Source organism: Molothrus aeneus, chromosome Z, assembly GCF_037042795.1.
Source record: "Molothrus aeneus isolate 106 chromosome Z, BPBGC_Maene_1.0, whole genome shotgun sequence".
Lineage (NCBI taxonomy): Eukaryota > Metazoa > Chordata > Aves > Passeriformes > Icteridae > Molothrus > Molothrus aeneus.
Window position 1 is genome coordinate 63,853,822 of NC_089680.1, and position 59,367 is coordinate 63,913,188.

Consider the following 59,367-nt stretch of genomic DNA (forward strand, 5'->3'; position numbering starts at 1 on the left):
ACCAAAACAAAACAAACAACACCCCCCCCAAAAAAAAACAACAAAACCAAAACAACACCAAAAATTGACTTCCACTCATCAGTTTTCCATGTGAAAAAATTGCTGAGCTGCTGACTTTGAGAAACAGTCATCTTAGCAGGAAGTCCAGACCAGCAACAACTTACTCAAGGAAATCAGAGAATAAGTTAATACCACTGCTTCATGTTTCATAGCCCACTATCCATGGAAAATCTCCCAACATGCACAGGATCAGTGAAGATGTAACTGTAATGGAGAAACCAAATGTTTGTGGAAACACCATATATTAATATTAAATGCTCTTAAGGGTTTTTCACATGCCTGAAATATTAAAACTGCCTACACTAGTAGACTTTTGATGAGGAGGGAACAGCTGAAGCCCTCATTGTTTCATGCATAGAACACTACATGTATTTGATTTTGGCAGTTTTATTGTTTTGGGAGATCTTAAATGGATTAGATTAGAAATTAAAAGTTGTACAAGTCAGATGCTGCAGCTTCTCAAAATGAATAGAAAACTGTGATATAACAGGAAAAGGAAGACACGAGCTTCTCTGTAGTGGAGGAAAAATTTACACCAACTTGCTTAGGTTTTAATTCATCTCACAGTGGACATTAGGAATAAGTCATCCAAGGATTAAATGGAAAAGGTCGTTACAGTGAAATGATGCATTGTGTCCTGAGAGGATAACAGTAAGGCATGGCCACATTGCCGTTCTACCAACAAAATCTGGAATTGAAATGCATGATCAGAATATGTGCTTTTACTAGTGCTTTTTCTTAACACCCAGACAAATTAGATACCTAAAGCACTCTGAGATTCATAAAGGAGTAAAGTGGACTGGGCTAAGGAGGTTGGAGCTATTAATTTTTTTTTTCAGTTTGCCACAGTAGTTCCAAACTGCTCGGCAATGAAATGTGATAGAAGACTATGCTTAAGTATCCTCTGTCTTTGTCTGAAGTGTCCAACAAGGTGATGGCCATTGCTCTGGCTTTGTAATGTTTGCTTCAATGCAATGATCTTCTCTCAGCTCAGACTCAAGTTTACCATCTGCTGATTCTTGGTCTTTGCAGGCTGCAGGTGGAATCTGTACAGCAGACACGATATCTCTTTTGAAGGCATTTATTTCTTTTTCAGCAAAAGAGTCTGCTTGGCTTGAATTATTAGATCTTTCAGATAAGCCAATATAGTCATGGTCAAAAACTACTGCACCTTGTAGAATGTAATGGTTGCCTGTAAAAGGAAAGTAGCCATTAGTTCAGATCTCTGAAGCCATACCTGAAGTGTTAGTGAGGTGCTAACTTACTTTTCAAAACAATTTCCAAAAGAGGACAAGAATGTTTGAGTGACAGTAAACTGATTATGTGAATTTCCGAATTTCACTGAGGATCAAATGTTTGGCATCTCGTTACATCCACAATATGATCCACATTTAGAGCTTTTCTTAGCTAAGTCAATGATTAGCTTGATGTCTATCTTAGTCACCTACTGAACTAATGCTTTAATACAACTACTAACTTGAATAAATGGACATGTAGATTCTTTCATTTTGTGCATGCACATGGATAAATGTGGTTTCTTCATGCTCTCACTGGAAAATCTTAGTTCAACACACAACAGGCTTCCTTAAACCATAAAAAGTTTAAAAAGTAAATAAAGTAGGTAAGTAAAAAAAAAAAAATGAAGCAAAAAACCCTAAAATCTATCCCATCCAAGAACAATACAGTCACTTACTGAAAAAAGGAATTCTACGTTTACACACTGCTTCTGCAGTACTCAGCAGTAAACGTATTAGGCTCTAATACTACAAAGACCACTACTTTCAGCTTTTCATACAGTGACACAATTTACCAGTTATTGTAATAGCTGTTCATTATCTATGATTGATATGCATGTGACTTCCTCCTCATGCATCAGCAATTTAATGAGGAACCAGAAGGCACAGAGTGATCATTCAAAAAAAGTAGAGGCCTCGTGACATGAGATGAAATCTGTATCTTAGTTACTAAATCTATAACTCATGACTGACAAAAATATTTCAGCTTGTTACATGAAATTCCAGAATTAGTTTCAGCATTGCGAATCTCTCAGCTTTAAGAGGTGATGGAAGAAATTACCATCTCAATGTAGTTTATCTATTTATTAGAACCAAAGTTTGACCACATATGCCAATAGTGTGGGAATTATTTTGCTCTTCAAGAACTCTGAAGTACAAAGCAGCTTGTTCTGTGACAGAAGTATGTGAAAGACTTCTGTATACCAAGTATTTAATTTTTTTGAAAATGGCTCTGGTGACTCAAAGACAGCATGAGCAGAAAAGAAACAGCTGCCACTGTTTGATTTGCAAAGCAGCACGCTGAAAATTTAAGACCAAGAGCAGAAGTTGATTATCCAAACCTTTGGAAATTTCTAGCCATCCTACCACAGAGCATGACAATTCTATTTACCCTTGTAAGAGAAATGCTGACTTCTTTAATAGGACAATTTAAAATAAACTATTCCAAAATCAGTTCCCTGATGTAGTCTTTCTATTTTAAGGCTTTAGAAGACACTCCAATGTTGTAAAAAAAAAAAAATGTTTCCATTGCATAAGCAAAATTAATGTGACTCCTGCCTACACCAAAATAGAGTAAGAAAATGCTCCTTGAAAACAGGTCAGCCTGCCTATACGTCTAGCATATTCTTATACTTTTGTCAGCCAGCACAAATAGATCCAAGCCAATAAGTAGAAGCAACTTTAATAGAGGCTATTTTTAATAAGACTTTGAACATTATTCATGAGCTCTGTTCCATGCTCTGCGTAGTTTGACATCACACACACTCACCAGCTTACTTAGCTATTACACAACTGTGTCTGCAAATATAACTCTCACTGGTTACTGAATGATACTTTTTCATTCTAATAACCTAACACCACAAGAGAGCAGTTAAAAAACACAAAACAAAAAACTCAACCCTTTTTACATATATAAAAATACAAACTTAAAATTTATTATATACACCTTTTTCACTGGACCCTCTTACATATGGCTTGAGGTGAGACATCTTGATGGGTCTTTTCAGCCTGGATCCTGTAGAATCTCTTAATATTGCACAGCCATTTTCTGTGATGTAATCTATGATACAAGGACCAATCCATTCTGACTGGAAACGACCATCTTTCCACCAGTTTTTTCTTTGCCTGAGGACTTCATGACCAACTTTAAGTTGAAGAGTATTTAATTGTTTTGACTTCCTTTTGACTGTGATTTTGGTTCTGATTTTTTGTTCATCTGGAGTTTTTTTATCTGCCTACAGAAAGATAAATGTGAGTTACTTTTTTTTTCCAAAAGTAATCATGCAATTTTGTAGCATTGGTTAACAGCACTTAAGCATGACATTGAGTGGTTTTAGATGTGTGTAGTTTGTAATTATGTGGGACTGACAAGTGATGAAGAAATTGATTTTATCTTCAAAAATCACTACTCCATAGGCAACAGTTTTCTACTTCTCTATTCCACCCTCCAAGTCAGACATAGTAAACTTCTGACAACAGGTCTCTTTTAAGGTTACTCCCTCCAAATACATACGTGTTACACTGAAATTAAGGGATCACAGGGAAAGGAAAACAAACTAAAAACCACCACTCAACCCCTCACATTATTTTAAAAGGTTAGTTATACTTTATACCTCAGAACTTTTCATCTTTATCTTCAATTTTCTTACTAGTAAAATTCAAATATATAACATTTACCTGGCAACCTGAGGTTTTGTCTTCTTCCAGTGCTTGACTGAATTTTTTAGCTGCTTCAAATATTTTGGCAAAACTACTGTATTCTCCTTCCACACACATATTCATGGGCTCAACAACATGTGGATTGCGGTTGAACATTTGGAAATATGGAGTGTTTTGATCTGGCTCCTATTTGTATGGGAACCAAAAGCAAGGAAATTTAGCATACAGCTTTGCCGACATTTTGGAGGACTTCAGTCAAAAGAAGAAGAATCTTCACATACCAAATTTGTCAAATTGAAAGCATAGGCTATAGCAGATAAATGTTCATCCCAATCATTTGGATGGTCTATGCAATACTTGTTAAGGAAAGTTTTGATTGTCTTGGAAATTTTTTCATTTACATCATGTGTCTGAGGATAAGACAATACAATTTGCTTCATTCCAAACAGTGCAAACAGTTCTTCATTTATCTTCAAAATAAGAAGAACACAATTAGTGAACATTTCTCCTGTTTTGTATCCCATTTCAAGTAAAAAAACCCCTCAGATTTCCACCTCTTTGGTTGATATGATGGTGACGGGGAAAAGTCTTGCATACATATTGGCACAGAACACACCAGGACTGTGAATGAGAGCTAAAGCATTAAGTAGGGCTTAGGAGCCAGTGATTGATGGTTCCTAACTACATTTTTGCCACTTAACTTGAACTGTCATTACCTCCATGTCACAATCTGATGACTTCATCTCTTAGAGGAAGAAAGTGTGGTAAATCCTTCATAATCACTATAAGCCAACTTCAAAAATACCCTTAGCTATTGCTATCCTGGGCAAAATGGATGAAAGACATACATCAGAATACAGTGTACAAATTTATGCCAATTCAAGTAAGTGACAAAACCTGCACTATGACTGCCAGGAGATAATTTTACTGTGGTCTTTTTACAAAGAATAAAGTCCTAGGAAACATTGCATAGCATTACAATTGCAAATAATTGGTTTGACATTTTTTATATTGTGCAGACATCTTTACTTTTCCAATTAAAGAAAAAAATACTAAAGTCTTTCTGAGAAAAATTCTAAAATTCAAATCTAATATAAGGGAAAATGTATTTTTCTTGAGGGGAAAAATTAACAACAAAAAATGGATTAACTAGCTATGTAAATAATTACCTGATAAACAAGCTCCTTCCCCTGATCAATAGGCATCTTTTGAGGTGGCCCATATAAGAAAAACACATTTATGATTGCCTTAGCAATTTCAGCTGCCGAAGTGTCATGCAGTGGTAAGATAACAGTCCATCTTGTAAACAAATCTGTCATAATTGTGATGTATTTGTTACTTCTGTTGGTAACACTGAAAGGTCCCATTAGTTCTATAGTGACTGCTGTCCATGGGTCCTCTGCTTTGATAGGGTGTATTTTGGGTACTCTGGTGGCTATGTTCTTTGCCACCTGGCAATGCTGGCAAGCATGCACCTAGAGAAGACATCAGGGAAGGTATTATCAATGAAAAGTGATGTTGAGGTGATGACAACCATCAGAATCATAGATCTCCACTATATCTCTGTAAATCAGGTCAGAGTAGGCAATGCAAAACAAATTTATCACTTTTCTTACAATTTCTTACCCTTAGATTTTTCAGAAACAGCAAAAAACCAAAACAAAACGTCCAGGAAAGGGACATGTAAAAGAACTCATAGCTGAATTATCTCCATTCTGAAAGCACTGTGCTCTTTCAAGTCCACACTACAAATTTTAAAATCCATTACTATCTGTAAAATAGTAAAGGAAGTAGGAAGTAACTGGGAGTGAAAGGGAAGTCCCAATCACTCCCCTTTTGGCTCATCTATGTATGCTGTGACTGAAAAACACTGGAAGTATACATTATCTCCCATACACAACAACTTAATCTATGGGATAGAGAAGCCTTGTCCAATCTAAATTGAAAGGACAGACTCATTTTCATGTCATGTAACAGTTACACATGAACTCAAAGTATTCACATGTTACAGCAAGCCGATAGCAACAGTAATTTGGCCTTAAACTATTTACATAGTTTCCTGAACAGTCAAATTGTGCTAGGGGTTCTTGCGCCTGTATCTTTGGGTGGAGGAGAAGAAACTTTCCCAAGCTTTGACACATTTAACTATTTCCTGAACACAACTTATTGTAAAGCAGAGACACCATTTTCACATTCTTATCTGCTAGTAGCTACCCTGGTCACACATCCTTGTGATGGCCCATTGCATCCTAACAAAAATACATGAGAGTCCTTGCACAAGAAATCTCTCTCAGGGACTGGATGTGCCCTGCCTGCCAAAAGAGATTATGGCTCCCCACCACACCATAGTAGTGCACAAGCCATTAGTAAAAGAATAAAAAGTAGTAAAAGAGCAAAAAGAAACACCATGCATTGCCAAGATGACCAGCTGCAGTGTGATTGCAAGCTTACATTTCCTTCTTGTGAAACAGGCTGGGCACTTGCTGTACCAAAGTTCATAGGATTACCAAACATTTGTAACAGACTACTGAAAGTATCCTGTAGCTATGAAGCCATACCCACTGCTTGACATCATTTGTTACAGAGGTCCAGTAGTAATTAGACTCCACTAAAGTCAGTGTTCTTGATATACCATGATGAGTGCCAGCAGCATTTTTGTGGCATTTCTCAAGGACTTTTTTCTTCTCTTCATCTGAAACAATTACCAGGCGCATTTGTTTTCTGTCTTTTCCAACATAGAACAACTTGTTTTCTGAAAGAAGTACCAGCAAATTATAAGCAAGTGCTTTGTCTTCTGTTTGGTTTACTAAACTACTGAATATGACTCAGAATAGCATTTATTACAATAAGTTCACTTTTGTAAACATAGCTTTTTGTTTATAAACATTTCAATTATGTCCTCCAAACACCCATTAGTTCAGCCATGTTTATTATCTGGACACAAGGAGTTACAAGTGCAAGTCAGAATGCAAACAGCATTCCCACACGAAATCTGACTGAAACACAAACTAACACTGGGGCTGGAAAGGGGAGGTAGGAGTGTTGAAACTGTTGTTTGTGAAGCTGTTGAGTGCCTGCCAGCAACCTGACATTGATAGTCAAAGATTTAAGTCCTCCCTGCCTTCTCTCTACACAACACTAGCAGTTTTGATGGGATTGAGACAGTACAGCAGACTACAATGGCTCATAGAGGCTCATATATCTCCCAGGGCTGAAATAAAGTCGGGAAGGGCCTGCAGGCTCTCAGGTGACTGATGGCAAAATTGCCCTTGTACTTCTGCCAGTCATCCCCCACACTGGATGGAGCATTCCTTGTCTCTAGCTGCAGATCTATTTCCTCTTCTGTAATCCTTTCCATTATGGATTGCAGTGACTACATATTTCTACAGTATAAAAAAGATAAAACATGAGGTTTGGCTTTTATAAAGATAAATAAACCTGTCCTGGAATGGACTAAAGCAGATTGAGCTTCCATTTCTACAAACATCCTGTTATATATTAACCAGGGATTTGCAGAGCATTTGTCTCATGCAGAATGCTTATTAAAATCACAGAATCATACAAAAATCACACAAAGCAAGATCTCACTTTTTTTTAATATTAGCAAATCTTCACCTTAATGTCTATTTTTAGCATAATTTGAGAGAAAAGTTTTACCATTGAAAACAAATTTTTTGGCAGCTCTCCTGATTCCACTTCTTTCACTTGATAATGTTGTGGGATGATATTCCCCTGTTCGCTTGTAGTATGCAATCTGCTTCAAGTGAAGCCCACCACTTTTTCCACTACGAACCATTGCCAATCTGAACAAAATGGACAGAATTTATTAGATAAATTGTCAGAGAAGGACATTGTCAAGCTTTTACTTACTTCTTTGTAGCTCAGAGCTACATATCCTGGTTATGTAGCCTCTAAGAAGAGATTACACCATCCACTATACACATCCACTGTTAACTTTAGCAACAAGGAGCACTGCTTGAAACACTAATTTTGTTCTAAGCAGAGCTGATTTTGTCATACTATATTTTAAAATTTCCACACAATGGAGGCTTCTACTACATTCATTGGACAGGCAAAGGAAATGGCATCAGAGAGAAAGAAACTGTTCTTCTCATTCTTGGATACGTCTCAAATTTGGTTGTGCTTGAGATAGTCCAAAGATTCATCTTAGCTGAGAAAAAGGTACATAGTCAAATAGGAAAAAAAACCAACTTCCCAGAGAAAAATGAATGGAAATTTATTTTTTTACTAATTAATCAGACAATTAGATTTTGAAATTCCAAACCAGACTCTGCATGTGAGGTAACAATTTGTGCCTTGACACAAGCTGACTTCCCTGATAACATTAATAAGCAATAATGTCATTAGCAAGATGGGCCACTGATACAGAACCTGTTTGGGTTTAGCAAGAATAACATCAAAATAAGTATGTAATGATGAAAATTGAAATATTCACAGATAGGATAATCGATGCAGCCTCTACATCATTTGTGGTTTGCTTTTTTCCCCAAATCTTTTCCAGCAGCATAGACAAGGCAGCAGTTTAATCTGTCTTTCATCAATGTCTGCAGGAGCAGGACCAAGCTTGGGGTCAGCCATGTCATAATTTCACAGTGAATACTGGTTATCCACAGCATTAAGTAAATTCATTTCTTATACTGCCACTGTTCCAATGCCAGACTGTGACATTATGTAGCCTGCTAAAAAGAGTAATTAGTTTGTCTGCCATATGTGATAAGTGGCTTATAATTATGGGGAAGTGACAGTATCCCATCACTCTGGAATGAACACCATCTCATTATGTGGTGATGCTATTTGAAAACAAAACGTGCAGGACAAGATGTCTATTTTTCAATTTATAGATTCTGACCTACCTTTACTAGGCTGGTGGTGGAAAGGAGGTAAAGACCTCTTAGGAGTGATTATGCCTTTCATTTCATCCTTTCCTCCCAGAAAAGAAAATGCTATATGTCATTTTTGGAACCTGCACCCTGAGCTAAGCACTGCTGTTAGCAATGGCAAACGCATGACAGGAACTTCCCATTCAAAATGTGACAAGGCTTTTGCCTCACTGAACACTTCATTTTATACAAGCAAGAGCTGGTTTATCAAAACAAGCCAAGTCTCTTGTCATACAGCATTAGTGCTTTCAAGTAAAGTTTTCATACCTGACAGAACGAACACAGATGTACTTCCCAACACCACGATCTCACCTGTGAAAAAAAGACGGTGTTTCAGAACAGGGAAGGAGAGGAGCCAGAACACAGGACTGTTCCAACACTGCAGTTTCCTGTAAATTTGTATCTGACAACACATGCTAAACCAACCCACCAAACCGGTAAATTGGATAACTAACAGCAGCAAAGGAGGTGAGGTTGCTATGAAGTAAATTCATGTTTCTGTTGTTTAAAAGAAGTCAATTAACTAGTATTTCTGACAGTAAAAGAAAAATTGGTGAAGGGCAATTAAAATATCCTACCTGCCAGGGGCACACATTCAAGTTTTACTCAGGGGCTTCCTCAAGGCCAGTCCTGCACTTAAGTTTCCTGAAGTCAAAACTAGCCCGGTATGACCTTTTACTCAACCACAGGGAAGATGGATTCTTTTGGCTTGACACAGACTTTCACACATGGGAAGAAAAGATCTTACAGCACAATCTTTATTTTTCAAATACTTTTGAAACTTGCCTGAAGTAGCAAATATTCTCCATGGATCCCAAAATTGCCCATTTTAATAAAATGAAGTTGCACAGGAACAACATACTTCTAACCAGGACCACAGCATACACTTCTGCTAAGCAGACATGCTATCCACATTTCTGCAATGGCAGTTTTTCTTATAAGCATTTTGAAGAGCTTAGGTAAGCCAATGACAGAATAATATGCTATGTAGCACTCACATACATTAATTTATTAGGATCCTGATCCAGCAAACTGTTAAGCACTTAAGTCTGCTGGACTGCTGCCTAATATGAGCTTCCTTCCTGAATATTTAATTTCTTGTGCCCCTACTAAACTTTTCCCCCACTACTTAATTTACTTTGTTTGGCTACTCCTAAAAAATGCCAAATAAAACAGCCCTGAAAAGAACAATTTATAAAATCTTCTGTTTTTCTTGTTTATTCATATAATTAATATGCTAAATCTCAATACTCATAATGCATCTGGTAGTCTAAAAATCAAAGACATAAAATCAGCTATCCATTTTTAGTACCTTAGAAGTTCAAAAAGTATACACTAGAAAGTATTTTAGCAAAGAGAATGAAACTTCCATATAACCAGTGGTCTTTTAGCTTTAGTGGCTTAGCCAAAATAGTCACACCTGCTAAAACTAAGCTATTTCATCCTTTAATGCCCATTTTCTCCTACAGACAAACACAATCCTAACTGCAAAACTACTCTTGCAGTCCAGATGTTGACCAATTCCCCTACTTCTGAGTGCTGTTCTTATAAGAAACGGGAATTGCCTGTGGAGCACTGAATCACAGTCACAGAATGATTTGGGTTGAGATGGACTTTAAAGATCAACTTCCAAACTGCTGCCAGGTTCAGGGACACCTTACACTAGATGAGATCCCTCAGAGCCCCGAACCCACTTGGGTTTGAACACTTCCAGGAATGGGACAGGCATAGCTTTTCTGGGCAACCAGTTCTAGTGCCTCACCATTCTCTCAGTAAAGATTTTTTTCCTAATATCTGCTCTAAACTTGTTCTCTTTCTTTAAATGCATCCCCGCTTGTTGTATCAGTATATGTTCATGTAAGAAGTCCCCCTCCTGTTCCCTTAAAGTCTGTCACCAGTACACAGCTTCAAAACACCGCTTTTCTAACCCAGGTGCTTCAAAAAATGTGTAAACCAGACTGACAGACTCGCTTACATTCCTCCCTGGTTTTGCAAGGTGCGACAGAGGGCTGGGAAGGGCGCCTATGAGGCTGAGTGGGTAGGCACGCGAAGTCGTGTCTTGCCGCCCGCGGTAGCGTCAGCCGCCATCCAGAATTCCACAGATTCCTCTCGGGGAGGCGCCTCTGCATCCCTCCTGCCCATAGCACTACACATCCTAGCGTGCATCGCGCCCGCGCAGGGCATGCCGGGAGCGGCGGTAGCGAGTGATCATCCCCTGGGCCTCGCACCCCGCGCATGCACGGAGCGACGCCAACGCGAACTCTTTGCTTCCCGCCACCGCCCCCCGTCGCCCTCTCCGCCCGGCGGGCACACCCGTGAACATCCGCCTTGCCGCGGGCACGCACCTGCTCCGGCAGAGGTACCGGCAAGACCCGTTGCGGGGGCCACAGTTTCCTGGTCAGACCAACCACAGCCACAGCCCCAGCGGCGCCCCGAGACTTTTGTGGCGCCCCCGGAAGTGGCGGGAGGGAGAGGAGGGGGCGGGGCAGCGGCGGTGCCGCCTCCTGGGGGAACTGCGGGGCCGCCGCGGACAGGTGAGGCGGCTGTTCCCTTCGTTTCCTGCCTTTCCCGCCTTTCCTTTCTTCCCATTCCTGGCCCGACCGGGACGCAGTTAGGCAGCGCAGTGGCTGAGGCGAGCGGGAGTTCCCCTGAGAAGCGGTGTCGCAGTGGGCGGGCAGCGCAGGCGGTGCGCGGGCGGCGGCCCCGCACCGGAGCGTGCGGTGGGCAGAGCCCCGCGGGCTCCCCGGCCTGTTCCTCGGGCACGCCTAAGGCTGCTGCGGCGGGCACGGCCCATGTGTGCGCTCAGCGCTTTGTCTCTGGGTCGTTCTGCTCTCGGACGGGGTTTCATCAGCGAGGTAGTGCCGCGCGCCGGGTCTGTGGGGTTGCAGTGTGCGGTGCTGTCATTGTCAGGTGAAGCCTTTTGGTACAGATGACAACGGCGTGAAAGGTGGTGTGTGCCTAAACGGGGATGGGGAGGGAAGTGAGAGACCACCTCTTGGAGCTCTGCGTTTGGAGCACTCTGTTAACATCCAAAAACTGGTGATAAATTCAGTATAAAATAAGTTGTAGCAAGGGAGATGGCTATCTGTAATCAAAATGGGGGGGGGGGGGGGGGGGAAGGACCAGCAGGAGCACCGAAGGTGAGAATAGATTACATATCAAGAGAAGAGATGAGAGAGATGTAAAGACTGTATGTCCTGTGTTACATTTATCTTTGTTTTCGTGGTGTTTTCCAGATCGTGGGAACTTTATAGAGTATTGGTAAGCTTTGAAAATGCTGGGGGTTTGGCACTGCGATTGTTTCCCCGTAGTCAGTCACGAATGGGAAGATTGGGGGATATCTGTATCATAACCACAAGGAAATGAGTAGTTTTCTTTCTCACACAAACTTCTTCTGCTACTGGTGTACCTTTACAGCTGTTTGTTACAGTGTTTTTGGATTGTTGTATTGGTCTTTTTAAGTGGTGTTTCCGTCTGATCTGTTTAGTCTGTATCTTTCCAACTTTTCTGCATCCCTTCTGAATCTTCTTTGTACTCCAAGTAGCAAGCCTAGGCTGGTTTTTTCCTTGGAGTATCAAAATTCTTGTGGAATCCATCTTTGTCTTGGTGAACAAGGTTTGATTAAATCAGTAACAAAACTATTCTTGATATGAAACACTTTTTTATGGTATATGGTGGCCTTTGTTACCTTTTTTAGCCTATTTCTTGTCTGTTGTGGTTCAATATGTGAGAAATTACAATTTTTATACTTACTGGCTTGATTGTCTTATTCTTTCTATGGAAAAAAGTTTCACCCTTCTGGCAGTTGCGATTAAAACAGATCAAGGCCTCCAAAGGCTGAGGCAAATGAACTTGGGTACAGATTTTACCTGTCCTCTCTACAAAGCTGAATTAAAGTTCTTTGTGAGAATCTGGAGAAGCTGTTTTGACGTCTGTGAGTAGGATTTTAAAAATTTTGGAAGCCACCCTTCCTGAAATATTCAAACTTGTCTCAAATATAAATGACTTTATGTGATATGTTTGACAGAGTATCATAGAAAGGATTTAGAAAGGAACTTGGAGTTTAATGAATGTGAAGATTATCTGTTCTGTGGCTATGCATGAGACACTTAAAACACATATACCAGATACCAGTTTGTGTTGTTTGCCAGTTTAAAATAACACTACCTTCCTGTGTGGAAGATAAGAGATATTTACTAGATGGGTTTTTCTAGACTTCTAAGGCTGTTTTAACACTTCTGTTAAGGGATAGTAATTGTTTATTTTGGAGTTTCAACCAGAGAGTTGAAATATGCCTGTGATACTGCAATATTTGAAGATAAAACTCAGTTTTACCTGTGCTGAAAAGTTGCTCTTCTACTAGTGAACTGCTAGGGAAAAATAAGTTCTGCAAGCAAAGAACTTGGTCAGGAAAAGACCCATTGAAAAGTTATTTCACTTTAGGTTTGGTAATTCAAAATTACTGAAAATACTTTGCCTAACTAACTATATAATTGCTGGAAGAAAAGGTAGACATGGGGAAATCAGCCAAGTAGTTTGGAAACTGGGATAGTTGTGCTTTAAGATTGGAAATCTTATCTTTGAACAACCTAGAAGGCATGTATTTCCTTGCTGGAAAGCTGGCCTCTTAACAGACTCCGGGCTTACATGGCTCTTCTCGGTTTTCTATTGCTAAGATACTGTAATACAGAGGATCAGACTGAATATTACTTTTGGTACAAATATTTTTTTGGTACAAATACTCTTGGAAAATAATAACGATCCCCAGAAAAAAGACTTAGCCAACTGAAGCTTATTAGCTAGCCTATCTATACAGAGTTTTGAGAAATGTTAGGTACTCCTGAGCAGAGTTCCAGTAGGAAATGTCAGTAAGGTGGGTATTTCTAGATTCCTGATGCTTGAGAGTGGGTGCTTGGAAGGGTCTCATTGGTAAGATTTGGCAGACTAAGGACCTGTCTTCTGCTTGGAATACTGAATCAGCAATACTGATTCCGTCTCCTGTAAAAAGCAATCCAGAGGCCACCTTAAAAAAAAGAATAAAGAAAAAAACCAAAACCAATGGCACAAAACACAAAATCCTACTTAGTGGTGAAGAGAGAAAGTGAAAGGATTATAATAGCCTAGTGGTTAGAACAGTTTAATGAAACAGGACAAATACTATCTCTGTTCTCTCCTGTATCAGAGGTTTCAGCTCCCTGTTTTCTGTTAATCAGAAGTGTGTCCTAACCACCAAGCTGAAAAGTGTGTGGGTAAAAACATCTGCATGTATACCTTACTGCTGAAGATGGAGTATGAGTAACAGTGCATAGTTTTTTTTCCCCAGAAGACACATTCATTGGCTACCAGGTGCTTACTAAGCAGAATCATGGAGCAGATCCTCTGGTGCACTTGGAAGATAAGAAGGTGATGGATGACAGCCAATGTGACTTCACTAAGGCAAATTTGACAAATTTAGTGGCCTTCTATGAGCACCTTCCAGTAAGTAAAAGGAGACTGACTACAAGAAAGCTGGAGAGGGACTATTTACAAAGGTCTATAGTGATAGGACCAGGGGAAATGACTTTCAGGATGAGGAATGAGAGATGTAGGTAAAATATTTAGAAATTCTTTGCTGAGGGAATGGTGAGGTACTGGCACAGGTTATCCAGAGAAGTGGATGCCCCATCCCTGGATATCTTCAAGGCCAGGTTGGATCAAGCTTGGAGCAATTTGGTCTAGTGGAATGTTCCCTGCCCATGGTAGGGGTTTGGAATCCTTTGAACCAAAACCATTCTCTGATTCTTTAATGTACAATGATGCATTTTTTACATATATTTTCTAATATATTAATTTATTCATCCATAAAGAACCACTTGAGCACTTAATATGATCTCCAAAGTAAAAGAGGGCTCCATCCTGGAATAGCATTCCTGTCCATGTGTCTGCTCCATGGTCTACAGCTCCTGCAAGGTGCACAGACTCTCTGTGGGCTACATCTTCTTTCAGGGTGTATCCACTACCTCCAGTGTGGGGTTCCCTATGGGCTGCAGGTGGATCTCTGCTTCACTGTGGACCTCTGTGAGCCTACAGGGGCACAGCCTGCTTTACAGTGGACTGTCGGGAAATCTCTAAGTGCCTGGAGTACTTCCTACATGTCCTTTCTGAATGACTTTGGGGTCTGCAGAGTTGTTTCTCTCAGTTATTGTCACCCCTCTCAGCTGTTGTGCAGTGTTTTCCTAAATACCTTGTAGCAGAGGCATCACCAGCATGGCCAAGGGGCTCAGCTTTGGGCAGCAGCAGGTCCATCTTGGAGCTGACTGGAACTGGCTCTGCCTGACATGGGGACAGCTTCTGGTGTCTTTCACCCCTGCAGCCCACTCACCACCAGAACCTTACCAGGAAATCCCAATGCAGGTACTTACCTGGCAAGGAAGACTCCTTTTATTCTTGAGAAGGTTTTTTCAGGTTTCAGTATAGTGAAACTGGAAGTTGGGTAGTCTCTTTTGGTATGGGAACTGCTGTAGTTTTTCTGGTGGAGTAATGCATAAACTGCTATATGGTAATAATGCTTCTGGAACATTGTAAAAAATATCTGCAGTGCTCCCACAGACAGAAAGAATTTAACATGTTTACAGTCATCATTTGCATAGATCTATCTTTTTATCTTGTCATTGCATAGATCTTTTCATGTGACAGTCTTTACTTGTTTGTAAATTCCACAATTTAAACTGTTTTGATATAATGGCATTTTAAAAAGTTGTCTTCCCAAGTGGTTGGTAATTTAAAGATATTTTGTAGCTATTGCATGATGTGTTGTCTTTTTTTCTTGAGATAACAGATAAGAAGCACTTTAACTATAGTACTGTTCAATTAGTGTGAAGTATAGAAAGTGTATGTTTGCTCTTCTGATGGCTGCAGAGACACAGAAGACAATCTGGTGAAATGCTTCTGTTTGTACAGGATTTTTATATGTTCTTATTAGTATTCAAAATGTGAGTGTTAAAACTTTGAGCCCCTTTTTCATGACTGCTTAGACCACTGCTGCTGCGTTGAGCTGATTTGTTGCTGTAAGTTATTGCAATAGTAATATTTATTATGGTCTAAGTAAATATGAGAAACATCAGGGCTGGATTCCTGAGCTCCTGAAACATGTGGAATGGGGTCAGGAAAATTGTGGATGTATCTTTTAACCCAGTGAGGACTAGGTTTTGGCTTATTCTTTCAGAATATTCTGTGGAATTCCTTCAACAAGAATATTCTTATGGAAATTGAGAGATGTTCCATTAGAAGAAAAATTTGCAGGGCACCACTGGAGTAAACACAGAACTTGGAATGCAGGGCACAGACTATCAAAATCTCTGATTTTATTTATCTCTGAATTTTATACCTTTTTGAGATTTTTTTTTTTTTGGGTTTTTTTGTGCTTTTGGCCAAGACACATCATGTTGCAGACAGGCCACACATTTGGTTGAAAGTCTTTTTAGGAACACCAGTACATTTCCCAAAAAAATGAACTTTTTTAAATCTATAAACTGTGAAAGAGAAACCTTGTGTAACAGGTGAGGTTTAAACAGAACACAGTGTAGTTAATTTTACCTGCAAATATCATAGCACAGTGGGAGATGGTTGCCTGGATGTATTGATGCTATCTCTTTGGAAATAGATCAGTGTATGTTCCAACACAAAGCTTTGGGTTTTGTCTTGCTTACAGTGCAGTTGTTAATGGCTAAGATAAGTACATAATTGTCTAATATTCACTGTCTAATGAGGCTAATGAAAATCTAACATAAAGTAAATCTGCCCCTTATATTTCTGCTGCTGCTCACTTAATACAGAAAAATGGTGCTGGGAAGACTCTTACGTGCCCAAAGGGCAGCAAGATGGAATTCTGCATAGGACACCATGTACTTGAAGTTTCTTTGGTCAGCACTAATAGAATTTCTGAAGCAGGAAGAGAGCTCCATCTTCTTGCTTTGCCATTTATTATTTCTTTTGGCATACATCTAGAGAACCATTCAAGAGTAATCTTACTGCATTTTTGCTGTCACATAACTGTAGATGGTGTTTGGGAGACTTGTATAAGTTGTTCACTGTAGTTGCAGTCACTTAGTAGTTCTCTTTGCTTGTCCCTTTCATTGATTTATTTTTATTTCAAATGCCACAAGAAAGAAGGGGAGATCTCAATTTTTATTGTAGGATATGAGGGGAAAGAATTTTAATTCCCATCTCTGAAAGCATTAATTTTAAAAAATAGATAATTTATTAAATATATCCTGACACAAATTTATGGTAATGACAGTAGCTTACAGCATCTGCTGTCAGGGAGCTAAACTGGCAACTATCAGCAGTCAGAATGCCAGTTTATATGCAATTCAGTGAGTTCATGCAATAGTTTATAAGCCTGAAAAGTATCCTTTTCTGATCCGTAGCCTTCAGTGTTACTTTTACAAACAGCATGAAAACTCTGGGGCCTAGTGACGGTAGCATGGAGTGGCAATCTAGTTATTCATTTGCCTTCAAATGGGTGAACAGTGTTAATCTTGGAGAAAATAATCTGTTAATTCCAAGCGAACTAAGTGGCTGTTCAAAGTCTGTTTTCTGCACATGAAGCCCTACTGCAATGTACTTTCCAGTCATAAAACCAACAGTCTCTAGATTCCTGAATGAGGAAGGTAACAGAACAATGAGTTTTGAGATAGGACTGTTGGGGAAGTGTTTCAGGTGGTATCTTTGTAGACAAGTATGTCGCTCTTTCCCTTCAGTCTATTTGTGTCGGTTTTACTTGCTTTGAAAAGTAATCCTTTTGGGCTAGAAAGACTTGGTTAGTGTCAGATATTCCCGTAAAATAACCAGTCACCAATTGTATGCAAACTTCTTAACTTCTGCTGCTCTCACAAGGTGTACTATAGGAATAGGTAGGGGAAAGAAGGTGTAAAAATCTTAAGACTTTCAACTTATTTGTTTCAAGTCATTGTTCTTTCATCTTTTTCCTAAGTTTTAGAAAGCTGTTAAGAAACTGATAACCAATCTACAGATTTTGGGTAGTAGGATGGAAGGTGATACAAGAGGAACTTCATTTTTGGCTTCATCAGTGGTTTTTTGGGGGCATCTTTTTTGGTTTAATACTTGTGATGAAGTTCGCAGGGGTCTTAGGATGAGGGAAGAGATGAGAATGTTGACTCCGTGTTTCAGAAGGCTGATTTATTATTATATATATTATATTAAGACTACACTAAAAGAATAGAAGAAAGGATTTCATCAGAAGGCTAGCTAAGAAGAGAAAAAGAAAGAATGATAACAAAGGCTTGTGGCTCGGACTCTCTGTCCGAGCCAGCTGACTGTGATTGGCCATTAATTAGCAACAACCACATGAGACCAATCACAGATGCACCTGTTGCATTCCACAGCAGCAGATAATCATTGTTTACATTTTGTTCCTGAGGCCTCTCAGCTTCTCAGGAGAAAAAATCCTAAGGAAAGGATTTTTCAGAAAATATGTCTGTGACAAATACCTTTATAAAATTCTGTGTTAGTTGCCAGTACATGTTGGCACTAACCTCTACCTTTCTGAAGCTTGCCAGAATTAGGATTTGGAAATCTCTCTTTCTTCACCATGTCATAAACAGGATTAATTTACCTGAACACCCAATTTCTAACTCGTGTGACAGTCAGATGAATTAGGGGTTTGAAATTCTTCTTGTTCTTATTGCTTGAAAGGCAAACAGCTACAGTTCCACATTCTAAGGGGAAGAAATTTTTTTGTTAGCAGAATTGATGAATAACAGATACATAGCAAATGCATTTAAGAAATAAATCTTTTTAATCCTCTTCTGTGAGCCCAGGTTTCTTATGCTCAGAGCTCAGTTTCAACTTCTGGGTCTGAAGTTTTTGTAATTCTCTTGGGGTGATTTTACAATAATACTTTATTCCCTGATCATCTGCTTTATGCCCAGAAATGTCTGCACTATCTTTAAGATGAGGCAGGGGGCAGGACCAGAGCCTGGAAACACTGGGCATGGGCTCAGTTCAGTCTCGCTGTCCAGTGTGTTCTGGACAGTGTGGACAAGGATGTTGCTTTTCTGATTGTTCTTTTGTTGGATTAGGTTTTTAGGTTTTTTTGCTAACTTGAAGCAAGAAGGTCCTTCCCTTCCCGGAACTTCCCAGAACTTCCCTTCCCTTCCTGGAACTTCCCTTCCCATAGCCTGGAGGCTGTACCAGGAATCCTCTCAGCGGCTTTTTGGTTTTTTGTTTCCTTGGACTGTTTTTGGCTTGTCTTATTTTTCCTTTTGGCCTGGCTGGGGAGCCAGCAGGACCACCCTGAACCCAAAAGCTCAGGGGAGCTGAACCAAAATGAGAAAGGACATTAAAATCCACCAGCTTTGGCTGCTGCAAGGAGGAGACCCATGCCAGAAATTCAACAGCTTTCCCATCTGCTCTGTTCTGGGCTGCTGTGTGATCTCCTCTTCTCCTTTCCAGAGACAAAAGGGACCAACTGCCATTTTACTCCGTGGCATGCCATCAGCCTCTGTATTTTTTTTCCCTGGGCATTTTTCTGAGCTTTTTTTGCTAAGCTGTTGGTGGGTGTCTGGGTGTGTGGAGGGTAGGTTTCTGGGAATTCATATCTAGCATTTATTCAATCCTTTTCTATGCCTTAGGGCACCCCAATGCATTTTTGTTTGTTTGTTTGTTTTTTATTTTGGTCTGTTGTTGTTGTTATTAATAAGCAGGTCTTTTGAGGTTTTTTCACTTTCACTTGCTGGTATCAATTTCTCTCATTGGCAGAAGAAAAAGGAGTTATTGAAGGGCTTTTTCTCTTTAGAGGATGTACTCATTCCAGGGCATTTTCTCCTGAAACTTGTGGGTAAACAATGCTGTCTCTCCAAAACAGAGACAGCATTGTTTACCCACATCTGAATGTGGACAGCCTCTGAATTAGGACAGATTCTTTCTGGGCAACTTTTGCTTTTCTTGCCATCCCCCTTCATGGGTGACCACTAGTGGGAATTTACTATTGCTTCACTTAGTTCATAGGACAGCCAAAGTAATTTTCACTGATATTTAAAAACAAATTCAGTTCTGCTGAGCCATCACTGTTGAATGGACTTGCGTAATGCCATACAAGTGAACAACCTAACCCTTTGGATCAGATGAACTTCTAAACTGCTTGTAAAGTAACTGCTTATTAATTTTGTAAGTAGTAGTGATACATTATTTCTAATCTTATAAAGCCATATACATCTCACAGCATCAGTTACCTTGTTAAAATAACAGATGCCTAATCTGTGGGTTTGTTTCTGTATACAAGTTATTTTGCCAATATTTTATTTTCACATGACAGGTTAAAAGGGTATAATATGTGTTCACTTCACTGCTACATTAGTGGTTAGAAGTCCTTTTGTCAGAAGGCAGTGGTAGTGTCCATCTCTGTAATTTTTATTTTTTCTCTGTGAAAATAAGGCAACATTTTGTTGCAAGCTGTCACATTCTGTTTTCATAGAAAAGAGTCAATTGAGTTTTAAGAATAGGGTTTTTTTAATAGTCCTAATGGTGGCTTTATGTTTTTCACTAGTAGAGACAGTAACAAACAGACAGTAGTCTGTTTGCAATTGTCATTTGATCAGAAATTTCTGTGGAATAAACAGCCAATGCCATGGATAGTGAGTTAAATATTGTAAATATTGGAGAATCTTTTTGTTGTACATTTTGTGTAAAAATACTCTCCATTTAAGCCTTCTGAAGTTAGGAAAAAAAATGCATTTGCATAGCTTTTACTTCTGTGACTTATATTTTCTGTTTCTAAAATTTATGCATCAGTAGTTTGAGAGTAATTTTGAAACTGTTTCCCATGCTCTAAATATACATCTAAAAGTGTAGACTATGTGGTGCACCTGTTTTATTTCTGATGCTTTTCTCAGAGGTACATAATTTTCCAAACAGTTTTTCTAAGTAAAAAGATTTTATTTTAGATCCCTTTATCAAGTGTGTCTTTTTTTTTTTTTTTTTTTTTTTTTTTTTTTTGTCTAGCACAGTAGGTTTCTTGGAGCAGCAACTCTGATCAGTAATGAGCAGATGATAACAAGTTAAACAGTGCCTGGTAAACAACGCAATCACAGTGGCAACAGTGCACAAGCAACATCAAAGAGCAGGGGACTTTGGTGTCCCTGTGTCAGTAGGAAACATGCCCAGGATCTCAGCTGCCAGAGTGCCTGCAATTTTTACATAGATTTTTCTATAGGTCTTGTAACCATGTCTGTTAATGCAACAGAGAATGATCCTCCCAGATTCTTTGTGGGTGGAGAAGATGGAGAAGGATTATTGGATTCAGCCAGATCTACAGATTATGAACACTTCTATGACCATGGGGAAGAAGAGGAGGAAGAGTATGACTCTGTAAGTACTGTAGGAGCACTTGTTCACTATTCTTTGTTCTCAAGCATTACTTTTGATTTCCAATTTTTTTTCAAAAGTGGTTTATAAAATTTTTTTTTTCAAAATATTTTTCAATATTTAATTATTTTTCAAAAATGGCATTAGCTCACATAAATCTAGTACTGAAATGGTGTTCTAAATTGAGAAATTGTTCATATTCAGATAATGATATGTCCATAATGTTTGGAAAAGAAGAATATCAGAAAATTATGTATACCTTGAACTATGTAGTAGATGTGCTTAATTTTAGAGAATTTCAGGGCAACTGAGGTTGATGTGCATCATTTGGAAACTTGATTTGGATTCTGGGAATGAACTTCATGATGGCATAAGCCTCTGTTGTATTTATTTGGATAGCTGGAAGCAAAAGAATTATTGGGAATTTTTCTTCTGTGTGCTGTCAACTGCTTCAGAGTTAAGTTTTGTTTTGTTTTTGTTTTTGTTTTTCTTTCCTTGTCTTGGTATATTGAAAGTGCATGCTAAGTTCATCTTAATTATACCTTAGTTTATTTTATCTATAAAGTGTTCTGAATTGTATTTTGAGCACTGTGCTCACCGATTTTTAGCTTGCTTAAGACAAACTCTTAATGGTATTACGCATTAGTCATCATGTCATTTTTTAACTCTTTGTTGTTTGTTCCTTTTGCAACATTGCATTTTATGGAACAGATGACATTTTCACTAATTGTGAATTTGTCTAAAAGGTTTAAATGCAAGACAGCATTGCTAAAGCACTTCCCATTATTAAAAGTAACTTGGAAATGCAGAGTAGCAATGCAAAATTAGCAGCTCAGGTATCTCAATTCAGTGAGCCTATTTTGGCAAGGGAAGGTAGCTGGCTAGGTTTACAAAAAGCAGTAAGTTGATTTAAAGGATTGCTCTGTGGGTTTTTTTGTTTGTTTCCTTTATAGAGCAGAATAGATTGGCCATAGGTTGCCCTTAGAAATATCACTGACAGAAAAAAATTATTGAAAGTTTAACGTGAAAGTAAATCTAGAGTATGCAAAAAAAGTGAAACTGTTTACACACTAAATAGTTCAGAAATCTAGAAAAGTAGTTTCTTGTTTTCTAATATTCCTTTTCATAATTCACTTGTAATATTCGGTGATGAGAGGCTTTGTGACTGTTAATTAGACATTAAAAAATGACAAAATTGAAAAATCAATTACTAGTTAATTTCAGAGTAAGCCATAAATATGATTTTGTTCAGATCCGACACTCTTGACTTAGCCTTTGATCATGTTTGTTCCTGGTAACAATACTCAAAAAAAGGAATATAGAGCTGTTAAACAGTTTCACTCTTGAGGCATTTTTTTAGGATTTACTGTGATATGCTGTTACGCTGCATTTTGTTATTTGCTAGCAATTTACCTGATTAAAAACTAAATTAATGATAGTATGTGAATTTTAAGAGAAAATACCTGCTCTAGTATTGTGCTGCTAAAACCCTGTTGTGTTTGTAAAATTTAGAACCCATAAAAATTACTTTTCCCTTGCCCCTGCCTCCTTTCCAGCCACCAGAAAGACAAATTGCAGTTGGGATTTGTTCAATGGCTAAGAAATCGAAGTCCAAACCAATGAAAGAAATTCTTGAACGCCTCTCCATGTTTAAGTATATAACTGTGGTGATATTTGAAGAGGATGTTATTTTGAATGAGCCAGTAGAAAATTGGCCTTTATGCGACTGTCTCATTTCTTTTCACTCTAAAGGTAAATCTTGTAATAATACCATAAATACTTGTGCCATCTAAATTATTTAAGCTCTTTGAAAGTCCTTTTAGGTTTTTTGTCTGGCAGTTTTATTGGATTTCCTAGGATGTGATTCTTTTTTCTTCTTTACTATAATACAACTGACTTCTAAAGTGTGAGTTTATTAAATGATACTGTTTACATTGCTTGTCTGACACAATATAAGAATAGCTGTCCCACTGGTAAATATATTTGAAGCCACTGGAAACAGTGATGTAATGCAAAGGCTCAAACTCTTTACTAGTAAACTAAATTACTGTGTCTTGTAATTTTAATTTGTTTTCTTAATAAACATTTTAGGGTTTCCACTGGACAAAGCAGTAGCTTATGCAAAACTCAGGAATCCGTTCATAATCAATGACTTGAATATGCAGTATCACATACAAGACAGGTAAATAATACTAATCACCTTTTAAAGAAAGTCATTTTTGTCAGAGACTATAAAAATTTGTCGTTATTGCATAGCAACAGTTCCAATGTATTGTCCCTGCCCATGGCGGAGGGTTTGGAATCAGGTGATTTTTAACATCTCTTCTAATTCAAACCATCCCATGATTCCATGATTGTATAGTAGTTTAAATAAAATTACAGCGAATGTTACACTTTATTAACGTATGCATAGTTTCCTGGAATGTGTCTTCAGGTGTGTTTCTTTCTTTTGCTGTTTTTACATTGATGTATCTGAAGATTTACCAAGTTAGAAATTTGCTGGTACAATTTTCTAAAGCTTAGCAAATAAAAAAAGTTTAAACTCTTAAAATACATATAGGGATAGGTATGTATAGCAGCTCTACAAGCTCAGATAATTGTAGAATTCATGTCATTTACAGTATTTTTTTCTGTAAAGATGATACTTAACAGAAGTTGTTGGTACTCAAAGGTCATGTGGTTATTGAAAGCAAATTTTCTTTTGGAGCTAAGGTCATGCCTAGCAAACATTAATTAAAAAATAGTAAGCAAAATACATGAACACTGAAACCTTCTGAACAGTGAGCAGACTTGCTATTTCGGATGCCTTCAGTAACTGTTCTGTATAAAGTTGAACAGTTGAAAATTTCCTTTAACAAGAAAATTGTTTTGTGCAAATGTCTGTTGCACTGCCAGATAGAAAAGGAATGGCATTGCAAAGTGCATTTTTATTGATGTTGAAGAGACCACTGCAAAGGTACAGCTGTGTCAGTGACCTTTAAAGCATTATATTGGTAAATAGAGTATTATATATGTAAACTTATCCTGTGTGATTTGAAAAAAAAAAAAAAGTGGGTTTTTTTTTCTCCTCCTTGATTGTAAAATGCAAATATTTGCAGGATTTGCTGGCTCATTTCTTCATGTTCTTTTCTTTAGAAGAGAAGTCTATGGTATTCTTAAAGCTGAAGGAATTTTACTTCCTCGCTATGCAGTTCTGAACCGTGATCCAAACAATCCCCAAGGTAAAAAGAGCAGAGAAAAATTAGCATCTCACTGTTTCCACTGGAGAACAGTATGGACATAGTGGAAAACTAAATTTCTACTGCCTAGACAATTCATTTTTGTGGTTTGATTTCCACACCAGCATTTAAAGTGTGTGTTGTGGACTGACCTTACTGGCTGTGGGGTGCAGTATGTGGAAAAAAAAAAAAAAAAAAGAGGTTGAGGCTGTGTCAGCGCTGCTCAGCATTAACAAAAACATCAAGACTTTTGTCACAAGTTCAAAACATAGCACCATACCAGCTGCTGTCAAGAAAATTAACTCCATCCCAGCCAAAGGCGTTACAAGTATGCAACTGAGAAGTATGATTCTGACACCATACATCTTACAGACATCATAGAATAACTACAATATAGGGCCTCCTTACTCAAACTGAGCTTCTAATATGTCCCTGAATAGAGCAGCATTCAGGATATTATATTAACCACAATTACTATTAATTTTCCTTTGGAAAGTAATATTGACAGAAACAAGTCAGTCTATTGAATTCTTCCCCTTCTGAGTATAAGCAGCCATGTATTTGAAATCTATTCTAGACATATCTGCAGATGCTGTACTATAAATATAAATTGGAATCTATTTTTTGTGTACCTGCAAAAAAACCTGAACATTTTCTACTAAAATGAAAACTTTAAGCAACAGTAAGAGATTGCAATGACAGGTCAAGAGAATTTTGCATTAAAATGTTATTTTTCCATGTGCTCTACGGAAAAAAGGATGCATTTATGCTTCAAAAGGGAAATTAAAGCTGCTGCTTGCAGTGAACCAGTATTGAATACCAGATTCCTGATTGCTGATACCAGAGGACATAATTTTATGTTCAGGGTGCATTTATCACACAGTGTGAGACAGTTCTAACTCTATGGAAGATGGCTGTGGCATCTAACACCACGCTGTGTATATAATTCACCTGCCAGCTCCCTGATATTTCAGGAAAGGGCACTGGAAAAAAGAAGACAAATATCACTTCCCTCTCTTCAAAACACTTCAAATATACCATCTTACGCACCTGCAGGAGACAAGTTCCTATCTGACAATGCGGAAATCCACAGTAATTCCGGAACATAGTATTTAAATAACATAATATAGACATGGTACAGCAAAAATATACTGCATGTGATCATCAGTCATTGTGCAGTCAGTAAAAATCAGAGAAACAAGGATATAATAGAATATTATTTTTTCAAACTGCAAATTAATGTACATCTCTTAATAATTGTATGCCATTAGTATACTGTTACAGCTCTATTCTTTGCACTGTTCTTCAGAATGCAACTTGATTGAAGGAGAAGATCATGTGGAAGTGAATGGAGAAATTTTCCAGAAGCCCTTTGTAGAAAAGCCAGTTAGTGCTGAGGACCACAATGTTTATATTTATTATCCAACATCTGCTGGGGGTGGAAGCCAGAGGCTCTTTCGAAAGGTGAAATTATGGTACTAAAGCTATTGAAAAGTTTTAAGTGTCTAAAAGGATTGCAGAGTAATTCTGTCATGTCCTACTTGCTTAGGAATGGTGGCGGATCAGAGAAATTTCAGGAGAACATATAGATTGAATGAAGGCATATGTTTCTTGCAGTAGATGGTTAGCTACTGCAGATTCTTAGCACACACCATTAATGTACTTCTAGAATCTTATAAAAATCTTTTGGCAATGGTCAAAAGTTTGCTTCATTTGGTACATGAAGTGTTTTCTTAGTACAAGTGTGTTATTTTAGGTGGTTTCAAAGTTTCTCAAGCAGTATTCTTTGAGTTTTTTAATGGAAAAAATACACCTTTCAGATTGGCAGCAGAAGCAGTGTTTATTCTCCTGAAAGCAGTGTGAGGAAAACAGGCTCCTATATTTATGAGGAATTCATGCCTACAGATGGAACTGATGTGAAGGTATGACAACTGTGCATTCTTATTTATATTTGGAACAATCAAGTGCTCAAAGAGCTTGTCAGTTTTAAATCTTGGTCAAGGATTAATTTTAATTGAGTTTTACTACAATTCATAAGTAAAAAACGCAATTCTGATTCTAGGTAAACATGGTACTTGTAATGTAGAGTAGCTATGTTTGCATTGTTAGAATCAAGTGCTGGAGGCTTGCTACCCGATATATTGTCTTTCGTTTTTTGTATTGTATTAGTGCCAGAGCAGCATCTTCTTTCCCATGCTAACAGGTTCTGCCTAGATAATTTATCTGAAGTTTTAAGGTTACAAAGAAATCTGACTGAAGTAGATCTTAGAATGCTAATTAATAAGCAAAAGTTACATGCTAAAATTTTATGGAGTCAAAGAAAATAACCTTTGTGGACCTTATCTATAATAATTTTCACTCTTTCATTTAGGTTCTTAACCAGAGGTATTAGGTACCATGAGAGAATGCTAAAACCGAGCAATAACAAAGTAGGTGTTAAACCAGCCATCTGTGAAGATTACTTCCTTTCCCTTTAATTTTGGCTATTTTAAGCCCATTTCAAAACATGTGAAACCAATGTTTTACAATATTCATAAGAGATCTCCATATTTAAACAAAAAATTGCAAGTGTAGTGAGTGGGAGGTCTAATCCAAAAAGCCCTTTTATTAACTGCAGTCAGCTTCTTGGTATCACTTGGTGGTGCATGAGGGGAATACTCTTTCCATGTTCTCAGAAAAATGCCCTGGTGTACTCTTCTGAAGGTTATTCTGTGCAACACTTTGCACAGAAGTTTATATGTGTTTACAGATGTTTGTGTAAGAGCTTTACAAACTTTTCACAAAGATTCTTGCAACAAGAAGTGATGCAAATGGCTTGAGGATTAGGGACTATTTTGGCTAGTTGAAGTGTAGTCATCAAGCAGCAGTGCTCTTTTAATACTCCAAATAAGTAATGGATTTTTTAATAAGACTATCAATATTATATTAGGCAGTTTCACTTAACTTACCCTCTTGCCTGAATTCACTGAATTAGCAGTATTGGCACTCATCTGCTTTAGCTGAATACTTTTTTAATCAGTGCTTGGAGTTTGTTTTTTAATTAAAAAAACTGTAGCCTATTTTTGAGAGCTGCTGACAAATCTCTTCCAACATATGCCCCAAACCCTTCAGTGAGCATCAAAACTGCAGTAGAAAGATAACACAATTTTTCTGTCAAGCTCTTGGCTGGAGTTATTCTCTTAATTTAAAAAGTATGTTTACATTTTAGACAGGATGGAACAAAGCAAGGATCTGCCCAGCTTTTAAGATTGTCATCTAAAGACTGTCGTCTTAAAGCTGGGCAGATCCTTGCTTTGTTTCGTCCTATCTAAAATGTAAACATACTTTTTAAATTAAGATAATAACTTAATCCTGCGGCCAGATTTCTGAAAGTAAACTGAAATAATTTTCAAATTAACCTGTTCTCCAGGTTCTGCAGATGTTTTGGAGAAGAAACCATTTACATCTTTGTGCCAACATAACTGAGAAATTAATTTTTATTAATTGAGTTTTTATAATTACTCTTTTTCTTGTTTTATCCCAGGCTGTCAGTAATGATGTGTGCTCTCTGAAGGCAGAGAATGCCACTGAGGAAGATACTTTAGTGTGACCTTTTCAATGACAGAAGCAGCTAGTATCTTTTGATGTTGTTGTCACGTTTGAGTTATTTGCATACATTTTGCAAATTTATGCAACATCATTTCAATACACTGGATCAAGAGCTCCTGTTTTTCAATACAGGTGTACACAGTAGGTCCAGACTATGCTCATGCTGAGGCCCGGAAGTCTCCAGCTCTGGATGGCAAAGTAGAACGAGATAGCGAAGGAAAAGAAGTGAGATACCCAGTCATCCTGAATGCAAGAGAGAAGTTAATTGCTTGGAAAGTATGCCTTGCCTTTAAGGTAAGCTGATTGCTTTCCTATCTGATCAAACATTTAGTGTTAATTAATTGCTTGTTACATGAAACTTCTGTAGGGGTTTAGTGCATGAACCAGCAGTGGTAATTAGTGCAGAACTCCTAGGAAGGTGGAAAGTTAAACTTCTATATGACATCTTTTTTTAATCAAGAAGGATTTTTCCTTTAATGTATTGAAAAGTTCTGGATAAGTTGCTCGTGTTGCATTAGTTCCCTGAATTTACATGTTGCTATTGTGTTTTGCTAGCCCACAGTGTTTGTGTATAATATTTTCACATGTTTTGATACTAGTTTCTAAATTAGCAAAACACACTTCCAATAAAGTTTTTGTAACTTCTGTTGCATAGTATTTTCATCGGGTATAGATTCATTGTTAATTTGGTACTTACATGATTAAGTAAGTAAGCTTACTTGAATAAATTGGTATTAATTTGATAGTTTTGATTTTTGTATCACTTTAAGATTGCTGTATAGTTACAAGGATTCTTTTGTTCAAAACATCATTTAGTGCCTTAGTCTCCTTTTACCTGTTTTATAGGAAGGTTTTCAGTCTGTCTCCTTTACCTGAATGTGCCTGTGATGGCATTCTGTAGGGTGTGCACCTCTATCAGCGAAGTGGGCTTTGAGATCTTAAGAAGTAACCTGTTGAAATAGCTTCTAGTATTCTCTACTAATGATGTCAATAGTATGTTAATATTGTTAATGTCAAAACTATCTTGTGAAATTTTAACAAAAATGGTTTTTCAATTTTTTTTTTGTAATTTCTTGCCTGCCATCCTTAAAAACCATATGTAGTGGGAAACCACTGTCAGAAAGGGGGACTTGTGGGCCCGTGGTTGCTGTGAGTCTTGAAGTTTGTGCTCCTGTGTACTTGACCTTAAATACTAATACTACTAGGAATATGCAGGAAGGATAAAATCAAGTTGGAGATAAAAAGTTAAAAACAGGAAGATGTTTGCATGATGTGGGTGAACCTAACATGGAACTCACATAAGGTAGTAAGTGTAAAGTGTGATGACATGTTTTGGTCATGTTTTCAGATGAATACCTGGTTAAAATATAAAATTTGTGTAGAATAAGCAATCCTAAATCACTTGAACTTTTATTCTTTAAAACAGCAAACAGTTTGTGGTTTTGATTTGCTACGTGCTAATGGACAGTCCTATGTCTGTGATGTGAATGGCTTCAGTTTTGTGAAAAACTCCATGAAATACTATGATGATTGTGCTAAAATACTGGGGTAAGAGTTTCCTGATTTATTTCAGATTTGCTTATTAACCTCCTGCATATTATTGTAGTTTATGTACTGTCAAATTTCTTATTATTTTTGTTTACTTATTACTATGAATTATTTCTTATTACTATTAATATTATTTCTCATTACTATTAATTATGAATTATTTATTTAAAATTAAATATCACATTAAAAGTCACTAACTTAAACAATTAAAAAATCCTTAAAGAGAATCCTAAGTCAATTAAAAAATATTAACTAAATTCCTTATTCCTAAAATTATTCCAAACACCTGAGTTTTTAAAAGTGCTTACAACTAACTGAATAAGTATTTTGAAATCAAGATTAAGTTCTTAAAGGTAGCTGAGATCTTTTCAACTAGTGAAGTGCTGCTGGATGGTTGTGACTGCTGGTATTTAATGCGTCCAAATTGCTGTACATTGTCCTTAATCTGAAGCTGGTGTGTACTTGTATGTTTGTGGATTTCATACTTGTAAAACCAAACTAAAATAGAATCATGGCGTCTTCTATCATACCATCTTGTCTCTCCCACTGAAGGCAAAAAAAAGTATAATGAGGGATCATATAGAATTTGATATGGAACTCTATGCCAAGGAAATGTTGTCTTTAAAGTAGGCTAAGCACATTGTGACTGGCTTTATAGTAAGATTGCACTGATGAGATACGGCATGAATTTTGCATGATCTAATGGTCTGCAATTTTGTTATGTTAAGGAATTTGCAAGTTTTTTGAAGGTTTTTAGCAATTACATTTTGGCTTATTCTACTTTAAGATGGACTTTTTTTTCCCGTCTGTGTTACTGCTTCTTACGTAGCTATTAGTCTGAAGTTCAGTGTAGCTTGATGAAACATTTATGAAACAGAACATTATATGTACCATCCTTCTTGAGGTGGAGACTGCATTGTCATTTTATAGTTACAATGAGAGACTGTACCTATTTTTCCAGTTTTGTCACAGAAACTACTGGTAGAAAATAGCAGTTAATTCTTTGATGAGAATGGTTTGGTGATTATTAGGCACTTTTAGTTAGGCAGCAAAGCCAATTGTCTGCATATATAAATGGACAAGAGTAATTCCTATTCGAGGAACTTTTAGGAACTGGAGCTCAAACGCTGAAGTTTGTTACAAATACAGGGCCAGTAGTCTAATGCTCCTGTAGCAGTTGTAATAGCTCAAAATTATTAAGTGGTGTTTGTTATGCAATTAAAAGAAAAATATGTACAGTTATACATTCATGGCTGCTAGTATTCTAAAACTACATGAATAAAAATGCATATATAAAATCTGTTTGGAGTTTGTATGTGTTGTATAAGCTGTGCTTTAAACTTACTTGGTTTTTTTTATTATTTTTAACTTCCTATTTTAGAAATATCATAATGAGAGAACTTGCTCCCCAATTTCAAATACCATGGTCAATTCCTTTGGAAGCTGAAGACATTCCTATTGTGCCAACCACCTCTGGAACAATGTAAGAAAATAGTACCTACACCTAAATTGTGCAAACTCCCTATGTAACTTTTGTGTGAATATTTTTTTCTCTTTGCAAGGTGTGCCCACGTTGGTCTGTGAATGCTTGTTTTGTGTGCTGAAAACAAGGAAGGAATCACAATTGCTATATCAGCAGTCAGAGTTTCTCACCCTTAGTCAAGCTGAGTACAGAACAGCAGATTTTATAGTTTAGTGTCTTTTATACATAGCTTCCACTGCTAATCATTGTTCCAGCACCAACTTAATATGTGCTTCTAATAAACATGCTCTCTCATTTAATGATCCTCAAAATTTTTGTTTTAAAAACTACTTCAAATAGATATTCTATAGTTACTAAAGTCTTAAAATCAGTTTTTATATTTTATACCTGACATCATTTTCAGTTAACCTTATATTTTTGCATATATTTCCATCACTTCTGTAGTTAATGTCAAATGACTACAACTTTTTCAATTGTCTTGATTGTAGTTGGTTTAATATTAAATAAAAGACCCTTGTGTACAGACTTGTGAAATACAACCCTTGAAATTTCAGGATGGAGCTTAGATGTGTTATAGCTGTAATACGCCATGGGGATCGAACACCAAAGCAAAAAATGAAAATGGAAGTAAAACATCAGAGGTAAAGAGAATCTTGGTAAAAGTTATTTCCCATATTTTAGAGTATAGGATTTTGGGGCTAAGGAAGCAGTGAATTGACCAGGAATTGCACAATTGCAAGTTGTTTTTTGTTTTTGTTATCCTCTAAATCTAACAGTTTTAGATACTACAAATAATTGCAAGTATGCACCTCTCTTTCTGACAGGACTGTCAACTTACTTGTGCAGATTTCCTTCAACACATGCTGTGCCTTGTGTCCTGTTTGATTTTATGGAAAATGCATTTTTGTCTATAAATGTCTTTATTAAATATTCTCTGCTGCATTATTTTATTAAAAATAATGCAGCAGAGAATATTTCTGGTTCTGCATTAGACTATGGTTTCTGCCTTCTGCTTTTTATCATAACTATTTTGGTATGCGATGTGATATTACTTTTTCTAGTCATTTTTGGCAAAGTTTAATGACTCTAAATTTCTGGTAGATAGCATCTTTATGTGGCATTCATAAGCCAACTTACATAATTGACCTGGAACTAGGTGGAGTTTCAGTAAAAAGGAATTATTTCTTTTGGGACTAGATTCTTGCATTCAGGGCATGCTGAAGAAGAGTAGGACTGCTCATTTGCTGGTTTTGGTCCCTACTTCTGTTCAGGATCATTCTTGAAGATTGGTATTGATATAGCTGCATATTCAAATAATATATCATTCAAATATATAGAATATAATCTTTTTTTTTTTTTAATACTTAGCAAGTCAGTGAATCAGCTTTTGACTAAGTCACTTTTGGTGCTCTTGTTTCCCTAATACATTGAAAACTTTCTGGGAAGATGGGATTTGAATAACCCATTGGGTTTTGGGTTAGACCTCTGTACTACAAGTTTTAACCTAATTTTCAAATACTGTAAAGGTACTAATTTTAGATCTCTTCAAGAATCTCTTGTTCAAGTAGTAGTAATTTATTTTATTAATGGAATTTTTAAGTTATTTTTCTTTATCTTAAAGATTTTTTGATCTCTTTGAAAAATGTGATGGATATAAATCTGGAAAACTGAAACTGAAAAAACCAAAACAGTTGCAGGCAAGTTTCTTTATTTTTTTACTGTAATATTTTGTAAGTAGAATCTATTTATTTAATTAAATCTTATGTTTCCTTCCTTTAGGAAGTACTTGATATAGCAAGGCAGCTCCTTGTAGAACTTGGGCAAAACAATGATTCTGAAATTGAAGAAAGTAAAGCAAAACTTGAACAGCTAAAGACTGTGTTAGAAATGTAAGTATCTAATTTTCAGGCTTCATAGCAATGAAGTTATATCTGCTGTTTTGACTTGTTCTACCAGTTACTGTGTGGATTGCAGTGTTATCAAACACATAATAATATAATAATTCAAGCACAATGTTTTTGAAGAGAAGGGATGTCATGTTTTTCAAACATGTTTTTTCATCACTCTGGTTTTTTTCTTCTTGACTTTTTCATTTACCTTATTGCTGTATCTAGCGTCTCAGTATACATTCAAAAAGACAAGGTTACTTTTGTTGATGTTGATTTTGTCTTGCCTGTTTTTAAACTGAAAATACTTGTAAGCAGGGTCTGCTTCTTGTAGTATGTCATAATGACATCTGATAAAGCCAGTAAGAACTGTCACCATGCTTACTTGTCTATTTACAGCAAACTCTGAGGATTGAAGATAAATAAGTCTTTGTATACTAAGTCTGAAATACTTAGTAACAACAAAAAAAAAACCTTTAAAACCCCAACAAAGTAAAGAAAACAACAGAAACAAAAGGCTTCAAGGTTTATTAAAGATCTGGCATATTAGACTGTGGAAATGGTAATAGGAATTTTTAATTTAAAAAATATCAGGGAACAGACAATAATTATTGAAATTTATAATAATTGTTTTAAATACTGAATTTTGCTTGAGAACTTAATGGGACTATAAAACCAGTAGCCATCTACACTGTGAGACCAGTTTCTAGATACTGATAGCCACTGTAGTTTTGGATCTGAATAGATAAATTACTTGTGCCATGTCCAATACTGCTTGTTGTTGGCAGGGGGGGAGGAGGGGGGTTCCAGTTTTATGTTCAGTGTTGTAAAAGGTAGAATTAAATAGTATTTTAAGATGTTTCATTACAGCATAGTTGTTACTTCTGCTAATTCTATGCTTGTTGAATTAATGTTTATTCTAAGGACTGCTTCAATAAATGTTGGTCAAATGCACAAATCATTGACCAACAGAGAATTATTATATCCTCTTATAGGATTTTGGCAGTTTTGGAGGAAGATAATTAAAATGTTTCTCTTCCTCTTCTCTTCTCATTTTTCCCTGTTCCTGCTTAAGGTATGGGCATTTTTCAGGCATAAATCGCAAAGTTCAGTTAACATATCTTCCTCATGGCTGCCCTAAGACTTCCAGTGAAGAGGAAGGTATTGTATTACTTTTGTACCTAACCACTTAATATTATGTGTATATAAATAGTCATGGACTACTGATATAACATGTCTTGATGTGAAAAAGAGGGAATATTCTGTTTTGAAAGAATGTATAGTTAGCAGATATTCACAGTATTTTAATCTGCTGAATTGTGCACCTAAAACTCTGTAGTAAACTTCTCTTCTAACCCTGCTCTTGTGCAGCAGAAGAATAACATGAAAAGAAACTTCAGTGATTCACCAAAATGGTTTTTGAGCCAGTATAAGAAAATCTCACTCAACAATTACTATCTTTAAAACATTTACAAATTGTAGGGTTTTTAGCATCCAATTTGTTTTAATTTTTCTGTCTTGATTTACTTTTTGCTTCAGATTCATGATAAATATTTTTCACATATATTCTCTTTATAGTTTTATTATTTCAGTTGTCTCTATTTCAAGTGCCCATTTAGTTCACCAGGTCAATATGTCCTTAATGTTAGAATACTATTAAAGATTCATAATGTTGAAGAGGTCCTTTGATGAAGCTTCTCATAGACCAAAAACTTTTTGTTAATTAGGAAAAAAAAATTAACAATATACTTAAATACTAAGCTTTTCTCCCTGTGTAAAATTAGATAATAGAAGAAATGAGCCATCCCTGCTTCTGGTTCTAAAATGGGGAGGAGAGTTGACCCCTGCAGGCAGGGTTCAAGCAGAGGAGCTTGGAAGAGCTTTCAGGTGTATGTATCCAGGTGGACAAGGTAAAAAGAAAATTATCATAATAATTTTCAAAAAAAATCAATTGAGTGTCGTAAATCACTTTTGAAGATAATCAAGTGCAAGATGAGAGTTTGAGCAAAATGTTTATTTGGTAGGAGATTATGCTGGATTTCCTGGATGTGGATTACTTAGATTACATAGCACTTACCGACATGATCTCAAAATCTATGCTTCTGATGAGGGACGAGTTCAGATGACTGCAGCAGCTTTTGCAAAGGTACAATGTGAAGTGGTATTTTCATTTCTAAAATTCTGATATTCTCAGGTTTGTGTTTTCTTTTGAAGTCTGGGAGAGATGTACAGTTTATTAGAAAAAGGTATTTTCAAAGAGTGTGAAATAGTGTCAAATAATGTGCCAAACATTTGAAGTTCTTTGAGCAGATGAAGACAGTTTTTAATTAAAAAGCCCTGTCTGAGGCACTTTGGTCTTCTTCTCCATAAGATTCTGTGAACAAGCTGCTCTCACAAGTGAACTGTCTGCTCACTTGAAATCCTGGGCTCTAATGCAAGTATTTGTCTTCTTTATTTCTCCATGGATCTGTTATAACATCAGATTTCAATTACCAAGACTGCCATCTACCTTTACGTTCCTGACACTTGTGAGTATCAGGTCCAGGGCAATGCCTGTGCTTAATAGCTCATCAGTGACCTCTGTGAAAGAATTTTCCTAGGCGTTTTCTAGAAATCTTGCTTGCTTGTCCCCTGCAATATTGCCATAGAGGTACCAGGGCTGAGAGTATTCTTGGAAAAAAGGCCTGCAATTAGGTGGCTTTCTCCACTTGTCTTAAGAAGGTTTCATCCATTTCCCCTTTTAAATTGGGGGATCTGTAATAGAGGCCTACCATGATACTGTGATATCTAAAAGCTTCCAAAAGGTCCTAGAGTTACAGCAAAAGTCCATTCATGTCACTATTCTACAGTATCTCTCTAATGTGAATTAACTTAAAAGGAAGTCTGAAGACTTGTAGAGCTTGTCTTCTATTTGTTTCTATGCTGCATATGTTTGTACAGAAATATTTCAACCATCTGACCTGCTTTCCCTTGGTCAGCAGGCTTGAAGAGACACCACACCATTTCCCTTCTTTATTCCAGAGCCCTTCCATTGCCAGAAAAGTCACAAAAGTTTCCAGCCTTCTTCATTTTGGAATTCTCCATTCCCCCCTTGTTCAAGGCCTTTGATTGTCCTGTGACTCATATGGCTTGGGGTTTTGCCTCTGTAGCGTCTCTGTAAGACCCTACCTATCTGCTGTTTATCCTGCCAGATGCTATTTGGTTTGCAAACCCTTCCCGTAGCTCCTCTCTGGTAACACAAGTCCTTGAGCAAAGGATGTCACCCACTAGTCAGGCAGCTCTTGTTTCCAGCATCAGGGAGAGGGCACCTGCACTCCCTACAATCCAAGACCCGAAGAGCTGGTGTTGGGGAACATTGTCTGTGGCATATCACCATCACTGTTGCACCATCTGTATCAATCATGCAGACTAGCAGTATATAGGGACCCATTTCTCTGTAAGTATAGGCATTGTGCCCTTGTTTATCTAACCTACAGCCAAGTGAGACCATCTTGAATTTAAATTTGTTTTGGGCATTCTTTCAAAGATATTTATTTTTTCATCTTCATCTATTTGCCTGAATAATGGTATTGTTTGTTTCAGGGATTACTGGCTTTAGAAGGAGAGCTGACTCCTATTCTTGTCCAGATGGTAAAAAGTGCTAATATGAATGGTCTGTTGGACAGTGACAGTGATTCTTTAAGCAGCTGTCAACATCGTGTTAAAGCAAGGCTCCATGAAATTCTCCAGAGAGACAGAGAATTTACTGCTGATGACTATGATAAGGTTAGTGTACTATTAGTTTCCCATTAAATAAAATAACTATGAAAATTCCTGTGCAAAAGTACTAGGCAGTGATTTTATGTATCTGTTTTGCAAAATGTTTTGCATGCTTGCAAATAGTTTGAAGTGCAAAGGTGGCTGTACTAATTGTGGCTGTAGATATTTCATCCTGCAATTTTGGTAATCAGAATAGCTACAAACTTTGAAGTAGAAATGAACAGGGATCTCGCTTGTAAACCTTTTTCACTGTTCCATTAAAATATTTTAATTATTGAAGGAATGACATTATATTGTTTGTGTTTTTTCTAATCATTACTTTGACAGTGTGTGGTGTAACACTGCTGCAGTTGTTTCAATCACTGATCCATGGCAAGGTCTTTTTTTTTACTTAGAATATTAAGATACTGAAAACCAGTAGAATACTTTCAGTGAAATGAAATATCTCATTAACATGCTAAATTAGCACGTAGTAATATAGTTTATGTTGCCTTAGTACAGACCATGTCATTGTTTCTGGTTTTAAATGTATTGTTTGTTATAGTAAAGAACTTCTTTATCTTTCAATTGCTTGTCTCTATACTCTATCTCATATAACAACTAAATACAAGTCCTCAAATGAGGTTTAAGTTTAAACTGCTATTTTTGAAAAATTACTGAGAGCAAATTAATTAAGAATAATATACCCTGCATGTATATACCCTGTGGATTCATTTAAATACATAAAGTATCATGCAAACCACTCCTAGCAGTGGATTCAACAGTAATTGGAAAATGCAAGGATTTATTGGTGTCTGTTATATAGATAAAAGGTTTAAAATTGGCTAGAACTAATAGAGTGCCTTTTCGGTCACTGAGTTACTAACTTTTGGGATTATAAGGCAATAAAAACTTGGGGGGCGTTCATTTATTTGTGGAGGTTTTTTAATTTACTTGTGATTTGGGAAAATTGTCTGGGGTTTATTCCTGTGCATTCCTCCCTATTATGTATAAGTAATCAATTTTTTTATTTACTTCATAATAGGGAGATAGGAACTGCTTAGTGTTAGGTAGAGAGCAGAAGTTTTCCACATCCAAATTACTCTATCCATTTCAGGAAATTGAGGAAAGTTCAGATAAGTGTGTGTTTTGTGTATAAATTACTGTTTCATGTCATTGGTCACTTTGAATTCTTCAGACTTTTCTGAATAAATGAGGCTAAGCCTCACATGTACATTGATTATATTGTTTTAGTGACACTCACCTCATTGGTGATAGTTTGTAGCTTTTACCATTTCTATAAGTCATTCAGTTCTGAAGAATATCTCATATGTTGTAGCTATATGTGCATTTAAAGGCTTTCTTTTTGTGTTTGTGTCCTGCAGTCCTGTAGAAACAAAAACCTATGACAGGAACAGCCAAACTTTTTTTTAAGTTACCAGTTAGTATTGTGAATCTGGTTCCTATAGAGCAAAAAAATATTTTGTGAGGCATGTAGCTTAATGACAACATTTCTAACAGAATTTACTTTTGTAAGCTTTTGAATACAGAAGTTACTTGAAAGAAGATATGGAAGCTTGCTAAGTATATACGAAGTTTTAAACATCTTCCCAATTTTCCTGTCGTGGAATAAAAGAAATGGTTTTACAAGTTCTTGCAGTTACTCACATTTACTGCATAGAATTACTTGCTCTATGAATTTCTTATAACCTTTGAATCTCTAGTAAATGGTACCATGTTTTGGTGAATCTTCTTAATGCCTCAAAGGTAACAGATAGTTGATAAATTATTAAAAATGTTCATAGCAACATTGAGTTGCTATGAACTCATTGCTTGAGTTCTTTTTCTCCAGTATTTGGTATCTTTGACATGTTTCATCTTATCTCACCATCAAATCTAGTCTGTTCATTTAATTTTATGTTTATCTCAAATTGCAGCTCACTCCATCTGGAAGCATCTCACTGATAAAATCAATGCAGGTTATTAAAAATCCTGTAAAGACATGTGACAAGGTCTATTATTTGATACAGAGTTTGACTTCTCAGATCAGGCAGAGAATGGAAGACCCAAAGTCTGCAGGTACTGAAACATTTTTGTGCTTGTATTTAGTTTCTCTAGTTAACATACATGAAGGAGAATTGTAATGTAACTTCTACACTAAACTTACTTTTAGCAGAACATCAGTCAACCAATGATTAAGTTTTTTCACTGTCTGATTTCATATGCTTAGTTTTGAAATAAAAAGCATGAGGAACATGTGGTTGTATTGCAGGTAAGGGCTCTTTGGTGTTCAGAAATTCCAATGTTTGCAGAAATTCTTGTCTTAGTTATTTGAAACTCAGCATTCCACAAAAGTAGTAAGAAAAATTGATGGTACTAAAGCTAATTTATATAGGTACATCTTATATTTAAGGGCCAGTGGTGCATTTCTGCAGCAATGTGTTTTACTATCATAGTGGAGCTATGTAATTGTGATGCTTTCAGCACTAAAATTTATTTTATGCCCTGCTGTCCCTTCTTCTTAATAGTAACTTATTTTGATCCCTCTGTAATTCAGTTGTTGCTACTATGTAATTAAAATGTCCTTTTGTTACTTGGATGGCCTTAATTACTTATAAAAGATATACATCTTCCAGATATTCAGCTGTACCACAGTGAAACTCTAGAACTGATGCTGCGCAGGTGGGCCAAGCTGGAAAAAGACTTCAAAACAAAAAATGGAAGATACGATATTAGCAAAATTCCTGATATTTATGACTGTATAAAATATGATGTACAACACAATGGATCCTTAAAATTAGAAAACACAATGGAATTATATAGACTTTCAAAGGCTTTAGCTGATATTGTGATTCCTCAGGTAAGCATTTTCAGTTATTAAATAGAAGAAAGTGTAGAATAAATGCTTTTTTAAATTTTCGTGAAAATGTCTACTTTGTATTTTCTTTTGAAACTCCCACATTTTGCAATAATAGAAGCCTTTAACATTATCTCGTATTTTTCAGCAGCAAGCTGACTGGGATTTTTTGGAAAAATTTGATTCATAATTAATCTGTGTTCAGGATGAATTTTTCTAGAAATTTAGGGTGTGAACATGCCTCCTTCCTTACAGCAGTGTATTAAATTAAAAGGGTTCATCTTCACCATTCATCATAGATTTAACAGTTGCCTTTGTGAATAACTATGTTTTCTTAAGTTGCTTTTAATTTCATTTCTACGACTTATGGAAATTTAATTTTTGGGCTCTTTCCAAATGACGATGTTAATCCTAATCTATGCAATTTAACTAATTTCAAACAATTTTAATTTAAAAAGATCTTTCTGCTTTTTCATAATTGTAAGAGTCCATGATGTGAATGTACACATTAAATTTCATAGACTTTCAGGCCAAAAATAGACATGTTAAACTTACATGCTCTGTAAGCTGTTAAACTTTGTTTAGCTCTAAAATCTTGGAGGTGGCAAGTCATGAAATTGATTTGTGATAGCAGGACAGAACAGACTAAAGCTTTCCCCAAGTGTCCCTGCAGTTACAGAACAGTGTTGTAAGAGGTGCTTACCCATATTGTATGCAGCATTTGAAGGAAGTTCTTCCTCCCCCATCTCTCAAACTCCTTGACATGAAAGACAAAAATAGTAGTGATGCTTAGAATGCATTGTTGTGTGTAGGTCTATTAAGCTGAAATTTTGAATAGAAAATTAGAGAAGAGCAGGTAAAAATGAGGACACATACTGAAGGAAGAAAAACAAAGAAAACTTTATAGCCTACATAATGCAAAGGAACAGTGCTTGTGTTACTCTCTAGGGTAAGAAGAAGATCCATTCTAACTTTCATACCATGGGCAGCACAGAGTATGAAGCTCCTGGATGAACATACTTTTAAATATTGATGATATTACAACATTTAATATCACCAGTAATTTCTCAGTTGTACATAAATATAATTTCTGTGATTATTTGACATGAATGGAAGTCTCTGGGGTGGCTTACTCCAAACTAAGGTAGACATACGAAATATATCTCTTTAGTGACTGTTAAAAAGAAAGGAAAAAAAAAAAAGAAATTAGAAAACACAACATTTTGGGGACAGAATAGGAGATGGAGATGGTGACAAGAAGGCAGAATGCTTCCATAGATATTATGGTTAAGAAGAAGAGCTTTATCATACCAGAAGGTAAATCCACTTCTTTGATTTAACAAATGAAGGAAAACTTTTTGTCTATATCAAGTCAAACAGCAAAAAGGCAAATTGCTTGTTAGTTGAAGCTACATCACTAATCATAAGTAGTAAAAATGTTAAATGGTTTGTAGCCAGAGCAAACTAATAGATGACTAATTTGCTTTAATATAGAAGCTTTGAATTAGAAGGCATATTAATCTTTAACTGAATTTTAAAAGTCAGTTTGTTTTTACACAGGAATATGGTATTTCAAAAGCTGAGAAATTGGAGATTGCCAAAGGTTACTGCACTCCTCTAGTCAGGAAAATTCGTTCTGACCTTCAGAGAACTCAAGATGATGACACTGTAAATAAGCTTCACCCTCTGTAAGCCAGTTACTTCTTTACATGGTTACATTAATTACCATAAAAATTAGAGCTATTCTGTAGGTTTCAAATTTGAAGAATCTTCTTAGCTCACGGAAATTAGAAAATATAATTTTTTTTAACAGCTATTTTAAAAATAAGGGCACATCTTATCATAGTCTAATAACATTTTCTTCTTTTTAAGCTACTCCAGGGGTGTTATGTCCCCAGAACGCCATGTTCGTACCCGGCTGTATTTCACCAGTGAGAGTCACGTCCACTCTCTGTTATCCACCCTTCGTTATGGTGCCTTATGTGATGTAAGTTTCTCTGTTGAAGCCCTGATATTTTGAGAGGAACCTGAATCTTCCTCTGACTGTTTTGAAACGTTAAGTGTCTTTGAAATTTATCACATGTTTTCAAACACTTTATTTTCTATTACTTATGCAGAAACATACTGCAAATTGCACATTAATTAGCATGTTAATTTCCATCAATGTAATGCTGTGTTCCGTTGGCTGTAGGTGTTAGAATCACAAATAGATGTGGAAAGGCCAGATACTTCTTTTTTGTCTTCTGTTGTCACCAATAATTCTTTCAACTTTTATTCTCAAGTTATGATTAAGGGTTCTCTTGAATTTACTTTTGCACTGGCTTACTATTTTTGTCCATTGACATATTGTCAAAACATCCCTACCTAATTTCAAGACTGCTCATAGAGTACAAAGTTTCTCGTGTACAGTGAATTTTCTTACTTTCCTGTACTGTTATAGAATACTACAAAGGTTGTGCATTATCTCCATCTGATAGTCTTTGACACTGAAAAAGACAAGGTTTCCAGATTCAGAAATTACTTAAACTAAGCTCTTGGAGTAGATACATACAGCACCACATCTGCTTGTAAGATACCTTTTGACTTATACACTGCTTTTCAAATTGTCATATTGACATACTTGCTTCTGGTAATGGATGACTAAACTCAGTGATGGCAAAAGCACTTATAAATCTCTGTGACATGCTACAACAGGTGCACTCCAATTTTAAGTCTGATGAACTCTTAAGGTGGGGTTACTAAATGGTTTCTTTGCTACAGCATGAAAAAGGTGACTGTTCGTCTAAGTAGTTTGTGATGTGACGGTTGCACCTCTTCTATATACTAGAAAGCTTTGTTTACTCTGTTTGGCTGATATCTCTGTTAGTGTAATATCTAAAAACATTTTTCACAATATATTAGCTGAAATGAATTTATTGCAATATTAGCAGTTCTCATCAGAAGAATTGAAAACAGTGCCTCTGTCTACATATCATAATTAGCGAAAAAGCATGAAAGACACACTGAAATAGCATGAAAAGTTTGCTCTTCACTCTTCAGTCATTTGATCAGCAATTTTAAGTCACTCATGGAGGTTCATAATTAGTTTTTTTCGTTGTACCTCTGCATTTTCCTTAACTATGATGAGCTTTGCACTTCTGCTATGAAAATCTGTGTAAATGGGGGAAAAGTGAAATCATCACTTTTAAAAAAAATCATTTTTAAAGAAAATAGCTGAGTTTTACTTGTTGATTTTTTTTTCTCAATAAGGAATCAAAAGATGAACAATGGAAACGAGCTATGGATTACTTAAATGTGGTCAATGAACTCAATTACATGACACAGATTGTTATCATGCTCTATGAGGATCCAAACAAGGTATTTAAAAATGGATAAATATCTTCAGAAATTAGTAGTGCTGAGCTATTTGTTAAAGTATAAGCCTATTATTTTACTTCAGGAACTTTCTTCAGAAGAACGTTTTCATGTAGAGCTGCATTTCAGTCCAGGAGCGAAAGGCTGTGAAGAAGATAAAAATTTACCATCTGGATATGGATACAGACCTGCCTCCAGAGAGGTAATAATTATGCTTTTCTACAAAGCAAAACTTAGATTTTTTTGGATATGGACATACCTAAAATAAACACTTTAAAATTGTTATGTAAAAAATACAAGTGTGGGTTTTTCTTTTGGTAGAAAAACATGCAGTAAATATAAGTAGTCCCAATATTTTCTATTTTGAATGGGCACTGAGGTGAAGGACACAGACAATTTGAATGTTCTAAAGTTTTGCCAGAATTTTTACTATAAATACAAAATACTCTAAGTGATATCAACATCAGAGTGTCACATGAATAATATTCTGGGAACTGGAAGATATATTTAATAAAGTAGTATGGCATGTTTATGAATACATATTGTTGAGGAAGGATTGATATTTTCCAAGATACATGGTCAGGTAAGTGGAGTTATAACTGCTTTTCGAGAAAGGAATGTGAGCAAAGCAAAATATGTGATTTACATCTTGTATTTTTAAAATCAGCCTGTTTTACCTTTATGTGGCACATTTATTTAATAGCCACTTGTGTCTACATGTTTGAAGGTGTGCATAAAAATTAAGAATGAATTATGTATTTTCTGTAGAATGAAGGCTCAAAGAAAACATCTCATAGAAATGATAGTGATGAGGAAGTACATGCTCCTAAACGAGATGAAACGGATCGATCAGTAGTGATGTTCAAGCCAATGGTATCAGACCCAATTCACATACACAGAAAGTCACCCCTTCCAAGATCCAGGAAGATTGGTTCTGTTGAAGTAAGTGTTTGTGTTCCAGATAATTTCTGTCAAAGATACTAACTTTTGCTTGCTTTTAAAAAAACAAAACCAAATGTCATTCTGCTTTTGATTATACAGAACCAGCATGATACATCTCACAGAAGGTTTGCCCTTACTCAGTGGGAAATCCTCCATGGCAATAATTCCTCTGAAGGGATGCTTTTTTTAATTATTATTGTGATAAGACTTACTTCCTTTTTTTTTAAGCTATTTTAGAAAAGTTGATATTTGAAATGAAGAGTCTTTCAGTCTAAACCTACATCTACAAACTAACAAACGTTGCTTTTCTATTCATCCTTACAAGAGAGCTACTACTGGGAATTGAGCAAACTTTCAGGGTGATTGTGCTGAAAGGCAGCAGAGGTATTAGGGTGGATGGGGAGGTGCAGAACATGAGACCTCTTCTGCTGTATTTGCTGTCATGTGGAGTGAAAGTGACTCCACTTGTCAAGCTTTTGAAGGTAAGAAAGATAAAGTGGAAGCTTTCTTTTTAAGTGACTGGCATTTGTTCATGAATTCTGTAGGTAACATCTTGAACAATATAGTTTGCTGTGTTGTAAGCCATGACATCTAGGTGTGCTTCACAGATATGGCTTAATGTCACAGAGGTGGGGTGTATGCACAGCTGTATCACTGATACCATTGGGATGGTTGAGTGGAAATTCAGATGGTACATAGAAGCACTTCTGTGATATTAATGCTAGAAGCAGACTAACAGCATCTTATTGCCTCATTTTCAGTTGCTTAAAACCATCAGAAATGAAGATTCATACCAAAAGCTTTTTCTTTCATGTTTGTGGTGGGAATGAATTGTCTGTATGCAGTAAAAGTATTACAGATTTGGAAATCACTTGGTTATTGACAGTATGGAGAGAAAAAGTTGCATGATTCCCTTCTGTAAGGATATCTGTATAACTTTACATGGCTTCCATAAATTAACAGACATAATAAATGTTAATGTCTTACATTTTCTATTACCAAGTTTTTTCATAAACAAATGCTCACAACATCAATATTTTTGATTTTTAAAAGCTGTTTTTTGCAATGATCATGCAAACTCCCCTCCTAGCTATGAGTTCACTTATGCACAGCTTAAAAGTCTATAGCTTCAGACTTTCAACCATTTTCATAAACTATATGGAAGTTAACTTTCGCAAGATATCAGAAGCACAAACTGCCAGATTCTGACTGTGCAGATAATATATGTTAAAATGGGATGTGTTTCAGCATTCAGAGCTTGCTTATTTCCTGGAAGGAAATAGCCAATTTAGAGAAAACATACAGTGTAGACCTTATACTTCTTATAAGTAATATAGAAAGTTCCATCTGGCCTACTGAAATCTGCAAAACTAGTATTTGGAATATTTAAACTAAACAGTATTTTGGATCAATTTTAAAAAGTCACTGCAACTTAAACTGCAACTGCCTTGAACTTTTTTCTTTTTTTTTTCCTTTTTTTTCTTTTCCCCTGCCCCCTCTCCCCCCTTTTTTTTTCCTCCTGTAAGGCAATTCTGTTTTCACCTATGTCCGTTAATTTGAAAGGACACTGTCAGGTGTGAGATTATATGTAAATTTTAATCTGGATTATAGTCAGCAATATTTACAGAAGGAATGCAACTGTGACTGAGTCATGAAAAGAAAAAAGCTGAGTTATAGTGGTAAAACAGGAATGTAAAACTCATTGACATTGGGAAGCAAACTGTATTAAAAAGAATGTTATTGCTAATGATAGGTAATGATGTAGATATGGGGGGGGGGGTGCTTAGCCTGACACTCCCTTGAAGTCCTGATAAGGTGTCCAGCATCAGATAACTTTTAGGACATTTTTAAGTTTGGAAAACTACTACCAGTCAATTTGGTGCTACTATCAGTAAGTCAGCTGTAAAGTCTCAAAAGAAATTCTTAAATTTAAATTTAAGCATTCAGATAAGCTTATAGACTAGAAATGGAAACTATTAAGTAATAAATAGGAAAGTTTAATGTACTTAGGAGGGGAAAAATTATTAAACAGTATGTCAAGGGTAACAGAAGTTCTGCTTCCAACATATGAAAAATTCTTAAAATTATGAATCAATTATTGATAACAAATGTTTTCTCTCATATCTAATATTAGTCTACTAGAAATTTGATTGAAGTGTTGTAGTAAAGGATATAGTTATGAAGATACAAGAGTGAAACTGATAACTTTCTAATATAGCATTATTACTCTTCGCTCTTCGCTCTTTGGTAGTTTTAAAGGTAGTATGTAAAAGGGTGCAAGCAGATTGGGTTTTTTTTCTTTTCTGTTCATTTGGCTCTGTTGAATCTAACTTTGCATGCTTTGCTGTTTTTTGCCCCCTTTCTCACTTCCAGGAAGAGAGCCCCCTGAGTGTGTCTAGCCCAGAGTGTATTGGTACCTGGCTGCATTACACCAGTGGTGTGGGTACTGGGCGTCGAAGACGCAGATCAGGGGAACAAATCACTTCTTCCCCTGTCTCCCCTAAATCACTGGCTTTCACATCCAGTATTTTTGGCTCATGGCAACAGGTTTTTAAACTTTACTTCATTAAACATTTTATGCATTCCAAGCAACAACTGTCTTTAAGGACATCTAATCCCTTGTTACGGATTATGTTTCAAGCAATACCTTACACTTTTTAAAATTACGTGCCAAGAATGTTTGGGGGGAAAAGACCAAGTGCATGTTTTTCCACTGAATGTGTTACACACTTTCATAAACATTTGGTTTCTTTATAGGAATTGCAAATGTTACCACAGCAAAAAAGACTTAGTGTACTTCCTAATGAAAGAGAATTATGCTTTGGTTTAGTTGTCCTTTAAGACTTTAAAACCAGCATTGCTTAATTTGGTGGTAGGTAAATTAAAAAAATATAATAATTGCAACCGATTCAATTTAAAATAATTTATTTGGTACTTCATGTTGCTATTCAAGACTTGTTTTGCATATATCATATTTTCAGTGGCCTGGTATTAACTATTGCGGGGAAAAATCTCTAGCACTAATAATTCTTGCCATCTATATCTGAAGGTATCTGAAACTCCCAACACAGTACATCATCCATTGACTCATACAATATTTTGAAGATTGCTTATTGTAATGGGGGGTGAGGGAAAAGCAGGGAAAAAAAGAAACAGTAAATGTTTTGGAAGTACCAGTGAAGATCTAAAGCTATTCAGAATGTCAAGATATTGTTTACATGTAGGACAATGGATGGTGTTCTGTAACCATATCCTATTAGTTTGAAAATTTTCATGATTTATTGTAGAAAATTCTGAAATTATATACACTGGAAAAGTTTATATCAGCAAAGGCTGTGAGCATCTGAAGATTATACTGATTGAGCCTGTGCATGGTCAGTGATTGTATGGTGTCCTCAATAGCTTGTCTGTCTTTCCTTCCCTCCCCTCCTTTTTTCAATACAGGCGCAGTTTAGGAAAGTGCCTTTGGTAAAATGAAATAAAATGTCTCAAATGTTTGTTCTCATATTAGTCTTGGTCTGCGTCCTTTCTCATTCTGAATGCTTGCTTTGCACCACTTCATTGCAAGGAACTCATATGTGAAATGGACTCCCTTCAGAAGGGGATATTGCATGATCTCTCATGTTTCCTTTACATATTTTTACTAACACTTATCATACAGCTTATTAACACCTGTCTGTCTGAAACAGGCTGCTGTATCAAGTTAAATGGATGTTTCATGCTGCTGTTCTACTTTCCCTTATTTTTCTTTTTCTTACATCCAGGTCCTATCAGAAAGCAATACTAACTTAAGAACACCAAGAACTATTCTGGAACAAAAGCAGAGTGGTCTAGGTATGTGCCTACAGTTGAAACTTTGTTTGATGTTATCAGCTTTTCATCTGCCTGCTGTTCTCTATAGTTGTATATTCTTTGAATAGCTTTTTTGTTAACAGGACCCAATAGTACTTGTTATTAATAACATATGCTGAGTGTCGGCCTACAGACTGGACAATTTTTTTTGCAACAAAATTTTAAAATAAGTTATAACTGAAAAGAACAAATTGTTTGACACCCTTCATACTACTGATTTTGTACTGCTCACAACAGTTACACAGGATTGTTTTTAACATAAAGCAGAATTTTAAGATAATGTAGTTTCTGATTGAGCTTTTGGATTTTGCAAGAATATTATAGATTAAAACAGCCTGCTCTGGAAACCATTAAAACACTTTTCTTTAAAATTTCTGTTTCCTATTGTTGGCAATTGATGAAAGTGAAGATACTTTTCTGAGGGGAGGGGCATAGGGAACAAACATAAAGTTTCTTGATAATATATGGGGTTTTGCACATACTCCTCTCCTAAAATTAATTTCTTCCTTTCAGCATTAGTATGAATCATGCTATAATTCAAAGGCTTCTTTAAAATTCTCTTAATTCAAGTGGTGCTTTTCTATTGCTTTATTAAAATAGGTGTACACATGATCCACATGCAAAAAAAAAATGAAATCATGCACTGCTGTAAATCAATATTGCTTTTTTTTCTGTGTCTTTTCATGGGAAATAATAAGTATAAATAACTGCATCACCTAGATGCATAAACTTAGAAGTAGCTTTTCCTTTATTTGCAAAGATATGGGGTTTTTGTATGTCTAATCTTTCTGTGGTACTTTTCTTCCCATTATATTTTTCCCATAGCAAAATGCATACAATCAGGTGCTCTTGTTTATTGAAGTCCTGGATTTTATTATGTGCTTGTTTAAGTTAAATGAATATTCTTTTGTGTGACACAATATGGCTTGTGGAAGTTGATGGATTTCCATGTAGATTAAGGTATTATATTTGTTGTGAAAGGCTTTTGCCACAGACCAGGCACCAGTGTATTTTGGCTGATTGGTCACATGTGCTAGTAATGTTTCCCCTCATTGGACTGTTACAAGTAATGAAAGGAAGTATTGCTGGTTTTCAAAAAAACCCCTGTCATTACTTATCTAAAATGTAAAAGATAACTTCTGAGTGAAAAAATGTTTCTCCTTTCAACTAGTAGTAAAATGTAAAGGAAAAAACTTGCAACTTTTTTTCCCATTTTGTTCATTGTTATATGTAAGTTTCATTAATGGTTGATGATTACAAAAGTTATTTTTATATTTTTATCTGTGGCTGTCAGTGATTTGTTTAAATTCCCATTCTAGTGGCAGGAATGCATGATTGTAACGAAGTACTGTCACTTGCATGGAGCTGTGCAAAAGTCTTCTCAGGAAAGAAAGTCAAGTTAAACTTGATGAAACTTTCAGGTTTTTTCAGTTTGTAGCATTGTTAATAATGGTAGCTGAAATATGAATAGAGTATTTCCAATTTAAGATTTTGTTGAGGTTAGAATTATTTCCACATACTAAGTCTGTGGAACTTCATAGCAGCCTGTCATCTCAAAGGTTGATTTGGATGAAAGCAATGAGCAGCATTTTTCCAGTTTATATTTGTTTCAGGAATACAGGTATTCAAATACACAACTTTCAATTCATCATCATCATCAATCATTATCATCATCATCTTCATTTTGTTTGGTTGTTTTGTTTATGTTTACATTGATGCTAACTGGTAACTTTTTTTTACCAAAAGTGAAAACAGGACAAGAACTCATTTTGTTAAAGCCAGTCCTCTTTGCACATATATCAGAGTGTGCTGTTTCATGAGTAGAAGCACAATAAATTATGATAGTTTCAGCCTACAAGTCCCACTCTGACATTACAAGCATATTGTGAACCTGTCCAAGGCACTGCCAAAAGCTGCCTTTTGTGTGGTAAGAGCCATGTGCTTGCATGCTGCATGCATCCCCAATGTGAATGGACGAACACCTGGTTGTTGTATGTATTTTCTCTAACTCCCATCAGGGTCTCACTGTGCGGGCCTGTTTAGCACCTCAGTGCTCGGGGGTTCTTCAAGTGCACCTAACCTACAGGATTATGCTCGTACGCATCGTAAAAAGCTGACTTCTTCTGGCTTCATAGATGGTATGTGCACACTCTAGCACATGCACGCACTACCCATGTGCCACATTGAACTTCTAAAGATTTTAATGGAATCCTAGAATCTTTGGCCTTAGTATTAATTTTATGAGTTTCTATTGCTTCTTTATTGCCCATAGCTTGCTTATGTTTAACTTAATAGCATAGTTAATTCTTGTTTGTCTTGAATTGAACACCAGATCATAGACTTGTAATGTGCGCCAGGAGATTCCAGGAAGTGCATTTTTTAAGTAAACTGAAAGTTTTGTTTTTAAATTCTTTAATAATTTTAAACTCTGTTTTTTATCACTGCTAATTGATCTTGAATTTAAATTATTTGGAGCATATACAAGGAATGAAGTTATAAACTAATAAGTTAAATACTGATGGTGAAAATTTTAGGATTCCTGACTTTTTTTTCGTGGGGTTTGGATTACAAAGGAGCAGGAGATTCTCAGTTTTGGATAATCTGGCATAGAGAAGAAACTCGCTCACTAGATTTCACAATGTAAAGATACCAAAGCACACCTTCATAACTCTGAGGTGAAACAGTATTCATGCTGTTTTCCCCCCCACTTCACTTCTCAGTATTCAACTCTAACCTGCATAACCTTGTATGCCAGAATCACGAGCTCATTCTGCTTGTTTTCATATACGTCATTACACATCTGGTAGTTACCAACAATCCAAATTTTCTTCTTTTTAACATCTACTTAGATTTTAGCCCTTTTCTTGAGTCCCTTCTGCATGCCACTCACTTCTAATACCGTCTCATCTTTTCTATTTTCCTTTCTTCTTCCTTTTCTATTTTAAAATCTCTCACTTTTGGTAGCTGTTACAAATTTCAGGTACCTGTTTTTCTCTTTCTCAGACACCACACGCGGTTCTGCTGTTAAAAGGTTTTCTATCTCATTTGCTCGACACCCAACCAATGGTACGTTTTGCTTTTATTTTAAAAACAAAATCAAAAACAAAAGGTTTCTTGCTTCATCCCTTTTATTTTTATTTCAAATACGGGGTGTACAGTATCATCCAGCCGTCTGTTGTTCCTAACTTCAAGCACAATTCCAAATATATTTGTAATCATTAGATATCCTAAATACTTTCTTTACCATTCATTAGTATAAATACAACATCAAAATTCATTACTTAGAAAAATCTGCGAAAAAAAATTAGGTACTACTGTTAATCATGATCTCTCTAATAAATTATTCTCCTGAAGTTCTTGTGTGATCAGACTGTATGGTACAAGATACAGACAATGAAATCTGATCTTATTAAACATACACTTCTTGATAGCTGCTGTTTCTTCTTTGTCTTTCTCCTGCTGAGCTGATTCTCTGAGCCTGCCCATTCTAAAATAAGTCACTGAATTGACAGCTGGAGTTTATGACTATCTTCTTGAAGTGATGCTAAATTACAAAAACTAAAGCAGAAGCTTTGGTTCTGTTCCTGCTAAATTGCTATATTTTTTATGGGACAAAAATTTATTTTACCTTATCATACTTCTCTGTTCATCAGATGTGCAAATTACTTAAATATTGCACTAAAAATCACAGCAAGAGAGCTGTGACTTCTTGAGCAGCATTGACCTCTTGAGCTTCAAGAGTGAGAGTTAACTGTCTTCAGTTTGCAAAATTTCTCGTTTAACACACAGGACAGAGGTATGTCTTTTTCTTCCTCAGCAAAATATTTTGCGCCTCCCTTTCTACATGACTGAATAGGCCCCAGATATATTCAGGACCAACTGGACCTGAATGTAGCTTTTCCAGATTTCTTCACTGCAGTTTTAAAATGTGCATGACTGCTGGCTAAGTTCAGTGATTGTGATATTGAAACTGCAGTGGAAATCATCAGTATTTTCATGTTAGATTCAAAATATATTTGCTTAGGAAAAAAGTTTAAAAAAAAAGACTTGAGTTTTTGTTTAGCCTTGCTTAGAAGCAGAGTTGTATTTTGTTACATTCATTTTAAATCTATAGTGGCTTTTTTGCACTGCAGTGCTTTATAAAGGAAAACTGTAGTAAGGCTAAATTTCTTTTTAAGACTGTGTTTGGTCTAAAATGACAAATCTAATGTTTTATCTCAAATAGAAAAGTCAGAAGTCCATTTTTTATGTTAGAACTCAAACCAAACAATACTCCCAAAACATACAAGGTCAGAGAGTAAGAACTGCATTTCAGAATCTGTGGCTAATAATAGAATTACCTTTTGTTCCATTAAGTCACTTTTTGTGATTCTATTCTTTAAAAAAAAAGGATCGTAAATAGCTTTTATCGATCACACTTACTGTTCTGATTCATGTAATGCAGTAGTTTTGCTACACATCTTTGACAAGATTAATGCATGCAGTATGAGTTCCTATGAACCCTAAGTATATTGCAGTTTCCAGGGGTTCTCTACTAACATAACACCCTATTGATGTTGTTTCGTCTGTCCTTTGGACTATCATTTTAATTATCCTTGTCCCTTTCACTCTGTTTTTTTCTTACTTTTATGTTGTTATCACACCCTCTTAACTCATTTCAGACTACCCCCACTCCCCCCACCCCATCTTTAGTTCAAGGAACATGGTGAAACAAGTATCTTCTGAAAGTGCTATACCTTATTTTCTGGGCCTCTGCAGAACACCGACACCTCTTTAGGTGCTGGTCCATTTCCTCTGTGGAATTTCTAGGCTCCAGTGGTATGTCTCTACAGTTTTTGAATCTTAAGACAGCAGGGATGGCTTTTTGAGATGCTGCGTTAACCCTTTCATTGGCTTGCCTTTTGATGTTTTAAGAATAAATACAGGCAAAAATCAAAGGCTGTTAGTGTACAGGAAATTGCCTTCTTAAAGGGACACTGTTGGGCTTTTTCATCATGAAATTTAAAACTTTTTTCTTATACCATCAGATAATATTTGTCAGAAAACATTCAAATAAAACACGACACGTAGAATTCCCAATTATGTTTTAAGCCATATCCCTTAGAAATAAAGATACTACAGTGACATTCTGGGATATGACTAGCTGACAGCAGAATTGTCAAAACTTAATGAAAAAATTTGGAGGGGAAATTTCTAAAACAAGACAATTTTATTTCTTTTTTCTTTTAAAGTGCATTTTGGAATTCCTCTCTGGTTCTCTATAACATGCAGTATAACAATAATAGTTATTAAAAAGTTAACCTGACATTGTCACACTTCATTAATTGCAAAATTAGAAAGAAAGAATTTTCATTCAAGTGATAGGAACTTTTCTGTCAGGGAAAAGAGAAATCTTACATTTTACTGTAAGGCAACGAAAGGGTTTGCGCTTTACATGCATGCATATAGCTATGTAGGATATTAATATGTATGGTAAGCATCTTAGTGCTTACACTGAAGGCTAGCTAATGACTTTATAAAAGAATTGAAATTAATTGTATGGTGGTGTTTCTTTTGTACACAAAACTCCAATTTTCATGAAATGGAATATTTTGTTTATAATTTAAGTGAAGCTGACATAAGTCTACCTCAGTTGGTTGAATATCTGTAGCAATGGCCCCCAAAATTTGAATATGGCCAAGGTGGGTCTAAATATAAGTATAGACATTTGGGGGTTGAAATCTTTCTTCTTTATGCATAGTACTGATGGAGAGTGAATGGACAACACTGGATATCACAGGAACATTGTTGCTTATTATTTTATGGGAAAGAACAGTTCCCAGTCATGTTATCTCTAATAAATGTACCTTGAACTGAAATTCTAAACATTATTTCATTCACTATGGCTTCTTCATTTAATTGTCTTAGAAGAAATTTACAGTATTGAATTGCAAAGTTGTAATGTTACACAGCTGTATGTTGAAAACACTAATGGACATGTTTTCCTCTTCTGAAATTCAACTGGATGAAACGCTGTTTATTGAGTTACCAAACTTGAATCACTTTAGAGGACTGCAAATTTTTTTTAGCCAAAGTGTTTAAACACTTTTTAGTCTGTTAGTAATATGGATATGCATGGTTAGCGTATGATCAAGACTAACATAGAAAAGCAAAGTCCAATAAATTTTTAGATTTTTGGGTTGCTTTACTTACCTGTTCCAATATATGAAACTTCTAGTCTTTCAATACTGTTTTTAAATGCATAAAGGTAGGTGTACATCTGTCTCAGAAAGTGAAAGTGTGTAACCTCAAGATATAAAAATGCTAACAGTGGTTTTCCTTTGATATTAAAGGCAACAGTTTATTTTCACAGAATACTGAAGATGACAGAACATGAGTTCTGCAAATTTATTTCTTGGAAGATACAGCATTTTTAGCTCTTGTCTGCTAACAAAATAGCTATCCTCCTTTCTAGCATGAATGAATTACCTATTTAGTCTTGTGCCAGGTACTAGAATGATTAGGATAAATAACTATCTTTTCCTGCCTTTTTTTTTTTTTAGTGATCTGCTAAATTTGTCTTAAAGGGAGATTATCTTTCATGAACTGATTTGGGAGTAGGGCACAGTTCTCATGTTGGAATAATTTATGTCTACATGGGTACTTCATGTGTACACGGGACTTGTATCCCATGTATTGTATCTTTAGCTGGAAACTGGCTCATCTTGTTCCAACTCCTGTAATATTTAATTTCCAAGATTTCAAGAAGCTTATGCTTGCACGTGCTCATGTAAACTAAGCCTTTTTTATCATGCATTAATGCAGTACGTTAAATCCTGTCTTATGTTTGGAAATCTCTTTTTTTATTATTTTTTTATTTTAGGTTTTGAACTGTATTCGATGGTGCCTTCTATTTGTCCTTTGGAAACTCTACACAATTCCTTGTCTCTGAAGCAGGTGGATGAATTTCTTGCTTCTGTTGCTGCACCATCAAGGGAAAATCTACAGGAGACATGTACTGGTTATAATTTGTAATTATGTTAATTTTAAATTCTTAACTGTTGTTTAGTTAATCTTTGCAGTGTTTGCATCTAGCAAGTAAATTTGTTAAAAAAAAAAAAGGATACTGCTTTTGAAGAAAATGAAAATGTATATAAACCATAATTTTACATTTTGCAGTATCCTTTTGTGGGTATGGACATATATAATTCATTGAAGTAGCATCTCTGTTGGCTGAGGTAGTAAATTAAGGATTTAATGAAATCATGGTTAGTTTATTTCCTTTATTATTATATTGACTTCTCTATACTGTCCATACTCAGCTGGATTACAGGTAATGCTTTTCAGGGAGCATGCAGCATTCCCAGCTTTATACTGTAATGTTGCACTATCAGTAACCTCAGCAGAATAGTGTTGCATTTACACTTAAAACTTCATTATTTCCTGTTTCTTTCAGTATTACTTGGGGTTTCACCTGTAGAGTGCTTTACAGTTACTTAGCTTTTTAGCAGTTTGTGCTGCGTTTAAAGTTCAGGTGATCTTGAAAGGAAATACAGCTGAATTCTATCCATGTGCATGTGTCTGGGAAATGATTTCCCGTTGTGATTCTAGTGCTGTGTCTTTGGAAATGGTTAAAGTTAGGTCAGATTTACCACATAATAGGATGTGTCAGGTGATTGAAAATCATTCTTCCTAAGGAAGTGTCTAAAGACTTATGCTTTGATTAAGAAAGAAACTTGTACTGTTTCCTATCAAAGTACTGATACAACAGTATTCTACCTGTTTGGACTTAACCCTTTTTTCTACTACAGGATTTTTCAATTTTCCCCCATTATTTTATACAGTTTAGATTTTAATCAGCAGCTTATTTGATAGGGTAGGCCTCCTATATTTGAGAAAGAGTATAAGCAATTTTAAGAAAATTGATGTAACTGAAAAAGAGCTCAGAGAGGTTTGTAAGTATATGAAAATTCTCAGCTACTTAAAATGTCTTTTTATACTGGTTAGGAATTCTGTGTGTCTTCAATATCAGTTCAGAATTGAGAGTATACAAGATGAAGAAATATTGAAAAACAAAATGTGTCATACTTCTAGCATATGGTTGTCACCTTTCTACCAAGGAGTGATTGGAAAATAGACCTGAGACAATTAAAGTCATAGATGTTTAGTTCTCCTGCTTTCCTGTACTAGAGATTAAAGCATTGTGTGCACTTTTTATAGACATATTGGACTTAAACCTATTCAGGTGCAATCTTCCTAACCTATGAGAAATAGCATGAATGCTTTTTGCCTTCTTCTGGCAAGGCACCTATTACTGAAATTCTGCCTTAACAGCATGAACTTATTGTGTTGCTTTGTGTTGTAAAAAAGAGATTTTAAGATTTGTCTTTCATATTGTAAGGGTTTGATACTTGAGTCAAAAATTGGTGGCTGGTTGTATAAATGTGGTATCTATTTTGCTGGATGGATACACAGTCCTGTGGCTACAGTTTTTGACATCTGGTTTAGGTCAGAATATTTTTATTATTAATGATTTCTTTTTCCCCCCATCATTTCAGCTACTCCAACTTACATGATGCCCCTTTCAGGAAGGAAAATTTCTTTAAATACATTTACCCCTGCAAAAATTCAACCAACTCCACTTGAAACTTTGCCTGAAAGGCTAGTGGTGGAGAAACTAACCTTATGTAAGTAAATTCTGTCAAAGGCAGAGTGACTAACTTGATTATTTCCAGCAGTATAATTCTTCCTTACATATTACACGATTTCATAGGACAGATTTTCTTAACGTTCCCTACATAAGTAGAATCTTTTTGTGGGTCAGTGAGAACTCAGTAGCATTGCACAAATAACTTTAACAGTAAAACTGTGTTAATAGTTACTTTCTCTTATCCTCTGAATTGTTTCATTTTCTATGGCCTGAAGTTCATGAGCTTTGGTTTTGAAGTATGACAGCTATCTCCAAGTAAGACAAATTTATTTCTTTAAATGGCTAAATTTCTAAGATGTTTTCTGAACACCTAATGTAGAGCTCTGTGACTCTGTTCTGACTAAAGCTGCCGATAACATGATGATGCATTCAGTCATTAGTATGTTCAGTCTGAACTGTTGGCCCGCTACACTGTCTGCCCTTGGATGGTTGTGCTGTTTAGAGACCAAATTTCACTTGGATTTCTGATTTCATTAGATAGTGTAGCTTATTTGTTTCTGAGCTAGATAACATGCATTTTTCTTGCCTTTCTGCTTTTTAGCATGGATATTAAGTGTAAAATCTAATACATCTTTTCTCTCTATCTGTACAGCTACCCTTGGATGTCCTGTTAATGTATCTAATATTAAACCATCTCTTGAAGAGGCCTCAGTAGATGCAGAACTTTGTGGTGAAACTCCTTCTGAGAAGAAATGATCAGACAAAACTGGAAACAACTTCTTAAACGGTTCTTTAGTGTGCATTCAAGCAAGTTACGGAGATGTCAAAAGCCATTCATGTTTGCATCTCCAATTCATAGTGCACTTAAAAATCTTTATACATTGTTAACTAATGTGCACAGTATTTACATCAAGCATCTTTTCTCATTTTCTAAATATACTTATCAGTTTGATGAATGTCACAGCTTTTAATGGAAAAGCTGCACATGAACCTTTTCTGTGTCTTCAAGTATCTACTGTAAACATGTACAAAAACAAGATGGTATATAGTACAGTGGCTTTGTTGTTGTCACTGTAATGAAAGCATTGTCTGTTGTCATTATAAACTTCTATTTTCAGGAGTTTATAATCTCCCTGTGAATTTCTCCTGTGTGCTGAAACAGAACACACATCTTGGCTTTTTTTTTTTTAATTTAACTACATTTCCAAAGAGATGTCTTTTCCCTGGTTTGGAGATAAGCAGATATTTTCTGCATTTTAATTATATTATATTATATATGCTGCAATAATTAGGCATGATGGAGTGAGTTCGTGTATCAGCACTTTTGACTACTCTTTTTCCTTTTACATCAGACCTGTAACATTCAAATCTACCTTCTTGTTTATTGTTTAGTACACATGCTTGTATACAGATATCTGTATATCATCCAGACATAAAACTGTCTTTTATATCTGTAAACTATCTTTTATCAAAATCTTCTTTTGCTTACTAAAAAAGACAGTTTTATTTTCCTTGCCATGTGTTTCTAGAAAAAGGTGATACTAAAAAGCAGGTTTTGTAGAATGAGAAATGTTACAGCTGGTCTGCTACTAGGTTTATTCTGAAAATTGTAAATATTCCTCCTATGATTTATTGTCATCCTTTCAGCACAGAGAGAGACTGTGGACTACGAGAACTCAGTGTATACTGTTGCAAAATACTCAGGATTCGTCATGGCCTGGGAATTTTCATACCTCCCTCCTTCTAAGCTACTGGTTGACAGCAACTCTCAAAAAAACCCCCCACAAACAAAAAAAAACAAACCAACCAACCAAAAAACCACCAACAAACAAACAAAAAAGCAAACGAACAAAAAACAGCAAAAACCAAACAAAAAAAACCGCCCAAAACAACCCAGAAAAAACCCACAAAACAAAAATAAGAAAAAAAAATAAACATTTTATGAGATGTAAGAAGCAGTTGGTGGAACATGGAGTTATGGTGTTATTTAGAATAATTATCCAATCTAAACAATTTTTGTAGTTTTTTTCTGAGGCATGAAAAATTACTGGGTTATCAGTACCCCACATGTATGAAAATACAGACCACTTCTTTAAGTTCAAGTGGCTGAGTAGTAAGAATGGACTTCATAACTACAAGTTAGGTAATTCCTTTCATGTTTAAGCTGCAGAAGACAGCTTATGAGTAAAATGTTTAAGTAGGGCTCTTACTTGTCTCCAGAGCCAGTGCAAGCTGCACTAGTTACATTCACTAGTTACTATTTACATTCACTTCATCACAGGGTCTTTTTTCAGTGTTTACCATATATGAAATGGCTTCAGCAGATGATTTCTAGTAATGCTGATTCAATACCAAAAATATTAAGGGTTTCACAGCTATATACTTCAAGCATTTCATTTTCCGTAGTGTAATTGTGTTATTTACAATGTTGGTCTTGCATACAACTGAATGTACCCTTGTTTACCATTTAAAAAGAAAACCTAAAAATTTAAGTATATGTATCATTCCAGTCAACCAAAGCTGTGGCATAACTTTTTTTATGTGCTTCTAAATAAAATCAAGGTCACTGGCAACTTCTCTCTATTGTATGTTCTTTTAAAAGCACCGTGAAGTATAGTGAGTAGCTGACAAAGTCATCTCAGTGGAAAACAATCTACATATACGCCAATAATTTACAAATAAGCCAGAATTACTCTTGGTGGTAAGGATGTGGCATAAAAGAAATGCTGGTATCATTTTATACTGAAATCACTCCTCAAAAAGATAAGCAGCAGTCACACATTCTGCAGTACTTTGTCATTCTCCAGAATGATAGTATCAAATACATGACCACTGTGAGTGCTCTTCTACTTGCTGTTGAGACTGACAATAGGACACAATGTGGACTGTACAGGTTTGAACCTATTTTTAATTTAATTAATTAATTTAATTTATTTTTATTTTTAATTTAATTTAATTAATTTAATTTAATTTAATTTAATTTAAAAAATACCTTTTCTTATGCAATATCACTCTCTCTCACATTAAACTTTTTTGAACTATACATCCTATTCCAACCAGATTTGGGAGAGGTCAAAAAATATGTTTACAGAAAATCAGTGGTCAAAATATGACTGTGACTCCTAAAATATTATCACCCTGCAATGTAGTTTAAGTAATTATTTAGCTTAGCATTTCTTCAAAAATGAAGCATCATTGCAAAACAGACCAAACCACAAAAATATGTGTGAAAACTCCTAAAATTAATTTAAATCCTGTTTTATGTTTCTTT

The 59,367-nt window shown here is 35.8% G+C and overlaps 2 protein-coding genes across 3 annotated transcripts; one reads left to right on the plus strand and one right to left on the minus strand.

Moving 5' to 3' along the window:
- Positions 1–427: 427 nt before the first annotated feature.
- GIN1 (gypsy retrotransposon integrase 1) lies at positions 428–11,081 on the minus strand. 2 transcript variants are annotated; one of them, XM_066569742.1, is made up of 9 exons: positions 10,611–10,713; positions 8,903–8,947; positions 7,392–7,537; positions 6,293–6,486; positions 4,904–5,209; positions 4,016–4,204; positions 3,753–3,920; positions 3,022–3,310; positions 428–1,252 (listed from the first exon to the last, which is right to left on the minus strand). In XM_066569742.1, the coding sequence occupies exons 3-9, from the start codon at positions 7,528–7,530 to the stop codon at positions 954–956; spliced, it is 1,584 nt and encodes a 527-aa protein (XP_066425839.1). In that variant the 5' UTR covers positions 7,531–7,537; positions 8,903–8,947; positions 10,611–10,713; the 3' UTR covers positions 428–953. The 2 variants fall into 2 exon arrangements, with proteins under 2 accessions (XP_066425839.1, XP_066425841.1); XM_066569744.1 differs by lacking the exon at positions 10,611–10,713 and adding an exon at positions 10,981–11,081 and having other exon boundaries at positions 1,114–1,252; positions 3,044–3,310.
- Positions 11,082–11,150: 69 nt separating this feature from the next.
- On the plus strand, positions 11,151–58,669 carry PPIP5K2 (diphosphoinositol pentakisphosphate kinase 2). Its single transcript, XM_066569745.1, has 32 exons — positions 11,151–11,169; positions 20,644–21,004; positions 22,558–22,753; positions 23,093–23,183; positions 24,137–24,222; positions 25,529–25,683; positions 26,040–26,141; positions 27,940–28,101; positions 29,234–29,355; positions 30,737–30,838; positions 31,393–31,479; positions 32,460–32,535; positions 32,618–32,727; positions 33,800–33,885; positions 34,509–34,634; positions 34,749–34,870; positions 36,307–36,489; positions 38,400–38,541; positions 39,099–39,322; positions 40,880–41,007; positions 41,192–41,306; positions 42,569–42,676; positions 42,759–42,875; positions 43,442–43,615; positions 45,989–46,162; positions 47,380–47,449; positions 49,486–49,605; positions 50,471–50,533; positions 52,226–52,285; positions 54,330–54,461; positions 56,005–56,133; positions 56,749–58,669. The coding sequence occupies exons 2-32, from the start codon at positions 20,861–20,863 to the stop codon at positions 56,850–56,852; spliced, it is 3,810 nt and encodes a 1,269-aa protein (XP_066425842.1). The 5' UTR covers positions 11,151–11,169; positions 20,644–20,860; the 3' UTR covers positions 56,853–58,669.
- Positions 58,670–59,367: the final 698 nt, after the last annotated feature.

Excerpts from the sequence above, each read along its gene's own strand:
- GIN1 (XM_066569742.1), bottom strand. The coding sequence starts at position 7,530 with ATGGTTCGTAGTGGAAAAAGTGGTGGGCTTCACTTGAAGCAGATTGCA. Across the intron at positions 5,210-6,292 it reads CAAATGATGTCAAGCAGTGG|GTGCATGCTTGCCAGCATTG; the intron begins GTATGGCTTCAT and ends TGTCTTCTCTAG. Across the intron at positions 3,921-4,015 it reads CTTTCAATTTGACAAATTTG|GAGCCAGATCAAAACACTCC; the intron begins GTATGTGAAGAT and ends CCATACAAATAG.
- PPIP5K2 (XM_066569745.1), top strand. The coding sequence starts at position 20,861 with ATGTCTGTTAATGCAACAGAGAATGATCCTCCCAGATTCTTTGTGGGT. Across the intron at positions 28,102-29,233 it reads AAGTATGCCTTGCCTTTAAG|CAAACAGTTTGTGGTTTTGA; the intron begins GTAAGCTGATTG and ends TCTTTAAAACAG. Across the intron at positions 46,163-47,379 it reads TTTTTGGCTCATGGCAACAG|GTCCTATCAGAAAGCAATAC; the intron begins GTTTTTAAACTT and ends TCTTACATCCAG.